Source organism: Brachyhypopomus gauderio, chromosome 1 (genome assembly GCF_052324685.1).
Source record: "Brachyhypopomus gauderio isolate BG-103 chromosome 1, BGAUD_0.2, whole genome shotgun sequence".
Classification (NCBI taxonomy): domain Eukaryota; kingdom Metazoa; phylum Chordata; class Actinopteri; order Gymnotiformes; family Hypopomidae; genus Brachyhypopomus; species Brachyhypopomus gauderio.
Genome location: NC_135211.1, coordinates 21,436,952 through 21,507,719, shown reverse-complemented (window position 1 = coordinate 21,507,719; position 70,768 = coordinate 21,436,952). Strand labels below are relative to the sequence as shown.

At 42.4% G+C, this 70,768-nt stretch overlaps 3 protein-coding genes across 6 annotated transcripts in view; 2 read left to right on the top strand and 1 right to left on the bottom strand.

Annotated features, from left to right (window-relative positions):
- The window catches only part of LOC143512258 (aminoacylase-1-like), an 11,943-nt gene extending 2,828 nt beyond the window's left edge, over window positions 1–9,115 (top strand). For all 4 annotated transcript variants that reach the window (XM_077002380.1, XM_077002370.1, XM_077002360.1 and 1 more), the window contains exons 5-15: window positions 436–530; window positions 799–875; window positions 4,515–4,604; window positions 6,242–6,298; window positions 6,469–6,542; window positions 6,698–6,747; window positions 6,822–6,966; window positions 7,248–7,316; window positions 7,437–7,516; window positions 7,690–7,750; window positions 8,122–9,115. In XM_077002380.1, coding sequence (XP_076858495.1) covers window positions 436–530; window positions 799–875; window positions 4,515–4,604; window positions 6,242–6,298; window positions 6,469–6,542; window positions 6,698–6,747; window positions 6,822–6,966; window positions 7,248–7,316; window positions 7,437–7,516; window positions 7,690–7,750; window positions 8,122–8,286 — 963 coding nt within the window. In that variant the 3' untranslated portion in view covers window positions 8,287–9,115. The remainder of the gene's footprint in view (window positions 1–435; window positions 531–798; window positions 876–4,514; window positions 4,605–6,241; window positions 6,299–6,468; window positions 6,543–6,697; window positions 6,748–6,821; window positions 6,967–7,247; window positions 7,317–7,436; window positions 7,517–7,689; window positions 7,751–8,121) is intronic.
- Window positions 9,116–22,457: 13,342 nt separating this feature from the next.
- Window positions 22,458–55,522, top strand: cacna2d2b (calcium channel, voltage-dependent, alpha 2/delta subunit 2b). Its single transcript, XM_077002249.1, has 38 exons — window positions 22,458–22,793; window positions 30,279–30,360; window positions 31,796–31,912; window positions 32,062–32,121; window positions 33,919–33,963; window positions 34,196–34,313; window positions 34,895–35,026; window positions 35,575–35,632; window positions 35,805–35,855; window positions 36,050–36,149; window positions 36,449–36,610; window positions 37,526–37,636; window positions 38,815–38,893; window positions 39,388–39,437; window positions 39,740–39,829; window positions 41,402–41,467; window positions 41,755–41,829; window positions 41,916–41,990; window positions 44,162–44,233; window positions 44,500–44,571; window positions 44,960–45,021; window positions 45,123–45,199; window positions 47,271–47,331; window positions 47,690–47,787; window positions 48,510–48,600; window positions 48,690–48,752; window positions 49,039–49,142; window positions 49,676–49,774; window positions 49,973–50,064; window positions 50,217–50,264; window positions 50,784–50,855; window positions 51,510–51,662; window positions 51,888–51,940; window positions 52,208–52,263; window positions 52,450–52,576; window positions 52,723–52,832; window positions 52,996–53,078; window positions 53,288–55,522. The coding sequence occupies exons 1-38, from the start codon at window positions 22,678–22,680 to the stop codon at window positions 53,387–53,389; spliced, it is 3,282 nt and encodes a 1,093-aa protein (XP_076858364.1). The 5' UTR covers window positions 22,458–22,677; the 3' UTR covers window positions 53,390–55,522.
- Window positions 55,523–55,753: 231 nt separating this feature from the next.
- LOC143512128 (myosin heavy chain, fast skeletal muscle-like) lies at window positions 55,754–66,538 on the bottom strand. The gene is made up of 39 exons (XM_077002088.1): window positions 66,327–66,538; window positions 66,077–66,220; window positions 65,799–65,955; window positions 65,633–65,660; window positions 65,408–65,519; window positions 65,205–65,297; window positions 65,044–65,107; window positions 64,864–64,962; window positions 64,668–64,771; window positions 64,370–64,508; window positions 64,153–64,271; window positions 63,869–64,018; window positions 63,578–63,748; window positions 63,174–63,480; window positions 62,949–63,016; window positions 62,534–62,621; window positions 62,270–62,387; window positions 61,983–62,106; window positions 61,696–61,832; window positions 61,341–61,596; window positions 60,974–61,216; window positions 60,719–60,895; window positions 60,483–60,628; window positions 60,304–60,394; window positions 59,834–60,223; window positions 59,634–59,760; window positions 59,442–59,560; window positions 59,006–59,202; window positions 58,718–58,901; window positions 58,458–58,623; window positions 58,235–58,359; window positions 57,814–58,122; window positions 57,528–57,731; window positions 57,318–57,443; window positions 57,057–57,227; window positions 56,864–56,968; window positions 56,693–56,788; window positions 55,972–56,103; window positions 55,754–55,789 (listed from the first exon to the last, which is right to left on the bottom strand). The coding sequence occupies exons 1-39, from the start codon at window positions 66,525–66,527 to the stop codon at window positions 55,769–55,771; spliced, it is 5,808 nt and encodes a 1,935-aa protein (XP_076858203.1). The 5' UTR covers window positions 66,528–66,538; the 3' UTR covers window positions 55,754–55,768.
- Window positions 66,539–70,768: the final 4,230 nt, after the last annotated feature.

Here is a 70,768-nt window from a genome sequence, read left to right as displayed (position 1 = left end):
GCTCTGAGGGCGACACACTGCTACATCTTCGTGGTGCGCGGTTTGTTTACAAGCCTAGCGAGCCGCTAACACTTTTAAAACCGGTGTAGTGGAAAACCCCCCCGTCAACAGTTTACATGTCCCTGTATGATGTGGCTCTTTGCCATAACACAGTAAAAAAAAAAGTGGCTCTTGGTCTCTGACGGGTTGGCCACCCCTGCTCCAGTTCCACCTGTAGCAGGTGTTTGGCAGGTGTTTAGGACTCTACAACTTGTGATTTTTTTGGTGTTTGAGAGCAAAAATGGTCGGTTGTTCCAAAGGCTGTACTTAAGCACATTTTTATACAGAGACTCTGACTTTGTTTCTCAAGTGTTTCTTGAGTCGGTTCCCGACTTCAAGGTCAGTCCCGGTGCGCCCTGCTGCATTTGACGGCTGTTCTCTGACCTGTCCTCACAGGAGTGCTGGAAGCACGATCCGTTTGCGGCCGTGAAGGATGCAGATGGGAACATCTACGGTCGAGGTTCTCAGGACATGAAATGTGTTGCCATCCAGTGAGTGATGCTTCATGCCCATATAATGAACAGGACCTTTATGTCAAATCCATTAAACTGTCTTGGCTTCTAATAATGCTAAATGACAAACGTGTTTTTGCACGTTTCCAGCTTGAAATTGCAAGGTAATTAATTACTAAGCAGAATCCACTGTGCTAGACCTGGAGAAACAGCACACACAGCTTCTTGAACTTGGAGTCGAAGGAGCTTCAAAAACGGTGTGTAGTGAAAAACATTCCCCCAATGTTTTTGTGTTGTGTTTTGACAGGTACATCGAAGCCATTCGCCGTTTAAAAGCTGCAGGGAAGACATTTGCACGCACCATTCACATAATGTTTGTCCCGGGTAAGAAACCATTTTATCTTTAGCATGTTTAAACAGGAGACCATATCGGCTTCCTCACATTGCATTTCACCAGCCCTCTGGGCCCCTTGACCTGTCCAGAATCCACTGTTCTCTCTACACATGATCATATATTATTGTATAGCATTTAAAGTAGAGTTTATAATAGTCTAATACACAGCAGGCTTTAACTATGTTGCTGGCAACATCTCAGTCTCCAGAAACAGCTGATGAGGACTGATGAGATAATTAAGGATCTAGATGAGTCCCAGTCTAAAGAGATTTACAGTGAAGAATCTCTCAACAGCATTTTATTCAGATTTAAGAAAAGTTTTTTATTTTTTGCGAAATGTTTGACCTACTGAGTTATCATGTACGTATTGCTCCATAGATACAAATAATTTTTAATATATTGGTGGTAGTCAAATGGTACCTCTGGCAAGTTTTTCTTATTTTCTTAAATTTCTATTATATATTAAGATCATGCAGTTGCTTCACATTATGTAGCAAGTGGTATGTTTTTTTTTATTTGAAATATAGTAAAAATCAAATTGTCTGCAATAAATAAATAGAAATAAATAGTTGATGCTGTAACAGGTGCATGGGTGCAACTGAAAACATTAATTCAGCATAGTACTCATAACCCAGCAAACAGGGCATGTGTTAAGAGGACACAGACTGTGTGTTAAGCGGGAGGAACAGGCGAGACTGGAATGACAGTATGGGGACATTAAGAGAACACAGGAATCAGGGTGGAGGTACTGAGTGGATCCGCCTCAGGACCTCAGTACTGCAGGAATCTTGTTTTTAGTCAGCTAAAACAGGAATTTCTCTCGCTCTCTCTCTCTCTCTCTCTCTCTCTCTCTCTCTCTCTCTATATATATATATATATATATATATATATATAGCCTATATATATATAACATACTATAAGCACTTTAATTATCAAAAAACACATATAAAATACATTTAATAAGGAAATGAAACAGAAATAATATACAGTAATAAAAAGTTCACATTACAACGTTTACGACACAAAAGGCGAAACAAGGCTTTATACAGTAAATGGGGGACGTGTCGTAACCACAAAACATTGAAACTCGGGACTGACGTAACCCGAGGACCTCCTGTGTATATATATAATATCTATTATATATATAATTCATTATATATCAATCAAATTTTATTTATATAGTGCTTTTTACAACAGTTGATGTCACAAAGCAGTTTTACAAGTGTCCGAGTCCAAGCCCCCTGTGAGCAAGCCAACGGTGACAGTGACAAGGACAAACTCCCTAAGAGCATGAGGAAGAAACCTTGAGAGGAGACTCATGGGGGGAACCCATCCTCCTCTGGCCGAAGCCGGCCACCATGACAACAATTTAAAGAGAGAAAAACAAAGAAAAGATCTGAGGGATAAATAAATTCCATCTTGGTGTGTATTTATAAACATGACTTCTTTATGTAATTTCTGTTCAGTCCTAAACGTCTTGATGGTTGGTAATGTTAGTCATTGCAGAGGAGAATTTGGGGTGGTGAGAGGGTCCAGGGTAGTGGGTTTATTCTTCATCCACACTGGTTAGTCAGGGCAATGGGTTGATCTTTCATCATATATGGTTAGGCAGGAGGTGGCTGGCCCAGAATTTATCTTGAGAAAGGTTCGTCTCTCCTCATCTCAGTGTTTCTCGGGTAGGCGGGCAGCCAAATGTGGAGAAAATAAAACAGGGAAAATTAGCTCTGTATGAGGTCATATACTGGACATTTCTGGAGTGTGGCAGCAACTCCGGCATGAATTATATTATAATTATATATATGTAATAATTAGTGGTAGAACTCGATAAAAATTTTTTTTTTATCGAATTAATTAGAAGCTTTGTAATTAATTAATTGAAATTAATCACATTTCAATATTTAACATGAGAAATATTAATTTAAGTTTGAATGATGAATGAATCAATGCACATAAGCATAAACATCTTGTTTATTTTTCCACCAGTCTACTACACAGACCAGATGAATACAGAATACAGAGCAAACAGATTTCAGAACACAGGAAATTCTGACCAAAAATGTTTAATTTTGGGAGTTTTGCTCAGGATATTGGAAGAATAAGAAATCAGAAGATGTTTTTTAATATAATTTTAGATGGTGGACTTTTTCTTTAATTTCGCAGTCTTCTGCCACAGCCATAAAGTCCTCTACACAGACATCTCCATAGTGCCTAGAAGTGTCTTCTGCATGCTCAAAGCAAATGACTGGATCTTCCATTCATCATCTATAATATGAGCTGTCGCACCAAGATAATTCTTGTTGCTAACAGAGGTCCAGTGATCCCCAGTCAGAGCCACATTTGTGGTGCTCTTCACAATAACCTGTTTTACTTTCCTTTCCTCATCATACAGCTGCTGGATTTTCTTCGACATTGTCTTTCTGGACGGTAGTTCGTAACTTGCATCAGTTGACGCAATGTGCAGCGCTTCTTGTAAGTCTTTATCTTCGACCACAGAGAGCGGTCTACAGTCCACAGCAATCCATCTCGCCAGTGAATTGGTCAATTTGTATGATGTGGACTTTGACATATTGTTTCTTAATTTGAACCCCGACATGTGGTCGAGTGTTGACTGGCGACACTGTTTGTTCGTACTAGGAATACATTTAGCAGCTAAGTGATCATTGACCTGCACATTAGCCCCAACATATTTTGCGTTGAGGTGGTAATGAAGGGTGGAAGTGCTCCTGTGATAAGCGAACTCCTTCCTACATAAGTGCAAATAACACTATTTTTGTTTGTACTTCCATCTGGAAGTTTCTTATATTAAAATTCCCATCCACCAACGTAGCCTCTTCAGTCATTGCCTCTTCAGGCACTGGGGTCTTGGGTTCAAGTCCCTATCTGAGTGGAGTTTTCATGTTCTCCCTGTGTTTGCGTGGGTTTCCTCCGGGATCTCCGGTTTCCTCCCACAGTCCAAAAAAAAAACATGGAGGTTAGGTAAATTGGCAGTCCCAAGTTTTCCCTGAGTGTGTGTCTGTGTCTCTCTCTCTGTTCAATAAAAACAAGTTGAGTCTGAGTGTCTGAGTGTGTGTGTTTGTATGCCCAGTGGTGGATAGTGCTCTGTCACTAGGGTCTGTCCTCTCTCCCCTTCCTGCACCCCATTCAGTCCCCCAGGGGGCTGTGGATCCCGGTAGAGAGTACGCTGTGCGCAATTGGCTGCCGCTTCTCGCCGGTGTGTGATTGGTTGTCTGAGATTTGTAGCTGTGTAATCAATTGTAAAGCGCCTTGGGTATCCTGAAAGGCGCTATATAAATTGAAACATTCATTCATTCATTCATTCATTCATTCATAACGTCTATTTTTTGGCTATGTAACCTACAATGTGCTTGTTGGCTCTTATTCAAGTCTTTCTAATCTAGTTTTTTGTTATTAGCAAGACTTAAGAGATCTGGCACAACATTGTGGAAGCACTGGCAGTGATAAAACTCCTTTAGTCCAAAATTACTTTTATTATTTGTTGCTCTATTATAATACCTGTCCTGTTTGTCCGATCAGGCTGGTTGGTGTGTATCACATGTTATGGGCAGGTTTCTGTGTGTCAGTTGGATGACACATATATATGGCTCACATCAGTCAGTTTTTGCTTTCAGATGAAGAGGTCGGAGGTCATAAAGGAATGGAGACATTTATAAACCACCCTGAGTTTCAGAAGCTCAATGTTGGCTTTGCGCTGGATGAAGGTAAACATATTACCCCCCCTCCATAAACAATCAATGGAATACACTGGTTTGGTGTTGGGCTTTGATGTTCACTAGAATGGTTGAAGTGAATGGCATTAGTACGTGGCTGTAGTGAATGGCGTTGGTGCAGGGCTGTAGTGAATGGCTATAGTGAATGGTGGTAGTGCAAGGTTGTAGTGCAGGGCTGTAGTGAATGGCTGAGGTGCAGGGCTGTAGTGCGAGGCTGTAGTGTGGAGCTGTATTGTAGGGCTGTATTGTATGGCTGTAGTGTAGGGCTGTAGTGAATGGCTGTATTGAATGGCATTAGTGCTGGGCTGAAGTGAATGGCTGTAGTGTAGGGCTTTAGTGAATGGCATTAGTGCTGGGCTGTAGTGAACGGCTGTAGCGCAGGGCTGCAGTGAATGGCTGAGGTGCGGGGCTGTAGCGTGGGGCTGTAGTGCGAGGCTGTAGTGAATGGCTGACATGCGGGGCTGTAGTGCAGGGCTGTAATGTAGGGCTGTAGTGAATGGCATTAGTACTAGGCTGTAGTGAATGGTTGTAGTGTAGGGTTTTAGTGAATGGCTGTAGTGTGGAGCTGTAGTGTAGGGCTGTAGTGAATGGCATTAGTGCTAGGCTATAGTGAATGGCTGTAGTGTAGGGCTTTAGTGAATGGCATTAGTGCTGGGCTGTAGTGAACGGCTGTAGCGCAGGGCTGCAGTGAATGGCTGAGGTGCGGGGCTGTAGCGTGGGGCTGTAGTGCGAGGCTGTAGTGAATGGCTGACATGCGGGGCTGTAGTGCAGGGCTGTAATGTAGGGCTGTAGTGAATGGCATTAGTACTAGGCTGTAGTGAATGGTTGTAGTGTAGGGTTTTAGTGAATGGCTGTAGTGTGGAGCTGTAGTGTAGGGCTGTAGTGAATGGCATTAGTGCTAGGCTATAGTGAATGGCTGTAGTGTAGGGTTTTAGTGAATGGCTGTAGTGAATGGCTGTAGTGTAGGGCTGTAGTGTAGGGCTGTAGTGTAGGGCTGTAGTGTAGGGCTGTAGTGTAGGGCTGTAGTGTAGGGCTGTAGTGTAGGGCTGTAGTGTAGGGCTTTAGTGTAGGGCTTTAGTGTAGGGCTTTAGTGTAGGGCTTTAGTGTAGGGCTTTAGTGTAGGGCTTTAGTGTAGGGCTTAAGTGAATGGCTGTAGTGTAGGGCTGTAGTGAATGGCGAGGACCCAGATCAGCTGCTTAGTCATAAACACATGGGCAGTCCACACAGTGGGCTTAGGGGTCAGGCAGGGACTGCACACTATGGTCCTACAGAGCACACATTGATTCAGCTCAGGGAGCAATTAAACATTAAACGCTTGGAGAGTGCTGGAGCATGGAACTCCGGCTACACACTGAGGCTGCAAGATTAAGGATGGTTCTTATGTTCATCAGTGAGTGGGGGGTGGGGGGGGGGGGGCGATGAAATGTTCATAAGTGTGTTCAGGAACAATACACCCCTTTAGGCTAGTCATGAGTTTGTAAAATGTGCACTCGTTGCAGGATTTATGCATTTGTTCTGACAGATCTTGCCAACCACAACCAACCACATCTGTGTGTGTGTGTGTGTGTGTGTGTGTGTGTGTGTGTGTGTGTGTGTGTGTGTGTGTGCACGTGTGGGTGTTCTGACAGGTCTTGCCAACCCTACGGAAACATTCACTGTGTTCTACGGAGAGAGAAACCCCTGGTGTATGTGTTTTAATCTCATTAAAAATTAGATCCTCTAGTCTAATGTTTAATCTGTCCACACTGCTTGTGTTAATCAGCAATAAATGAGTGAACCTGTAGTGAACCTGTGTGTTTTTTCATAATCTTGTATTCAGTATGTCCTGTCATGCAGTGCTGTTTTTCTCCTGTAGGGGTCACCATTCGCTGTCCGGGTAGTCCGGGGCATGGCTCCAGGTTTGTTGAGAACACAGCTGCAGAAAAGCTGGTGAGTAACATTAGACTTTTACTGACAGCATGTCTGACAGCGTATCTGTCTCGATGGCTGGGTCGATCTGTCTGCTTGTCTTCATCTGTCTGTCCTCACACTCCTCTGCCCTGGTGGTCTAATCATCTGCTGTTTCCTTCTGATCTCTTTTCCAGCGCAGGGTCATCAACTCATTTCTGGACTTTAGGGAGAGAGAGAAACAGCGGTGGGAGTGCTGACTGAATTAACTTGATTAATCATTCCGTTTGCTTTGCTCAAACTGAAAAGTCTTGTTTTCAGGTTTGACATGAGTGAGTGTTTCACGCTCGGTGATGTCACCACTGTTAACATGACGATGGTGAAAGGAGGCATGGCTTACAACGTAGTGCCTGCCGAGATGGATGTGAGCTTTGATTTAAGAATTCCACCCACTGTCAATCTACAGGTGTGTGTCACTCCTGAATAGTTCACAGTTTTCACTCTTGATTCCAACTCAAGCACGACTTGCTTATTGACTGGTGGTGTGTGTTAAATGGGAGGAGTCAGGCATGTTAAAGGTTAAGTCAGGGGAGAACATTCAGCACCATCTTGACAGCCCCAGATTAGCAGATTATCTGTGTTACTTTACCTGATTTAGCACCTGGGCTCTGGTATGTAACGGTGTCTCACCTCTATGGTGCTGGACTCTGGCTGTGGTCTAATCTAGCCATCTGTCTGAATCTGCAGGAGTTTGAAGAGCAGATCAAGGCCTGGTGTAGGGAAGCAGGAGAGGATGTCACCTATAACTTTGCACAGGTCTGTGCTCTGCTAACAGTGCCCACCTACCAGCGTCTGTTTCTTCTGATGTTAAGTGCGTCTTAAAGTGTGATCCCCGATAAGTTGCATACTGATTTAGCTTTTCCTCTTCCCTGCTAGAAATTTATGCACCAGAAGACCACATCCACCGAGGACAGCGACCCGTGGTGGAGAGCTTTTAGTTCTGCCTGCAAAGCCATGTAAGAAAGTCCCTCATTAACTTACTCGAACACTCTCACAGTGGAGACGAATAAAGACCACGTATAGCCACTGGCTTCTTTTAATAAGAAACGGGACCATTCTGCCTTAATGTAATGGTCACATGAACTCCCTGTGCTTCGGAGCTAAAAGACTGTCCGTCTCTCTTGAACAGGAGCATGACCCTGAAGAAGGAGATTTTCCCAGCGGCCACAGACAGCCGTTTCATCAGAGCTGTGAGAGTCTGCTGCTCTTAGCCTGAATCTTCTCATTACAAACTACTGACTGAGACATATGACAGAACCCAGAAGTATTTGTATTCCGTCTGATCTGGAAACTAGGCTTTCTGTGTGTGTGTGTGTGTGTGTGTGTGTGTGTGTGCACACGCGCATGCGGTTGTGGTCTTCAAGACACGTGCACATGCTTATCCAGATACTACAATAAAATTTGAGGTAGTGGTGTGGCGATGCAGTAATTGATTAAATTGTTTGATTAACTGCAGTGTGAACGTAAACATATTCTCAAGTGTAGATTAATGAAAATGTAAATATGTAATGAGGATGGTACATGACATGGCCCTTGGCTCACTTCCTGTGTGTGATTGTAGATGGGCCTGCCAGCGATTGGCTTCTCCCCAATGAACCACACCCCCATCCTGCTGCACGACCACAACGAGTTCCTCAACGAGCAGGTGTTCCTGCGAGGCATCCAGGTGTATGAGAGACTGGTGTCCGCTCTCGCCAGCGTCCCTGCCCTGACCAACGAGGCCTAGATGGGCACGCCTACACCCTCACATACCCACGAGTACACCCATGTTTCGCCCTGCATGTCTCTCTGGATCTTTGTGGATCTCTCTGGATCTTTGTGGATCTCTCTCTTTCTGTAGTCCCTCTCCCCGCCCATCTGTACTTCTGCAATAGCTTCCTCTCTCCTTCTTCATATCCAGTCATGTGTCTCTTTACCATTTGTCTTTAGCAAAAAGTCTCTCTCCACACTCCAGTGTTTTGCACTTTAAAAAGTGTCTATTCCTTCCATGCAAGCTTGGAAATCATCTCAACACCAAAGAAGTGCAGGAACTCACCCAATGACTTCAGCTCGGTGTATGTGCACTTATGGAGCAGTAACTCAGGACTTTAATTTTTAAATCATCAAATAACCTCGATGCACCCAAAGCTTGATGTGACTTCAGCACTGTATGTGCACGTTGAAATGTCATATGCTATTTTAGTCATAATTATTTTAGTTAAAAAAATTAATTTCGTCTAACATTGTCGTTTTTAAATGTTTTTAAATGTAAAAGACAAAATTTTCAAAAATGTGTTGGGGCGATCATAAAACTACGATCTGCATTTGCAAGGGTATCCGTGATGGCGAAGGCTGCTAACCTTCATAAGAGGAAACGTAACACTGTGCATTGTAAACATCGCCTTTATCTGTCTTTATGATTTTGCCAACTTATGTTTACGATCACTTATAATATGTTTGATATTGACATGAAAATGTACTTTATAATACATTTATATGTTGATTTTTATGACAAGATGTCATAGGATTGATTTGTATACATATTTTACTTAATTAAATAGTTTTAATGTTTTGGATGGTGCTGGTCCAGAAATGGATGTTTTTTCCTGTTAAATTGTACTGTGAAATGTGGAAATACAATAACCACCACTATTCCCACTAATAACAATACAACAATATTACCACTAGGGGTCAGGCGTATCCTCCAAGATTAAATCTCACATACATAATATTGCCAGAAGTATTCACTCACCCATCCAAATAATTGGAATCAGGTGTTCCAACCACATCCATGGCCACAGGTGTTTAAAATTTAGCACCTAGGCATGCAGACAAACATTTGTGAAGGAATGAGTCGCTCTCAGGAGCTCAATGAATTCCAGCATGGAACTGTGATATGATGCCACCTGTGCAACAAATTCAGTGGAATTTCCTCGCTCCTAGATATTCCACAGTCAACTGTCAGCTGCATTATAAGAAAATGGAAGTGTTTGGGAACGACAACAACTGAGCCACGAAGTGGTAGGCCAGCTGTATTGATGGAGCGGGGTCAGCGGATGCTGAATCACACTGCCATTGGACTCTAGAGCAGTGAAGGTGTGTTCTCTGTGACGAATCACGCTTCTCCATCTGGCATTCTGATAGATGAGTCTGGGTTTGGCGGTTGCCAGGAGAACAGTACTTGTCTGGCTGCATTTTGCCAAGTGTAAAGTTTGGTGGAGGGGGGATTATGGTGGGGTTGTTTTTCAGGAGCCGGGCTTGGCCCCTTAGATCCAGTGAAAGGAACTCTGAATGCTTCAGCATATCATGACATTTTGTATAATTCCATGCTACCAACTTTGTGGGAACAATTTGGAGCTGGCCCCTTCCTCTTCCAACACGACAGCAAGGTCTATAAAGACATGGATGGCAGAGTCTGGTGTGAATAAACTTGACTGGCCTGCACAGAGTCTTGACCTCAACCCGATTGAACACCTTTGGCCAGGCCTTCTTGTCCAACATCAGTATGTGACCTCACAAATGTGCTTCTGGAAGGATGGTCAAAATCCCCATAAACACACTCCTAAACCTTGTGGACAGCCTTCCCAGAAAAGTTGAAGCTGTCCTAGCTGCAAAGGATGAACCAACATCATATTGAACCCTATGGATTAGGAATGGGATGTCACTTAAGCTTATATGTGAGTCAAAGAAGGTGAGAAAATACTTTTGGCCATATACAGTAATTTACAAGTCTATGTCCTGCATCTGAAATTATAATAAGCCTAATGAATATGACTATAAATTAATATGGATCTATGACCAAATGCTGTATGTAAACTTTTGATTGAGAATTCTGACCTGGGTAAGGTCAGTTTTTGCTCTTAATATAGTAATGGCCAGAGCTATATATGATCATAAAGTTTTTTAAGTACAGTCATTTTTTCTAGAAGCATTTTCTATTCTGTTATGAGTTTATGTAGAGATTGTAGTCTTGAAAAGCAAGGCACCTATGATCTCCTGTTGTTAAGTATTAACAAACCTGAACCTGAGAACAGCAGATTTCCTTATCCTTTGTTACCCAACATGTAGAGACTGATCTCGGATCTGTTTCCTCTGTATGTTTATTAGATTGAGGCAGGTGACGCCTGATTCTGCATCAGCATAATGAGCCCACCTCGTAGTAGCTCAGCCCTGGAGTCATCAACCTACCTTACTTTGATTGTTAGCTTGTTCTCATGCCCTTCATGAACAGACAGGAAGGAGAAGCTGTAAGAGTTTCCTCACACCACTGCCACAGTCTGCTCTTTATCTCACAAAATTATATGTTTACAAAAAAGAAGCTCGCTGAATATCCTGAAACCTTCTATATGTGAATTCAGTGAACAGATCTCAGAACATAAATAGTTTATTCTCTCTCTCTCTCTCTCTCTCTCTCTCTCTCTCTCTCTCTCTCTCTCTCTCTCTCTGTGTGTGTGTGTGTGTGTGTGTGTGTGTGTGTGTGTGTGTGTAACGCGGCGGGTATGGTGACGTAACCACCGCGTGAATATACTGAGAGGCGGACCCAAGTGCCGGCTCGGTCTGGCACAATAATATGCGAGAGTTGTAAATGTGGAGTTAATGCATACACACACAGTGTGGCAAAAACACCAACACAAAACGACGTGGAAAAAACTCGTCACGTAAAACCGAAATAAGAACACCAGGAGAAGACTCTGGCTACTGGCAAAAATGCCGCAACAAAACAAAACCTTCCCAAAATAAATGAATAACGGATAGGAAGAGAAACAGATGGAGGAAAACTTGAGATTGGCTAGAAAGCAGCGCAGGAGACAGAGACTCGAATAAGTGAAAGACAAGCAAGAGAGAGAAAGGTGGCGAGACACCTTGCAACTTTGAGAAATGCAACTTTGGGGAATGAAGGAGCAGGCTGATAGCATGACGGCATAACCAAAACGAATCAGCAATGATCCGTCTCCAAAAGCTTCCTTAAAAAGCCATGGCAACAGGTGAGACGGATCATTGCTGATTGCGTGGATGTAGTCTAGGGCTGACTCGGGTGCCCCTAGTGGAGGTAGATGGTGTGGAATCCGAGCCAGCCCTGACAGAGCCCCCCCCTCTAGGCCCGAGACCCCACGGGCCTAGAGCGACTGCCCTGTCACGACGGAAGTTGCGTATAAGAGAACGGTCGACAATGCGAGAGGCGGGGACCCAGGAACGTTCCTCGGGACCGTAACCCGCCCAGTCAACGAGGTATTGGTCCCGACCACGAACATGGCGGTGGTCCAACAACCAGGTAACCGTGTACACCGTGCCACCGTCAACCATTCGGGGAGGCGGCGGGGCCGGAGCACGGGGCATGTGACACAAAACCGGGCGGAGACGCGAGACGTGGAACACCGGATGGACACGCAAGGAAGGAGGAAGCAGCAGCCGGTAGGAAACGTGGTTGATCCGCCTATCCACCTTGAAGGGACCCAAGTACCGAGGGGCCAACTTCTTGGTCCCGCCACAGACCGGCAGATCCTTGGCGGAAAGCCAGACTCGTTGCCCGGGGCGGAAAGACAAGGCCGGAAGACGGTGCTTGTCAGCACTGCGACGGTAACCGGCCGAGGCAGACAAAAGGGCCTTACGCCATGCCAACCGGCACCGCCGCACCAAGGCACGAGCTCCTGGAACTGCCACCTCCTCTTCCTGGTCGGCAAACATAGGAGGGGCATAGCCATAAAGGCACTCAAAGGGTGACATCCCTAGAGCGGAGTGCCACAAGGTATTGTGGGCATACTCAGCCCAGAGGAGTTGGTCAGCCCAGGAGGAGGGATTGGTGGAGGCCAGACACCGAAGCGTCTGCTCCAAGTCCTGGTTAGTTCGCTCGGTTTGACCGTTGGTCTGGGGATGAAAGCCCGAGGATAGACTGGCCTTGGCTCCCAGGAGACCCAGGAAGGCCCCCCAAAAGCGGCAAGGCCAAAAACCTGGCGGACTTAGAGAACCGGTCAACAATAACCAATATAGTGGTGTTGCCACGAGAGGGAGGTAAGCCCGTCACAAAGTCCAGGGCAACGTGCGTCCATGGTCTGGACGGGATAGGAAGTGGACGCAACAACCCAGCGGGTTTAGAATGGGAGGCTTTGTTTTTTGCACATGTCTCACAAGCAGCAACAAACCTGCCCACCTCCTGGTCCATCCCAGGCCACCAAAATCTCCTTTTCAGGAGCTCGAGAGTACGACGGACTCCGGGATGGGCTGCGAAAGGTGAGTCATGCCCCAAACTCATAACTTTCTTCCTTAAATTAGGATGAACATATAAGCGACCAGGGGGAGTCCCGCTAGGCCCAGGATTGCCCGTAAGAGCTTGCTTAACCTCGGTTTCGATACCCCATTGTATGGGTGCTACAATCTTGGAAGCCGGTATTACCGTACCAGGTTCTGAGATGTTGGCAGGTGGTTCCCACTGACTGGAGAGGGCATCTGGCTTTACATTCTTGGTGCCAGGTCTGTACGAGAGTGTAAAATCAAACCATCCAAAGAATAAGGACCATCTAGCCTGCCTGGGGTTAAGTCGTTTAGCCTGCTGGAGGTAGGCTAAGTTCTTGTGGTCCGTCCACACGAGGAACGGATGTTTAGCCCCCTCCAGCCAGTGCCTCCATTCCTCTAGTGCCAGCTTGACAGCCAGCAGCTCTTTGTCCCCCACGTCGTAATTGCGCTCGGCGGGTGTCATGCGGTGAGAGAAGTAGGCACAAGGATGGAGTTTCTGACGAGTGCCTGTTCTCTGAGAGAGCACGGCGCCCACTCCGTAATCGGAGGCATCGACCTCGACGATGAATGGGAGGTCAGGGTCAGGCATGCACAAAACGGGTTCAGATGTGAACTGTTTTTTGAGTTTGTCAAAGGCTTGCTGGGCCTCAGGAGACCAGACAAAAGGACCGGGAATTTTCCTAGTGAGAGCCATAAGGGGGGCTGCCAGGGTGCTGAACCCTTTAATGAAGCGCCGGTAAAAATTAGCAAACCCCAGGAAGCGTTGAACTAAACGAAGTGAGGTAGGAGTCGGCCATTGAGCCACGGCCCGGATCTTAGAGGGATCCATGGCCAAGGTATTCTGAGCTATACGATACCCCAAAAATCCTACTTCCTGGACGTGGAAGAGGGACTTCTCCAGCTTTATGTAGAGGTGGTTTTCCAATAGGAGCTGGAGTACCCGTCTTACATGTGTAACATGTTCTGCTACGGTACGGCTATAAATGAGGATGTCGTCCAAGTAAACAAAAGCATACCTGTCTAACGTTTCTCTCAAAACCTCATTAATAAAACGTTGGAACACTGCCGGGGCATTCATGAGGCCGAACGGCATAACCAGATACTCATAGTGACCCGAAGGTGTGATGAAGGCGGTCTTCCACTCAATCACCCTCACGGACTCTAACCAGGTTAGAGATAGTGGCCTGTTGGAGTGCCTCAAAAGCAGAGGCCATGAGGGGTAGAGGATGACGATACTTAACAGTTACTTTATTGAGCCCTCGGTAATCAATACAGGGCCTTAACCCTCCATCTTTCTTGCCCACAAAAAAGAAGCCGGCTCCGGCAGGAGACGTGGAGGGTCTGATGAACCCTGCGGCCAGGGCCTCATGGATATACTCCTCAATGGCCTTACGTTCTGGGGCGGCTAAAGAAAAGAGACGGCCCCTGGGAGGGCTGGAACCGGGAAGCAGGTCGATGGCTATGTCGTATGATCTGTGAGGAGGAAGGAAGCTAGCCTTTTCTTTATTAAACACCTCTCTGAGGTTGTGGTACTCAGAGGGAACCTTGGTCAGATCCACCGGGTCAGGGGAGCATTTGGTAGGGGACTCGAAGCGTCTCTGGAGACAGGTCTCCCTGCACACAGGACCCCAATCCCGCACAGTACGGGAAAGCCAGTCTACCTCAGGATTGTGGCGTTGTAGCCAAGGGAACCCCAGTATGAGTCGCATGTGAGGGGCACAGATGACATAAAGCATGATCTGTTCTTTGTGACCCCCTATGTCCATGTTGATGGGTATGGTTTGCCTAGCTACTTCTCCTGAGGCTATAATGCGTCCGTCCACTGCAGCCACAGTGAGGGGTTTTTCCAGATTGACCAGGGGTATGTCTAGCTCCTTCACTAGTGAGGCGTCGATAAAATTGGCAGTGGCGCCAGAATCAATAAAAGCCAACAGGCGTTTTTCATCAGAACCCCGCCAGGTTAACGACACGTGGACGTAGAGTCCATTATTGGGAGGACTTGAAACTGGGCCCGCCAGAGCCTCCTTACTTACTGGCGGGCTGGTCCTTTTTCCCTGTAATTCAGGGCATCGGGTACGCTGATGCCCTTCACCCCCACAGTAGAGGCATCTGCCTCCTCGGAGACGAGACTGTCTCTCCTGACGTGACAGGCGGGTGTGACCTAGGTGCATGGGTTGTGGGTCATCGGTGGCTTCTCGTGGTTCGGCAGTGAGTTTACTCCCTATGGTAGGTGTACTGTTGCATCGATGCAGCCCTCTGGCCTGCTTTCGCTCACGACGGCGGTTATCAAGACGCACTGTGAACGCAATTAGAGCATCTAGGTCGGATGGTGGATCACGGAGCACTAACTCATCCTTGAGCCCTTCTGAAAGGCCTTCTTGGTATATGGCCATGAGCGCATCAGACCCCCACCCACTCTCTGAAGCGAGCGTTCTGAAGTCTAGTGAGTACTCTGCTACGGACATTCTACCCTGGCGAAGGCGCAACAGGCGCGGACCCACCACCCCACCAGATGACGGGTGGTAAAACGCATGCTTCATGGCAGCAGAAAACAGTGAATATGTGGAGCACACGTCAGCCCGTGATTCCCACAGAGGAGTAGCCCATGCTAAAGCTTTGTCATGCGACAAGGCCACTACGTAGGCTACTTTAGATCATTCGGTTGGGAAACGTGATGGTTGCTGTTCAAACACCAGTGCGCACTGTAACAAGAAACCCCTACACCCTTCAGGGTCTCCTGAATAACGAGCAGGAGGAGGGAGAGCAGGTTCAAGACGAGCCACGGCAGCGGGTGTTTCAACAGAGACATGGGTATCACTGATCATAGCCTGTATGGCGGTTGTGAGGTTGCCGAGCTGCTCTGTTATCTGTTGGAGGGCCTGGTCGTGACCACTAAGTAGCTGCCCCTGAGCAGTGAGAGCAGCCCTGAGCTCAGCTGCCTCGCGAGTCGCGGCTGGGTCCATGTTTAAGGCTGATTCGTTCTGTAACGCGGCGGGTATGGTGATGTAACCACCGCGTGAATATACTGAGAGGCGGACCCAAGTGCCGGCTCGGTCTGGCACAATAATATGCGAGAGTTGTAAATAGGCCCTTTTCACACTTCCGCATTTTTTCTTCCGGAAGCTCTCGTTGCAGGGTAAAGTTACTTCCGTTACACATTAAACAATGGCAGAGGCCAATAACAAGAGCTTTTGCAGTGCACCAGGGTGCTCGATCTCGAAGCAAAAACAGTCGTATCTCAGTTTCTATGGTTTTCCGGCTGACGACGAGCAGAAAAGAAAATGGGTTTGTGCAATTAGGAGGGATGAAGGGGAAAACTTTGTGATACGGAGCATCTTTGTTTGTAGCCAGCATTTCACTGCTGCAGACTACATAGCAGGAAGCTCGCGGCTAAAAGTTGGTGCTGTTCCCTGTTACTGTCCCCAGTACTGTTACTGTTCCCAGTACTGTTACTGTTCCCAGCCGGTTTCAGTGGAACAGTTGCTGTCCGCGTTTGAAAGATCAAGCTCTCGGCTGGGAGTACACGTACGTCCGCTAGCATCTAGCTGTTACCCGCTAGCATCTAGCCCCGGTTCGCTAGCTTCTAGCTCCGGTTCGCTAGCTTCTAGCCCCGGTCCAATAGCATCTAGCCCCGGTCCGATAGCATCTAGCCCCGGTCCGCTAGCTTTTAGCTCCGGTTCGCTAGCTTTTAGCTCCGGTTCGCTAGCTTCTAGCCCCGGTTCGCTAGCTTCTAGCCGTCATCCGATAGCTTCTAGCCCCGGTTTGCTAGCTTCTAGCCGTGATCCGATAGCTTCTAGCCCCGGTTCGCTAGCTTCTAGCCCCGGTTCGCTAGCTTCTAGCCGTGATCCGATAGCTTCTAGCCCCGATCCGATAGCTTCTAGCCCCGGTTCGCTAGCTTCTAGCCGTGATCCGATAGCATCTAGCTAGAAAAGAGCAAGCTCTCGGCTGGCAGTACACCACGAACATCTACTAGTCGAGAGTTTGCTCTTTCAAATGCGGACAGCAACTGTTCCACTGAAACGGCTCTGAAACTAGTTGTGATCCGCTAGCATCCAGCTCTGCTCGGTAGCATCCAGCTCTGACCATCACTTTGCTGTCGACTATATTGGACACTGAATAAACAATAACACGTAATAACTTGGTGTGTGTCATGAACTTTATTGATACTGATGTAAACCAAACAATCAATAGCTGACGTCCCTTGGCTTGCTAAAGCTGGGCGTACACTGTACGATATTTTAAATCATGTGCTTAGCTCCAGCTCAAACTACGGCTAAATCGCAGGGAGAGTCCGCTCGTGGAGCTGCTTCAACAGTGCGATACTCTCACGAGGAGCGATTTGAATTTCAAACATGTTTGATATTCTTGCGACGCTGCGATTTCTGATCGGGCGTTGGTCGTGAGGTGTGAATCGCTCCTCGTTTACCTGTGTAAACTATACGATGCACGACACGCGATTGAGCCGAAACTCAGCCCGATCGCAAAAATAGTCGCACGAGTGAAAATCGGCTGAAAATGGGCCAAAAATCGCACAGTGTACGCCCAGCTTAACCTAGCTAGATATTGTTAACTAAAGCTGTCAGTATCATTTGTAATATTATAATATATATCATAATAATATAGACTGTTTTACCACTCCGTAGGATGACTAATGGAACCAGCTATACCTTAAATAATAGTTACCTAGCTAGTGCTAGCTGGTGTTAGCTTACCCTGGTATAAGTGAATAAATTATTCTACAAACAATTTGTAGCCTCTATTTAACTTGGAACCGTTCGTTGTTGAATGTTCTCCAACGATACTGGAAACGTATTTAAAATTCAGTCTCGGCAGCTACGACAGGGATGAAGTAAACACATGCTCCATGCTGAGGTGAATTGACAACAACTATCTTCTGCGAGTACCGGAACTTGTTTTACCCGGCGGTGACGTATTTCCGTTTTGTTGTGAAAAGGGCCTATGTGGAGTTAATGCATACACACACAGTGTGGCAAAAACACCAACACAAAACGACGCGGAAAAAACTCGTCGCGTAAAACCGAAATAAGAACACCAGGAGAAGAATCTGGCTACTGGCAAAAATGCCGCAACAAAACAAAACCTTCCCAAAATAAATGAATAACGGATAGGAAGAGAAACAGATGGAGGAAAACTTGAGATTGGCTAGAAAGCAGCGCAGGAGACAGAGACTCGAATAAGTGAAAGACAAGCAAGAGAGAGAAAGGTGGCGAGACACCTTGCAACTTTGAGAAATGCAACTTCGGGGAATGAAGGAGCAGGCTGATAGCATGACGGCATAACCAAAACGAATCAGCAATGATCCGTCTCCAAAAGCTTCCTTAAAAAGCCATGGCAACAGGTGAGACGGATCATTGCTAATTGCGTGGATGTAGTCTAGGGCTGACTCGGGTGCCCCTAGTGGAGGAGGTAGATGGCGTGGAATCCGAGCCAGCCCTGACACACTCTCTCTCTCTCTCTCTCTCTCTCTCTCTCCTGTCTGCCTGTGTCCTGTCTCACCCCTGAAGTGATTGTGCTGGGCGGCAGCTGATAGCTGTAAGGTCAGGTTCATTAGCGCAGGGGAAGACCCCCGGGGAAAGAGGTAATAAAATCCCACAGAGGTCAGAAGGAGAGGGGGGCTTTGAGGGGGGACTGTGAGGGACAGGTCACATGATGGTGCATGATAGGGTAAATTTAAATCAGGGAAAAATTGCAGAATGTGAGAATTTGTGAGATTTTGTAACAGGCAGAACACTTTGGATTTTTGTCATCCTGGCATTTACTCAAATAATGTGTATGCATTGTTATTCAACATTACTATCATTATCCTTTTACTGCTTGTCTGATACGTTAATGACCCTCCCAAGCCAGCGTTATTTTGTGCCATGCAGTTAGACAGCAGGAAGGGAGGCTGAGGATGGAGCCAATTGCAAGCGATTACGACCTGGCATTGTCCTGCAAGCCACTGTAAAAATACATGATGTAGTAATACTGAGACCAAGACTGCTGAGAGCAGTATCCAACTTAATGGGACAACGGTGTGTGTGTGTGTGTGTGTGGGTGTGAGAGAGAGAGAGAGAGAGAGAGAGAGAGAGAGAGAGAGAGAGAAAGGGAGAGAGAGAGACAGAGGGAACAGATGCTAGAGAGATGGTGTGCAAGGAGAGACATAAATTGTGTGTGTGTCTGTATATGTTTTTGAGAGATACTGTGTGTTAAAAAGAGAGATGGTGTGAGTGTGTGAGGAAGAGAAAATAAGTCCTTCCTATAGGGCACAGCATGGCCAGCAAGTCGGTAATTAGGCTATGCAGCTTGGGCCATGGCAGCTGAATTACAGGCTGCTGCGTTGTCAAAGTGTGTATGTGTGTGTGTGTGTGTGTGTGTGTGTGTGTGTGTGTGTGTGTGTGTGTGTGTGTGTGTGTGTGTGTGTGTGTGTGTGTGTGACAGACATGGGGGTGGGGTGGGTATGCATTAAAGAGAGAAATAGTGTGTGGGTGAGTTAGTGAGGGAAGGAAGGGGTGTGTGTGTGTGTGTGTGTGTGTGTGTGTGTGTGTGTGTGTGTGTTTGTGCATGCACACACATGTGCTGAATGTCCTGTTCTGCTCAGCCAGCTGCTCTTCTTGCTAATCCTGCTGAAGCTGCTGTCAACCTCCAGCATCCTGCTGTGGCCACCTCCCCTCCTCCAGCTCCCCTAACTCCCCTCCTCCACCTCCCCTCCTCCAGCTCCCCTAACTCCCCTCCTCCACCTCCCCTAACTCCCCTCCTCCAGCTCCCCTAACTCCCCTCCTCCAGCTCCCCTAACTCCCCTCCTCCAGCTCCCCTAACTCTCCTCCACCAGCTCCCCTAACTCCCCTCCTCCACCTCCACTCCTCCTCCCCTAACTCCCCTCCTCCACCTCCCCTAACTCTCCTCCTCCACCTCCCCTAACTCCCCTCCTCCACCTCCCCTAACTCTCCTCCACCAGCTGCCCTAACTCCCCTCCTCTACCTCCCCTCCTCCTCCCCTAACTCCCTTCCTCCACCTCCCCTAACTCCCCTCCTCCACCTCCCTTAACTCCTCTATCACCTAACACCCAACCAGCAGGATCGGGAGAAGAAAAAAAAACAAACCTATGCGGTACACAGGGTTGGATTTGAAGACCCCCTGTTTTCACACACTTGGTTCGACACCCCAGGTCATTACCAACCCTTGCGGAGCTAAGCGTGGTGTATGGGACGTGCCTGCAGCATGTGGCATTGCCAGAGCAACTGAGGGGCAAAGCTGGAGTCCAGAGTCCAGAGCGATGCCATCATAGCAGGTGGGACTCACTCACCCAGCCTAGCGCACTTGCTGGAGGAGGACAGGTGAGCTTCTACCAAGGCCCAGATGTTCTACCAAGGTCCAGAGCATGCACTGCCATAAAGATAAGTGGACAAGAGTGCCTGCCTAGTGCTGTCAACCTAACTGCACGCTGTCATGTCCTGCTATCACGCACCAGGTTCATCTCCCTCAGTGAGTCAATGGATTGGATCTGGCTTATTGGAGCAGGAAGGTCTTTGAGTGGTGCTGAACCTGCAGGACCTGGATGGGATGCTCCTGTAACAGGATGGTGCTGTAGGCCAGCAGCTCCAGTAATTAAATATTTAACCTTCTCTGATAAGCTTGATTCATCCTGGTTGTTGAGCTTTTGACAGGAATGGCATGTCGGAACAGGAATGAATAAAACCCTATGATTCCACACAGATGTAGTCATCCTAGATAAAATGCCAGATTTGCATTTTTCCAAGATAGATGTTATTCAAATTGTTGTCCTGCATTATTAATAATTGTTTCAGAGCCTAAGCTTGCTTCTGACATTAGTATTGAAAATAAGGACTGTTATGTGCTTTCTATCAGATCAAACTGAGTTTTAGAAATACATCTTAATTTAAACATTTTGAAAAAATCTGATTTCATTTTAAAGCCTAATGCTGTTTAATTAAATGTTCTGTTCTGATATGCAGCTACTCTGAGGTTGGTAATGGCTAAAATGACACTTTTATGAGTTTTGTAATGCTTAAAACCCACTGAAGTGTGTAAGCCTGATGAGAGAGGAGAGATGAGCAGTTTCTCAGTTCTTATGCTGTTTGCAATTTTGCATTGTAATTATAAATGAAGGGGAAGGAACTATTTTAATAAGTTATAGGTTCAAAAATAGTGAACTTATCCTTTAATGCATTTTAAATGCACTCACTAAAATATTGATGGCGTCTACTTTATTTCAGTTGGATTCAGAACAGGGTAGGAGGCTGTGCATTTGGGCGTTTGATGTTTTAGGCAGACTCTTGAGGGAATAGGATAGGAGAGGATTACACTGGGCAGCCAAATTTAAACCTTTCTTGCTTCCCAAACTAAAATAGGTGGACCTTAAAGTACCTTTTACGCTTAATTTGAATCTGGATTTTAATGTTTTCTATGACGTGGTTTATAAGTGACAATAAAAACTTTATGTATCACTTATTCATAAATATTCCACAGACACAGACAGGGTCTATGTGTGTGAACACATACTTATAAGATGTACAGTGTATGATTCTGCCTACATTTGGCATGGGGAGTGGATCACCAGGAGATCCACCTTTCTTGGTACTATTTTCCATACTATATCTAATATCTAATATACAGGTATACTGGAATGAAAACAAAACTGGAAGAAATAGAAATTATGAAAAAATATTTGAAAAGTAATTATTATTTCATAGTAACAGTGCAGCAGTAACAGTACCACCTATAGCCCTTCTACACACCTGTGGTTGAGGCAGTAATGCCTGCATTAACTTGAGTTTTAGAACAGTAGATTGTTACAGTGGACTAGAAAATGTCACTGCTGTCACTAGACAGCTGTGTGTGTGTGTGTGTGTGTGTGTGTGTGTGTGTGTGTGTATACTTTATCTATGAATACTGACACAATTTACTCAAACAAACATGCTTGGTTTTCAGTTATGTAGGTTATTTACCCTAGCAACTTGCACCCATAATAATGTTATTACTACTAACACTTTGCATATAAATAAAAGCAATACAGAGACATGAAAACAATTCATAAATACTCTCAAATATATTAATAAATAAGCAATCTTGGTTCTGTCTGGGAATGTCACAACACTTCATGGTTTAGTGTTTTCCCAATTCCAGCACACCCAGCTGAGCCCACTGAATAGTCCACTCAGATGTTTTAGAGCAGAGACAACAATGTGCAGTGCTGAGAACTGGCCTGACCTATTCAGATGACCTATCTAGATTAGCTATCCAGATGATCTAGATGAGCTATTACCTATGTAGATGAGTTATCTAGCTGAGCTATTCATATGACCTATGCAGAACCTACAGTGGGTTCAACGAAAGGGTTTTGTCCTGTACCTCTCTGACATGGGAGTGTGGGCCTCTAGTATGGTTTAATTCCACTGGGAATTACTCTTATAATCCAGAGAGAGGAGTTACTGTCCCATCATACCGGCCAACTAAGGTCCAAAACATATGCATAGCCTGTTTTCAGGCTTCTGAACAGTAAAAACCTAAAAGTCTGAAAATGTACTAAATAATGGAATAAAATTTATCGGAGATGTATCTGAAAAGCATGCCTCTTCCCGCTTGAGGTACTGGATTTATAAAATATGAACGTAGTCGGGAAGATTTGTGGGCGTTTCAGCTCGAAACAGCACAGCTCGTGAGAACGCGCGGGCGAGCGAATGAGCGCGCGGGCGGCTCCGCAGTATCCTCACAGCATCATTACACACCCTAACATTATTCTCCCTCCGAGATTATCTTTACAGATTCCACGACAGAAAAGAATCAGCGACTCTACGAAATCCTGGATATTCCCGTTCTCTTGGTCGCGAGGGAAATAATTTCTGGCCATTTTTTCTGTTCCTCGTTCGGTGGGTTTTAATGGAACATGGCGATAGGCACTCGGTCCTGCAGCATCGTCTGCCTCGTATCCCTCCAGATTATTCTGATCTTCACCGTACCGTGGACCGGGGTGCAAAGTCTCACGTTTCCACAACATTACACGTAAGTAAGGGAACCACTCGAGGGCAGGGCTGTAGATGTATTTAATTTGGGCTACAGCGCATCGTCTAGTGTCGCGTTGGTGATTTACAAGCGCCTTATGTGACACACACTCCCGCTGTTATGTGGACACACATCTGATTCCCGATGGCGCATAGATAATATCAGGCGGAGCGCATGTCGCGGTGCATCCGACACCTCTACTCTACGTGTAGTTGTTGACACTACCAGTTGCTTTCGTCGACCACTGGTCACTTTTTAAGGCCATGGGAGCTTGGCAAATGGAGTAAGTTAATCGGTCAACCTGTAGTTTCGCAGTTGTTACGCAATCGACCGGTCATTTCTCGGTGTGCAGTCGATGGCGAAGACCGTTAACTGACAGCTTTCCCACTGCCTTAGTACGTTCGCAAGACATTCGTCTCTCTAGCAAAGCGCCGTAACGGAGGCGATTATGTTACTGCTGATCTAAGATCCATCACACTTTATGTCTAGACAACATCGACACTTCCAAACCGGATACGTCGCCTCCTTCCCTTACACTAGCAAAACCGCCCGTTCTAATGATTAGGTGGTTCAGGCAAGAATTAGATTCTTATTATAAATCAAACCGAATGAGGCATTTTTTCCGTTGTCTGGGTGTTTCTGTTGACACAAGTATTAAGTTATTCAAACCCAGTCTGCATAGTTTAGTTTTACAGTTCTGACACACCTAGTTCACGTCAATTAAACTACCAAGCCGTCGATGAGCTAAAATGGACGATCTGTAGATGGCAAACTGGACCCCGCGGACTGGAGTGTAAGCAGTTTAGGCGGTAGCATGTCTATTATGTCCCTAGCCTTCAACTTGTAGCTATTAGCCTATAATAAAGTTTAGCAGAAAGTTGATTGCTCGTATGTGTCATGCTTCTATTTCATCTTTCTGTCTCAGTAATATTGCAAACATTAGCTTTGAGTTCACGGAAAATAGGCCCATCCATCCTTATCTGTCATATTCCTTAATATGTATGTGGTAATATTGGTTGTTTTATAAATTATCAAAATATTCTAGATGAAACATCCAAGAAAGGAGATTGATGTGACCTCAGGGATGTAGTTTGCATTACTGCAAGAATTAAGATCAGGGAAAAATTATGTATAACTGTAGGCTACATTGTCCAATGGGAAAATGCTCAGCACAGAACACCTCAAAAATAGCTAGACTGTGTGTGTGTGTGTGTGTGTGTGTGTGTGTGTGTGTGTGTGTGTGTGTGTGTGTTTGTGTGTGTGTTTGTGTGTGTGTGTGTGTGTATGTGTGTGTGTGCATGTGTGTGGACTCTTGGCTGCTGAACATGCCTTCCTGTGAAAGAAATTCGAGAAAAAGCAGAAGCACCTCAGAAGTCTCTGGGGTAGTGCCATCATCCAATCACAGCATCATCTGTAGGGATGAGGAAGTGGTTCTCCAATCAGGAAGGGGTTCTGTGGGCCAGCAGAGATCAGAGGCTGGTTGAGAATGACAAATAGCAAGAAAGTGAAAAGGAGTATCTCTATCTCTCTTCCTCTCTCTCTGTCTGTCTCTCTCCCTCTCTCTCTCCCTCTTTCTCTCCCCTATCTAATGAGGGTCGGTTGCCTGTATCGCTGCTGGTTGGCTCCTGTAAGTGATGTCTGTTTTTGATACCTCACTAGCCTCTATCCTCCTCTCCCTCTCTATATTCAAACCTGTTTCCCATCCATCACCATCCCTCACTCTATCTCTGCCTCTCTTTTATCTCAGCTCATCACTTTCCCCTGTCTACTGCGTCCTTAATCTTTCTTTCTTGCTTTTGCACCACAGCATATTTTGATGGCGAGTTACAGCTGTCTGTGCACATTCGCTTAGAAAGGAAAGAATTTGCTCTGTTGTACCCAAACGGGCAGGTCCTTAGTGTTGGTCTGGTTTTGGATTGCAACTGGTCTTTATAGGTCTGGTGTTGGTCTAGTTACATGTTGCTCATATAGAGTAACCTAAACTAAAACCTTTGAGTATAAGTACCGGATTTTAATTGAAGAATAAAACTCAAGTTTTGAAGTTTGCTGAGGGTTGCTGAAAGCATAGACATGCCCCCCAGGTTTGGCACCATGGAGAGCAGAACTGCTGTCTTATCAAATGTTAATCCTTAATCTTAATCTTAATCTTCTCTCAATGGAAATTTATTTGGAATTGAAGCACTCTTGAGAGGCTTTGGCTTTTATACTAATCAATACTGCCTGAATATCTGAATAGCGATTAATTACACACACACACACACACACACACACACACACACACACACACACACAGTAGATCTGAAGATGGGTCACTGTGTGTAAAAATGCCCTTCATGTCACGTAATCTGTGTTTTTTTCCTGTCTCGCCCTGCAGTCTCTGGGGTGTACGCGTCAGGAAAATAGAGTATGGGTCTGGTACATAGTGTTACTGTGTTTGCTGGTGTGTGAGTGTGTAGGAGAGAGAGAAAGAGAGAGAGAGAGAGAGAGAGAGAGAGAGAGAGAGAGAGAGAGAGAGAGAGCACTGTGTCTGGATGTGTATGAAGATGTAAGCTTTCCTTTAATCTTAACAGATGGAACAGCTTGTTTTGAGCAGGATGTAGTCAGTGTTTGTGATCAAGCAGAGTCACCATTTCATTTTTTTTTTTTTGATAACTCTAAGACCTTTTCTAAAGCACCATATAGTACAAAGACAAATAGAAAAGGATTGCTAACTCTTGCTAATAATGTAGTCAGACTACTGTAGCTGCTTAGCTGTATAGTTAGTTATTATTAAATTGCTCCCAAAATGAGTGGCTCCCAAAGGTTGTGACCTTTCACCGTGGTACCCAGCCATCTGGTGGGAGGGAGAGTTCCAGTCCCGCTTGTCCATCACAATGATAGTAGCTAATTGAGAACGTCTGTTGGGGCACGATACACACATGTAGATGTCGTAGTGGTGTCATGAAGAGATAATTAGCTTTAGATGATACAATAACATTTTCCCAAGTACCCGTTGTCCACTGGAAATATCCATGAAAGTAGGGTGTGTAGGGGAAAGAAGGGGAGATTCAAACACATTTTCAGTTCATTTCATTATAAGCTTTATTGTCTTTACTAAGGAAAACAAACCACACAGATTTGACTGCAAAGGACTCGTGATGAACGGCATTTATAGCCCATGATGGACAGTGTTTATAGTTTTGAGCTATGAGTGGTTTGTTTGGATTTAGATGTTTATTTCATCAAATGAACCTCGATTGATTGTTTATTGCCTTTGCAAGCTGATGTACAGTAGATCTTAAATAAGTGATTGCAAAGTGCATTGTTGTTTGTTTTATTGCACCAGTTACAGAAAACACTTTTAAAGATCAGTACATTTTAGGATCACATAGTAAATAGGCCAGTAATATGTCTTGGAAATGCCTGTATTTTCAGAGGCATATTGCAGCAATGCTTTTGTCTTTATGACAGGCCTAAATCAGGATTATACAGCCCTGGTCCTGGAGAAGCATCCTTCCCCAGACTTGAACTTTATCTCTACGAGCTTATGTTAAGACCCTGACAACTGATCACATCTCTCAAACATGTGTAATGGGAGTAAGTGCACCTGAGTTGAATACACAGATTGATTCATCTCCCTTATGACTTATGATTATTTGAAACTCTGTGAACACATAAGAGACATGAGTGTGCATTACCCCTGTTTGGGAAACAGAATTTTGCTCCCACATACGCACCCACTCACACATATGCAATCACATACCTGCACTCACACACATGGAAACACAGTAACTACCTATCAGACCTAGTATATTTTCCCCTGACGTGTATTGTGACATTTATAAACTATGACACAGTTTCAGGAAGGCAAGTCATGAATTATTCAGCAGGGTCTAAGGAAGCTTTTATTTCACATTATTTTTCCTTTAGTTGGTTCACATTTTCTTCTACATTCATAGCAGTTTTCCTAAACCTTCCAGTACAAAGTGGTGCTAAATATTTGGGGGTGGGGGGCAGGGTGAAGGGGTGGAGCTTTTCTTCAGCTCCATTTGCATGAATTGACATTCATTATGATTCCTGTGAATCAAGTAGCTAATTTCTTCCTGCACATCAGTTTGTATATTACTCGACTGTGTTATTGAAATCTGAGCCAGCCTTCTGCTAGAGTCTGGTTCTGCAGCCAGGTCTGTGCAGGCCCGGTCCGGCCGCTAGATTTGGAGACATGCGCTTGCAGAGTGGCCCGTGAAGCCCTGTGGGTGTTCCTGTTTCATATAGCCTCACTCCAGTGACATCATAAACCAGCCCCTCGCAGGAAATGGTGTGTGCAGTCCAGGAAGGTCCCGTTGCCAAAAGCATCGGAGCCTCTTCGATCCGGCTCCTGTGCCTTCTTCCGGGCCGTGCTGGGGTTTCAAGGGGCTGCACTTACGTTGCAGTCAGGGCTTTAATTGGGACATCATTCTTTGTGTAGATGTAATTGTGCGTTGACACGCATTCTGTCTTAAGATAGTGTCCTTGATGTCCTCTCTGTCTCTCTTTTTCCATATCCACCCCTCTGTATGTCTCTCTCTCTATCTCTCTCTCAGCTGCCCATTCTTCCTGCAGATATATTCTTAGTAGGGGTGGGACGCGATCAAAAAAATTAATCGAATTAATCGGAAGCTTTGTAATTAATTAATCGAAATTAATCGCATTTTAATCGCATTTCAGTATTTAACATGAGAAATATTAATTTAAGTTTGAATGATGAATGAATCAATGAACATAATCATAAACTTCAACATCTTGTTTATTTTTCCACCAGTCTACTACATAGACCAATAGATGAGTGCAAAAAACAGTTCAGAACACTGGAAATTCTGACCAAAAATGTTGTTTAATTTTGGAAGTTTTGCTCAGGATATTGGAAGAATTGAAGTTAATCAGAAGATGTTTTTTAATACCATTTTAGATGGTATATTTTTCTTTAATTTTCCAGGCCTCTGCCACAGGGATCTCCATAGTGCCTATAAGTGGTCTTCTGCATGCTCAAAGCAAATGACTGGATCTTCATCATCTATAATATGAGCTGTCACAGACACCAAGATAATTCTTGTTGCTAACAGAGGTCCAGTGATCCCCAGTCAGAGCCACATTTGTTTCTTCACAATAACCTGTTTTACTTCCCTTTCCTCATCATACAGCTGCTGGATTTTCTTCGACATTGTCTTTCTGGACGGCAGTTCTTAACTTGCATCAGTTGACACAATTTGCAGTGCTTCTTGCAAGCCTTTAGCTTCGACCACAGAGAGCGAACAACACTAAATAATATGACGCGTCACGTATAAACGCGTGCGGAGTCGCGCGCGACGGTCACTCGCGAAAGTTTAATCCAGTCTTAATGGTCCAATGAAGGTAATTTAAAAACCAGGGGTGAGTTTCCCAAAACGTTCTTAGCGCTAAGTACTTCGTAACCTCGTAACGAGGTTACGAAGTACTTAGCGCTAAGAACGTTTTGGGAAACTCACCCCAGGACATTTCCTCACTTAAAAAAAACCCGCGACGCCCGGGACAGGATGTGAAATACGGACATGTCCCGGAAAATACGGACGTTTGTTCACCATATCGTACTAGGAATACAATTAGCAGCTAAGTGGCTAAGTGATCATTACTGACCTGCGCGTTAGCCCCAACATGTTTTGCGTTGGTGTGGTAACGAAGGGTGGAAGTGCTCCCGTGATAAGCGAACTCCTTCCTACATAAAATTTAAATTTCCCATCCACCAGCGTAGCCTCTTCAGTCATCTGCATCATGCTCATCTTATTGTGCGTCCATATACTCTGTATGTCTGGAACTCGTGCACGGGGAAACATTCCACGGTGCAAAAGTGTCTCATGCGTTAAAATGCGTTAATATTTTTAGTGCGTTAATTTTCCTGTAATTAATTAATCGAAATTAACGCGTTAAAGTCCCACCACTAATTCTTAGTCTTCCTTCATTGTCAGTTTATTTTAGTGTAATGACACTGGACCGCCCACCTGTTTTACTGTTAATATATTGCATTTCTATAAATGTCAAGGACATATTTCTGTCTATATAAGACAATGTATTGATTATATGGCTATTACCAATATAATTATGCATGAGTTATCATAGCTACAGTAGTATTGATTTTAATAAATACTCTTACAAAGGCTAATTCAGTATGTCAGTGTAAATTAATTACAAGCTTAATTACAAGCACCTACTCTGCACATGAGCTCACTTTTGCAGCTAGACCTAGTAGTACAGTTACAGACTGTAGCCCCGAGGCTGTTGCCATGCACACAGTTGCAGGCTGTTGCCATGCACACAGTAGCAGGCTGTTGCCATGCACACATTATCAGCTGGTCTCTGCTCCCATCAGCACTGCTCTGTTTCTGACCACTGGGAAACTGCTGACCAGTTGTTGTTAGAGTGGTCAATCACCGACACAGCAGTCACACTGTGATGTAGTGATGGAGTGGGTGTTATGTTGATATGAGTGTATGAAATCTAGCGCTGCTATGGTTTCTGCGGAGGTCATTGTTGATTAGCTGATATCACCCATCCGGCTGTGTGGTCAGATGCTGAAGATTGGGAGGGCGGCTAGTGGGTATTGTGGCCAGCAACAGACTGTAACCATAGTTACTTTGTTTATATGAGTAACATAATAAGTGCTACAACAAATACTATATGTGACTAGAAGGGGCTGACTCCCATGGGTTTGAAGTGTCACTGTATCAGTGTTTAAGAAGCTTTTCTTCAGGTTCAGCCCAGTACATAGAATGTGAAATGAAAGAGTGACTATGAGATTAAAGAGTAGAGGCAACGTTTAATCTGAGCGTCTGTGCATGCATGTGGATTAGGTCATTGTGTAATTACAGCCGCTTGTGTTCAGAGCACTGTTAGCAGGAATAGAGATTTGTGAAAGTGATGCGTGTGATTCTTTGACTGCGCTGATGTGAGTCAAGCTAATGCTTGCATGCTGCCTGGTTGTAAAGAAGGATGATTATTAGTGTGTGCACACAGGGTGATAATTATTAGTGTGTGCACACGGGGTGATAATTATTAGTGTGTGCACACAGGGTGATAATTATTAGTGTGTGCACACGGGGTGATTGCAAAACGCTGCAATCTTTCCTTTGAGTCTCATCTCAGCTTGCGTCTGTCAGCAGTGTTTGTGACTGTTTCAGTCCTCACCAGTCTCTGTCATCGTCTCTGTCTCTTAAACACTCTCTCAATGTCTCTGTCTCTTAAACACTCTCTTAATGTCTCTGTCTCTTAAACACTCTCTTAATGTCCCTATCTCTTAAGGGCTGTCTCAATGTCTCTGTCCCTTATATGCTCTCAGTGTCTCTGTCTCTTACACACTCTCTCAATTTCTGTCTCTTAAGCGCTCTCTCGATGTTTCTGTCTCTTATGCGCTCTCTCAATGTCTCTGTCTCTTAAAAGTCTCTCCGTGTCTCTGTCTATAGGATAATGCAGTGATATGTGCTACTGTGTTTATAGGATAATGCACTGGGCTCGGCGTATAGAGCAAGAGATTGACAGAGTCCTGCAGCACATCAGTGGAGCACAGCAGCTTAAGGGGGTAAGTGTGTGTATGTGTGTGTATGAGAGAGAGAGAGAGTGAGAGAGAGAGATTGACAGGTACTGTCATTTCTTCAAAGTATTCTGACTGAATAGTCCAACTTGTGTGTGTCTATGTGTGCCTGTATGTGTAAGTGTTAGGCTGGTAAATCTGAGTAAGTCTTAGGATGGTAAATGTGTGTAAGTGTTAGTCTGGTAAATGTGTATAAGTGTTAGGCTGGTAAATGTGTGCAAGTGTTAGGTTGGGAAATGTGTGTAAAGATTAGGCTGGTAAGTGTGTGTGTTAGTCTGGTAAATGTGTGTAAGTGTTAGTCTGGTAAATGTGTGTAAGTGATACTCTTGTTTTTTACACAGTAGCCTTAGCCAGCAGTGGGGGGTTGGACTCCATTACTGTGGCTGCGTTTCCTTAGGAGGAGATACTATCACAGGGCATTTTAAATACCACTCTGCCGTCCTGGCAACAGGGCAAAGAAAACTGAACAGGGAAGAGAGACCAGAACCCTCTCACATCTACACTTTTGTCCCCGGTACTGACCTATAACCTTATGACCTTTCCTTTGATCCTTGTCCTGAGATCAACGCTCAGTGTGTGAGGGCTGTACAGATGGCACAGTGGGTGATTATACCTGCTGCCCCAATGCCTCAGTCCACACAGATATCTTGGCAACAGGGTACTTGTGTTGGGCACTGAAGCTCGAACACAACAGGGTCCCACTGCTTTTAACGTTACAAAACATTTGAGAGATGTGGATGTGTGTCCTCAGCAGATGACTGAAAGAAACATTCATTTCTACATGCAGAACATAAGCTTTGGTTATGGAAGATGGAGATGCAGTGTTATTGTGTGTGCATGTGTGTGTGTGAGTGCCAGTCAGATCTGCAAGCAGGAGTCATGCCCAGTCTTCGTATTGATCTGAACACTTATGCTGTGGTGAGCATCCAGAAAGGGTTATTTACAGAACTAATGATCCGCCCTCACTCGGCCCCGCCTCTTTTAGTGCTTCCCCCTCAGATCTCGCCAAGGGGAAAGACCTTGTCAACACAAGCAGACACCAGGAAACAACGCACTAAAGAAAACGGTTGGGTCCACAGGTCCTTTAGTAGGACAGAGTTAGTGGACATTTACAGCACAATATTTACCAAGCAGTCTTCAGTTGATTAGCTATCAGGGCACCATCAGTGTGAAACGCACAGATATAGACAACGTATTTCAGATCAGGTTTGAGATTTGTCTCACAGAATAAATATGGAGTGGAAATCTCTATGTTAAATATTTCCATGACTGGTCAATGATGATTTTGTAAAGACAAAATTTTATTAACTACTAAAAGTTGTGTAAGATTGAGCTGGAGTGCTAAAGATGTGTGATGTGGAAACGGTGGCTGGTACGGATCAAGTGTGTTCCCTAGTTGACCTGTTTTTGACCCTTACTGCAGATATACAGTGAGAAGAGGAGGCAGTACAGCCTTGTCCAGAACAATCCCAGAGACGTAGTGGAGAAGGTGGCGTCAGACATCGAGAAACTCCTGGCAAAAAAAAAGAAGGCTTTAACGGTGAGTGAGTGGGGATGATGACCTGTGGTAACCTTTCTGAAATTTTTGTTAAAACATGTATGGTAGTACTGAAGTAATGGTAAACATTACAAAAATATGAGAAAAAATATCAGTAATTGTAATGTTTTTTTTTTTTCATTTTTTAACAGAAACTGGCTGATGAAGCAGAGAAGATGCAAGCAGCTCATCGGTGGCAGGACACTATCAAGGTGAAGTAATATTTGTACAGTGTGTAGGACACTATCAAGGTGAAGTAATATTTGTACAGTGTGTAGGACACTATCAAGGTGAAGTAATATTTGTACAGTGTGCAGGACACTATCAAGGTGAAGTAATATTTGTACAGTGTGCAGGACACTATCAAGGTGAAGTGATATTTGTACCATGTGCAGGACACTATGAAGGGGAGATGAGGATGAGGAACCGAGTGGCTGTAGGGATTTAAGATCAGCAGATGATGGCAGGCTGTTTTTCCAGGTGGTTTGCTGTGTTGCTGTGTTATCGTTTGGGTCAGAGGCTCGAATGTCACCCAGCCAGAGCAGCATCCTCCACCCATGACCTACATTTTCACATGCAGCCCCTGAGACCACTGCCTCCACCAAACACACATTCACACACATTGAGTAATATGCACTGGTACATGCAGACACAACCATAACCAAATGACCATAAACATATATATATATATATATATATATATATATATATATATATATATATATATATATATATATATATATATATATATATATATATATATATATGATAGTGGTCACTGGTACTGGTCACTTTCAGCAGAGATTGTCACTTAGTGCTGAGAAAAACAGAGCATTTAAAAACAATTGTGCACTCTTGGATACTCTAATTTGTCTTATATGAAAGTTAATTGTGCATGTTTATAGATAAAGATATATGAAAATGTGTGTGTTTGTGTGTGTGTGTGTGGGTGTGTGTGGGTTTACATGTACGCTGTGTACAGATTCGCTGCCGTGTGTGATTGTATTGTAAAAGCTGGTTTCTGGGACACATGAACAGAACACAAGTCTGGTTTGAGCAGACCTCCATTAGCAGCCCTGCTCTGGACAGCCTGTCTGCTGTGTAATGTGTGAAATTATTCATCCACTGAGTTCTATCCATAACTAACAATAAATGTTAAACGTGAAGTTACTTATTTATGCACATATTAGCAATGGGTAGGAAGTCAAATTTTGATATGACTCATCTTTTGTTATATTACTGCATTAGTAATAATTACAGTAATTCTCATCACTATTAATGTTGTCATGGACATCCCATGTTAAAAGCCAGGAAGTTCAAATATCTTTCTCCAACAAAGCTCATAGCTAATGCTACTGAAATTAATAATTATTTGATGTAATCCACCTATACAACTAGCTACTTGTTTAATTATGTTGTTAATGGGAGAAAAATGACTTCTCACAGGCAACATCGTGCATTCAGCACTAACCACTATGCTTGTACCAGTAATTTGCTACTTAAGATGAGCTACATTGAAATGTGGCTAGCTAGGTTCCACAACCTCTGACAGCATAACTCGTCAGTCATCTAGTCATCTGACAGGAACTAGTAGGCTTCATCTAGTCATGTGACAGGAACTAGTAGGCAAGAGATTATCCAAGTGCCCACGTGGATCGAGGAATCTTCAAATACTCGCACATCTTCACTATCCCATCAGTGCGGCCCCCACCATCATGCCTTGTTCGAACTGTAATCATTCATGATTTTATCATGACAACACTGGCCAGGGTTCAGCCTCATGCACAAGATAACACCAGAACTAATACAGGTGAGGCTGCTCCCCAGCCACCTCCAAAAGTAACGGCACTTCATGATCAGTTCACTGCTGTCTCTTGATTTTTGGCATGTCAACGTATGTGTCCCCACAGTTTGGGCAGTGGGCCATGACGTTGACCTTTACCTGCTTCTGTCTAACTGTGAAATTAGTATTTTTACCAGTTTATTAAAAAATAACTCTGATTTTGCAGGAGTGGGATGTTGAGTACTATGACTCCAAGTCTGAGCTGGATTATGTGAGTGCACTGGTTTTTCTGTCTTCAGTTATTGAAGCTGAGAGTTTCAGTAAGATGTTCATTTTGGTAAAGTGGGACTTGATATATTCAGTGTGGGAGAATGTGTTTGTTTGCATGTGTGTGTCTGGGTGTGCGTCCAAGTGAATGTGTGAGTATATGCGCAAGAGTGTGTATTTGTGTGTGTGTGTGTGTGTGTGCACAAATTTATATTACGCACAATTTTCTTCACCAGGATGAGATCGAGGTTCAGACGTCCTTGAAGCTAGAGTTTGTGTATGACCCAAACTTCAAAAACAATGTCAACTACTCCTATACAGCCGTACAGATTCCTACTGATATCTACAAAGGCGGTATGAACCAAACCCAGGGTTTATTTTTGCTTTCAATAATTAAATGCTTAAAATAAATATTCCACCCAATTATCTGTGAGTTCAAACAGATGTAATCATATATTATCTCAGGTGTAAGGGAGAGAATGCTTAAGGTTAAGTTCACTTTAAATACTTAAAATGGTCTTTCTGCTACAATACTTTTAGCAAAGTGGAAATAGCTCCCATATGTCATTGAGCTTGGGGTGACTGCACCACATAGAGACACTCTGCAGACCACTGCTGTTGAATCCAAGATGGGTTGATTATATTTTGAATATGCATCACCAATCAGATCTGCTCATAGACAGTACAATTTGACCATATCCAAACTTCAACCAGAGTCATTGTGATGGTGGGAGCTTGTCATGGCTAGCTGGTGCGTGACAGCCCTGTAGTGGGAACTGGCTTTGACTAACCAAAAAAACAAACAAACAAAAAAAGCTGGATCTGGCTCACAGAGTGTAGGTGCGGTGTTGTTACTCTCTCTTTCTCTGACTCTGTCTGTCTCTCTTTCCCTCTACCCTGCTCCCTCATTCTTTTTCCCCTCTCCACCTCTGTAGCGCCAGTGATTCTGAATGAACTAAACTGGACGCAGGCTCTGGAGAAGGTGTTCATGGAGAACAGCAGGGAGGACCCCTCATTGCTCTGGCAGGCGTTTGGCAGTGCCACAGGGGTCACCAGGTATTATCCAGGTATGACCTCTGACCTCTGTGTTTTTACAGAGGAAAGTGTATTCTTGACCTTAAAGTAGAAACCTTTTTGCATAATGCTATCTGGCTCCCACTGTCTGTCATTCACATTTACACATTTGGCAGTTCCTGTTATCCGGAGCATCTCACAATTTTCAACCATGTTAAAGAGGTTGGTGAGTGTACTGTTAGGAGTCCTAAGACTTTTATTGGTGTAGCATAGACCATTTGGCCAGACAGGGACTGAACCCCTGTCTCCGACAGGAATGGCAGTATTGTTACCCCCTACACTATGCTGCATACAATTAAAGCAGTTCATGGTACAAAGCTCTGACGTTCCTGCCTGTGAGACAAACCCGACCCCATTTAACTTCACTGAGATGACTGAACAGACACCATCATGTCCTTGTATGGTTCTGTTGTTCAACATTATTATTATTATTATTATTATTAGTTAAGTACACAAAGATCCTTTCATAGACCTTCATTCCAACTGAGTGAAATATGCCTTTAATCTAGGCTGTTGTGGTCTCTGACATTTCTCTCTGCAGCTACACCGTGGCGAGCACCAGATAAGATCGACCTGTATGATGTGCGGCGTAGACCATGGTTAGCCTGTGTGATTCTTCCCTGTCTGTGAATATTTCACACAAGCATGTTAAGCACTGCTAATAACCAAGACAGTAGAGGTGACTTCTTAATGAAGCCATGCTGTTGATGTTTTGGATGTGACCTCGTGTGGATTAATGTGATGGGGCTTTTTGTTACCTCTGAATGGCAGGTATATTCAAGGAGCTTCATCCCCCAAAGACATGGTGATCCTCGTGGACGTGTGAGTGTGCAGCTCACATAAATTGCACACATAAATAGTTACTTATTTTATTTATTTTTGCAGGTGTAACATGAAGCTATGTATGTATTAACTAATACATCAAAATTATACATATAAGCTCATATATTTCTTTCCTCTGTTTTCTGTCCCATCTCCTCTCTCTCTCCATTTGTCTCCTCTGTATCTTTTTGCAGGAGTGGCAGTGTGAGTGGTCTGACTCTAAAGCTGATCAAGGCTTCTGTGACAGAGATGTTGGACACCCTGTCTGATGATGACTATGTGAACGTGGCCCGGGTGAGCAGGGTCTTCCTGATCTCTGGCTTCTTTCAAGTTTCTCATGGGCTAATACTGCAGAACTCAGCCCTAAACACACACACGCACGCACACACACACACGCAGACTGTGAGAGCTTTCTAATTATAGACTTCTTCAGGTCCTCAGAGAGTATTTTTGACTTGCAGTTTCAATTTTTTCCTGTCTCTCTGACTCTGTTCTTTTTTCCTTCCTCAATACTTCTCTCTCTCTTTCTCTCTCTCTCTCTCCTGCTCTCCCTTTTCTTTCTCTCGTGACCCCACCCTCTTCCCTCTTGCCAGTTTAATGAGAAGGCTGAGGCCGTAGTGCCATGCTTTAAGCACTTGGTCCAAGCGAATGTGCGGAACAAAAAGATCTTCAAGGAGCACGTGGCACAGATGCAGGCCAAGGGCACAACTGACTATAAGTCAGGTTTCCACTTCGCCTTCAACCAGCTGCTCAACGTAAGACGTCACCAAGCGCTACACAATATTTTATTAACATTAAGGTAACATAAGATCCATTGTCAAGAGAAAATGGTAATTTTAACTTCTTAAGATGATCCTTGCTTTAACACATTTGGCAAAATTAACCTTATTGCAAAGCCAATTTGTTTAGACATTTGTGTTATTTACTTTGAAAAAAACCTCTTCAAGTCTTCATTACAAATATATTGTTTATCCCTTTGGAAAACATACACATACATAAACAGTATATCTCACGGGGCAGTTATGGCCTGGCGGTTAGGGAACTGGTCTTGTGACCGGAAGGTCGTGGGTTCGATTTCCAGACCTAAGGCCATGACTGAGGTGCCCTTGAGGAAGGCACCTAACCCCAACTGCTCCCCAGGCGCCGGGCTAGGGCTGCCCACCGCTCTGGGCACGTGTGATCCACAGCCCCCTAGTAATCACTAGTGTGTGTGTGTGTGTGTGTGTGTGTGTGTGTGTGTGTGTGTGTGTGTGTGTGTGTGTGTGTGTGTGTGTGTGTGTGTGTGTGTGTGTGTGTGTGTGTTCTGACTGCACAGATGGGTTAAATGCGAAAGACAAATTTCGATTGGGGTGTAAAAATCACAATTGACAAAATATGGCACATTTCACTTTAGAATTTTTCTCAATTTAACTCAATGTTTACTGAGTTATCTTAACTATGAGTTAGTATTATCCGATTTTTAAGTTAAAAACAACCTCCTGTCACTGATGTCTTCCTTCCCTGTTTTTTGTTTGTTGTGCTCTGTCTCTGTTTCAACCTGTCTCTGCCTCTGTCTGTTCCCACCTGTTTCTGTTTCAACCTGCCTCTGTCTCTGTTTCCACCTGTCTCTGTTTCAACCTGTCTCTGTCTCTGTTTCCACCTGTCTCTGTTTCAACCTGTCACTTATGCAGAAGACAAATGTACCCAGAGCGAACTGCAATAAAATCATTATGCTCTTCACGGACGGCGGCGAGGACCGTGCACAGGACATCTTTGAGCAGTACAACTGGCCCAACAAGACGGTGAGTGTGAAACATCTGCACGAGGCTACGGAGGAAAGGGGAACTAACATGGAGCTAACTAGCTGTAGATCTTGCTGAAAATAAGAAGAATAGCCAAATGGGCTAATGCCAATATCTCAGTCCTTGTCAAGTGTAGATGCAATTCAATTTATCACACTCACTCAAAAAGAAGATGTAGGTCCAAACTGCCAACATTGTAGGCTACGTTACAGAGCAAACAATTAATGCTAGCAAACGTCCTGCTGGGCAAACAAGCTCTGCTGTGTCTGCGACTTCTAAGTTGAAGTAGTAGCACAGCAACTTTGCTAGAATAGCTATGACTAGCTCTGTATTTCTGTACTTCTCCAGTGTGATATCTGCAGTCGTGTGACACCGAGGCTGACTGAGCTGTTAGCACAGCATATAACTGAACTAGCTAGCTAGCTAGTCATTACACATCTAGAACTAATATTATAGCTAATCTCCTCACATGTAACACATTGCAGGTCAAAAGACAGGGTTACAGGGTTAGGGTTACCCATACACCCAGCTACACATCACCTGTTAGGTATCCATTGGAAAGGAGATATCAACAGTACAACTAGGTGTTTCTCAGTAACCCTACTGAATGTTCCTGAATGAACTCACCCTTTGTGGATAGGTCTTGGCCCCTCTTGGAACTGTCCATGGTTTTACTCTTTTTGATGTGCTTGTAGGAACAGTGACTGTAGCTTGTAGGCACTAATTCAGTTTACATTAACTCTCTAGTGATTGTCCTGTCTGCTCTGTTTGGAAAGATGTGTTCCCAGTGTCTACTACTCTGAGCTGAATGCTCAGTGCAGGGTTGCCAACTTTTGAAGATTACTGGAGGAGGTGGAGAGTGTAGATTGTTGAGGGGGGGATGGACATAAGGGGGGTGGGGGGGTGTAAAATGGACACAAATTAAGTGTTATATCGCGATCGATCGATCGCCGGTGGTTGGCACCAGAGCGAACTAGTAACTCATTGAATCATAGATATGGATCAGAGGTAAATAAACTAGATTTTTTTTCTCGGCGTGAGATATCGGAAGTGTGGCATGAGAGCGTGTGAAAACGGTCAAATGCGTGTGTCTCACACTCAATGCGTGAAAGTTGGCAACCCTGAAAATGTTCTGTACAGTTTAGAGTAAAATGTCAATGTCTGAACTCCCTCTGAAGGTTCGGGTGTTTACATTCTCCGTGGGACAGCACAATTATGATGTTACTCCACTGCAGTGGATCGCCTGCGCAAATAAAGGTGTGTGTGTTGGTCAGGAAGTCAGTGAAGGTGGGGTATGGGTTGTGAATCACAGATTCAAACACACACACACACACACACACACACACGCGCGCACACACACACACACACACACACACACACACACACACACACACACACACACACACACTGGTATAGAGTCATGCATTGCACGTCTTTCAGCAAAGCTTTCTCAGGGTCAGTAATGTTGTAATTGAGTACTGGTCACCCTTTGTCTCTGTGTGGGATACAAATTAGAATTTATATTTATATGTTTTGATCTTCTAGTGTGATGCTTATGTGTTTACTCTGACTACTGTATCTGCTGATCTGTGCATTTGCACTTAGAGGAAGATCTTCCATTCTCTCCCTCCCACCTCTCTCTCTCTCTCTTTCTCTCTCTCTCTCTCTCACACACACACACACACACACACACATTCTGTCTTACTCATTTTTCATCTCCTCCCCATCCTCCTCTTTTCTCTCTCCTGTAGGTTACTATTTTGAGATCCGCTCCATCTGTGCCATAAGGATTAACACTCAGGTGAATGTGAATCTCACGCACAAGTACAACGCACACACATGGACATACACACATACGTGTGCGTGCGCACACACACACACAAACACACACACACACACACACACACACACACACACACACACACACACACACACACACACACACACACATATACATATATATATATGACACACCTGAACCTACGTTACTCATACAGAATGTAACACAAAACATAAAATGCTGTCCTAATCAGTCCATAGCTGCGTGCGCGTGCCTGATGCCTGTGCGTGTGCCTAACGTGCATGTGTGTGCATGTGTCATAGGAGTATTTGGACGTGCTGGGCCGCCCCATGGTTTTGGCTGGGAAAATCGCCAAGCAGGTGCAGTGGACCAACGTCTACCAGGACGCCCTGGTGAGAGGGTCTCTCTGATTCATTAATCTTTACTCACCAGCTCCACAATGACACTCTGCTGTGCTGCTGCCATATGGACACGTTGATAGAGCGATCCATTTCTATGGAGAGATGCTTGAGAAGAGAAATTGTTACTCAAATACATTTAGGTGTTTTCATATTTCTAAACTAGGGTAAAGCTGTATTCAAAGGGGTTAGTACACAGGTAATATTTTATAGGTGCAGTATGTACCTGTTTACCAACAAGTCTGTAAAATGATTCTATGCACAATTTCTTATTCACTTCTCACCTTGAATTACTGGTCTGTAACTGAGAGACTGTAAAAATCCAACCGTCAACCACTCTGCTGTTCCTGACACATTCATACCCACACAACACCCACTACCATCCAGCCGACCACTACAGATACTAGTTAGTACAGTTTGCTTGCCAGCCAACCATTAACTGACTGGAAGACTGTTTAATGCACCTAAGAGACAGGCAAACCTATTAAAGCACTCTACAACTGCAGGCGTGAGCAAGGCGATCTGAGCCTTGTGCATGTTAATGTGCATCTCGTCTGTGTCCTGGATAAACTGAATATAATTCACGACTTGCAAATCTGCCCATTAAGCTGCTACGGTCTACTGCCGCTCTTTCACTGAGACTGTGTAGCTGAATTTTGAAGCCAGGGGCGTGGGCGTCTTTCCAAACGCGGAGGGTTTGGATCTGACGGTCTGCGGTTTAGAATCTGCTCCAAACACCTTGAGCTGGGGTGTGCAGACCAGGTGGCAGCGTGCGGAGACGTGTTCTCAGGCTTCATATATGCATACATATACTGTACATATATATACATATATGTATACATGCATACAGTATATATCGGGGCACAGTAGAGCTGGCTCTTGATTTCCACCACTACTGCCAGTATTCTTGTGCTCATTTCCAATCGTTTATTCATGTCTTATACCAATCTTCTGTATTCTTCTGTATTCTGCATTCTTCTATATTCTGTATTCTTCTGCATTCTTCAGCATTGATAGCACAGCAGGGAAAACGAAACACATTTGGTGCTGGTTTGGAGGGGCTTTCGTGGCGGCTGGTGAATCCGTTATGTTTGCACTGCGTGTGCTGCTCTATTTATAGCATCTAAGTGCAGAAGCAGTGGTGAAAAGAGCAGGCCCATTTCAGGGTTAGATCCCAGGGGGCAACAGTGGTGTCCCTCTCTGGACATTTGCCCTTTAAACATGTCAGGTGCTCTTTCATTTAATCAGTTTGGTGTGGAGGGGATCTTTATGTGATAGAGTAATAGGAGACTGTAATGTATAAGCAATAATGAAATGCAAAAGTCCCTAAACAACATTTGGCACTCCACCTCTTGTGGTTGTCCAAAGCAGCATTTGAAAAGACACCCCCCCCCCCCCCCCCCCCCACACACACACACACACACATTTTGTGTCTTCCTCTCTTATGACTTTGGTGGGTAAATGAACCCAGCATAGAGCTTTTGATAGCTGTAAATGCTATAAAGTGCCATTTGGAAGGTATATTTGCTTCTCTGATGATTCTGTAATTTTGTGGTTTCCTGACAGGGTCTGGGCCTGGTGGTGACTGGGACGATGCCTGTCTTTAATCTTACTATGGACGGAAACTCTCAGGTATTGCATTGACTTAGAAGTCATATAGTCAATTGTTATGCATACAGCACATGATTGGTAGCAAGAATTGCAATTCTAGGTATGTATGTTCTTGGGTGTAAGGACGTAATACCTTGATGAATGTGAGGTCATTAAGTAGAAGAGGTTTCTCACTGAAATTAGGTTGTTTGCACTATTACTGTTACTGTACTTAATTATGTATTATTGGTTAACACTGTATGTACACTGTCACTGTAGTCAGCGGTACTCTTGCTATGTTTTGTTGTGTTGTCATGCCGTTTCTGCAGAACCAGCTGATTCTGGGTGTGATGGCGGTTGACGTGCACCTTGATGAACTAAAGAGGCTCGCGTCGCGGTACCACGTGAGCTATTGCTCTCACGCAGTATTTTCTGTTTTAGCAACGCCAGAGGCACAGACTGTTGTTCTTGTTATTGTTTTTATTTATAGCTGGGAGCCAATGGATACATCTTCGCCATTGATCCAAATGGATACCTGCTTCTTCACCCTAACCTTCACAACAAGGTCTGCAAAGCTTCTTGAAACTAGGCCTGAGAAGAATAAAAGCTCCGCTCACTATATTTATACTACCACTCAAAAATTTAGGATCACAGTGAAATTTTGGAAACACACTTAAGATTATGAAATAATGCAAATAAACAGGACATGCAGACATTGTCAGAATAAGAAATATTGATTTTAATGAAAATGATGGCTGTGTACCTCCATCAAAGAAGCCATCTTTTGAATTACAGCCTGACAGACTCTAGACATTCTAGCTGTCAACTTTTCGAGGTAATCTAATGTGACCCCATGATTCACCTCATGCTTAGCATGTCCCACAACATGACTGACTGGATGCAGTCTTCCTTCATACCATATGGTTAAGCTACTCCCACAACAGCTCAATAGGGTTCAGATCCGGAGACAGGCAACTCCATTACAGTCAGAATTCCGACTGACTCCTTATTTTTTAAATATTGTTGATACAATTTGGAGGTGTGCTTGGGGTCATTATCCTGTTTTTGGATGAAATTGGCCCCAATCAAGCACGGTCTACAGGGTATGGCATGGTGTTGCAAAATCTTGTGGTAGCCTTCTTTCTTCAAGATCCCTTTCACTCTGTATAAATCTCCAATTTTACCACCTCCAAAGCATCCCCAGACCATCGCGCTGCCTCCACCATGCATGACAGATGCCATTAAGCATTGGTACTGCACTGCACAAATGTTCTTTTGTTCCATATACCTGAAACTTGGACTTATCTGTCCACAACACCTTCTTCCAATCTTCCAGTGTCCAATGTCTTTTCTCTTTGGCCCATCACAGTCTTTTCTTTTTATTTGACAATGTGAGGTATGGCTTTATCTTGGCAATTCTGCCATGAAGTTCTGCATCCTGAAATCGCCTCTTGACCATTGATGCCGACACTGGTGTTTGACAGGTTCCATTTCTCCATATTTATCTGCTTGCACTGTGCAAGGGGCCTCCCACTCCTTTTTCTGTCAGTGTTACAGCCAGTTTGTCACTCTTTGAATGGAGTAATTAACAACATGGTAAGATGATTTCAGCTTCTTGGCAATATCTTGCATTCAGTAACCTTCCTTCCTTAACAAAACAATGGACTGACGGTTCTCTAAAGAAAGTTGTTTCCTTCTGGCCATTTTGAGCCTGTAAGCAAGCCAACAACTGCTGATGCTTCAGATACTAAACTAACCTAGAATGTTGTGTTCCCTTTTATGCTCACTTGTTAGTATAACGTTTTTCACCTGTGAATCACAATTGAGCAAGGGTGTCCTAACAACGAATTAGCCCAATAACATTCTTAACTTGGATTGGCAGCCATAGCAGGAAATTTAGGCAGAGGACTGAGAATTGCTGATAATAGGACTATATGCAAAATAAGCCTCTATACAAAAATAGGCTTTAATACAAACATTTTTATTCTTTAAAAATCATATTATACACTTAAATTGATTTGTGAAATGGACACTATTTTTTGTGAATTGCAAAATTTGTTTTTCTTTCCAAAAGAAGGAAATTTGCAAGTGATCCTAAACTTTTGAGTGGTAGTGTATATGCACAGACATGCCCATTGTGGCCTGCAGAAATATACATGCCAGTTTTGTATAATATCATTTGATTTCACTAATTAGCTTTTGTAAGGAGGTGAAGCAAGTACTAGTGAAGCAAGGGACTAATGAGAGATGAATGACAATGAATGATCAATGGGAATAAAACAGATCAATGAGAGTGAATGTATAGTGGAGCTTTTTCTACACCAATAAAACAAATTACAAGGAACCCCAACAAACACATGCAGGATCATGTGGTGATTTAACACAGCTTCAGCATGTTTGAAAGGTGACTGGATCTTTGGAATACCAATGCCTGGGTTTGGAGGTTGTTTGGTGTCTGATTGGTCAGTGAGGGATGTTAATGATACATAGACTCTGACAATGAGACAGAGTCTTGTATGATGAATCACAATGATGACTAACATCTAACACTATCTTGTGATAAAATCTTTCAAAGCCAATTTTGTTAAACACAAAACCACTTTGGATTTTGATATTTATATGCTTACAGGATTTCATTACAAGAATAGGCTATGGCAGTAGATGTTACTATGGTAGTATATTTGTGTCTGAAGTAGGTGTTTTATAACATGATAATGGGGTAAATTCTGTCTCTAGGTGGTTGATCTTCCTGAACCTGTGACTTTGGACTTCTTAGATGCTGAGGTAGAAGACAGCAGTAAACAAGAGGTATAAACATAAACAGCCATTTTGCTTTGTAAGATTTTGGATGAAATGTCTTTAAAGGGAGATTCCAATCTCATGAAGAACCCACAGAAATTGGAATGACTGTAGAGAAAGTTCAAATTGAGCATTAAATAAAAAAATTAACACCTGCATTCATTTTAAATGAATATCTCAACCAAGAGCTGAACAAGACTAGCTTGTTTCTCATTCATGTGTAACTCTGTGTACTTCCCATTGTGAAAAATGTTGTTAACACATTTGCTTCTTAGATTCGACGGCAAATGATAGATGGCAGAGCGGGTGAGATGACCATTAAGACCCTCGTTAAATCACCAGATGAGGTATATGACCATTAAGACCCTTGTTAAATTAACAAATGAGGTATACGACTATTTAGACCCTCAATTAAATTAATGGATGAGGTATATGACTATTAAAACCTCCATTAAGTCAGTGGATGAGGTATATGATTCGTGTTGTGATATTAGCTGCAATGTATACACCATTTTGTACGTATGACTCACATCCTTGTGAGTATAGTGATTGAATTAATTTGCATAATGTGACAATGTAACTGAGTTCAGTCAATCTGTCTATGTAACTAAGAAGCATTATGATTAATCTAAGCTCAACAAACTCATTACACACATGTAAAACACAAGCTTTGTTTTGGTTTGGTTTGTTTAACATTGACTGTCGTACTGAGTGTCAGTTCTTCTCGGTGTCCAGCGGTACATAGATGAGTCAGTGCGGCTGTATACTTGGACTCCTATCAATGACACTGATTACAGGTGAGCCAGCTTTTTACACTCAGGTGCATGTTCTACTATGCAATCTGTTCTGTTTCACGTGCTGCTTTCTTCCTTCTCTGATCTGCTGCTGCCCCCTGCAGTCTTGGCTTGGTACTGCCTCTGTACAGTGAGTACTATATCCAGGCTGACCTCAGTGATGTCATGCTTCAGCTGCAGTGTGAGTAATTGTGTTTAAATCATCAACTGTCTGGTTTTGTAGACATAGAAAAGAAAAGTGAATGTTTCAGCAGAGGGAGTATAAAGTAAAAACTACTGCGTCTTTATAAAAAAAAGTGTCTTTATCAAAGGCATCAAATAATAATAATAATATGTTTATTTTATATAGCGCCTTTCACAAACCCAAGGTCGCTGTGTCAAAAGGCAAACAAAGGCTACCTAGGTTGTTGGGAGGCTTCTGGAAGGTTTTACTATTTGTTTATATCTTTTATGGGAACATTCTGAAGTGACTGGGCTTGAGTTAGGGGGTGTGAGTTTGCTTGGCAGTCCTTAAACAGAAACCACGATAAAAACTATAAAGAAAGACTGGTTGAGCTTTATTGTCCCCTCCAAATGTCCTTTTCTTATTTATTATACATTAGAGCATTTTAATAATTTAACTTAATAATAATCTCACAATTCCCAGAAAGGATGTGCACTGTGAATTTGTGTTTTCCAGATATTTGAGGTACAAACAGTAATGGTAATTGTAGAAATATTTTGTTGTAGTGGATAACCTTAAACATCTCCAGCAGGTGTTGGCATTTCAAAAATGTAATTATTATTGCTCATATGTTGTTTTGTGTATTTATGAACCCAATGCTACAGTGCATGAGATAATAGGCCTGTATTTGATTTTTGTTTTTTTTTTATGTTCCTCATTGTTGCAGAATTTTCCTGTTCTTTTGTTAAAGAGCCCTCTATAAAGCTAACCTTTAAACAAGGAGAATTTAAATAATTTTAACAATTTATTAGAAAAAAATACTGAAATAAGTTTATCACAACAAATAATGTTTAATTTTGTTGTGTGATGTTGGAACATGCATCGTGCATCTGAGAAGTTTTGGGCAGTCATGGCCTGGTGGTTAGGGAACTGGTCTTGTGACCGGAGGGTTGTGGGTTCGATCCCCAGGCCTGATGCCATGACTGAGGTGCCCCTGAGCAAGGCCCTTAACCCTCAATTGCTCACTTGTATAAAAAAAAATGAGATAAAAATGTAAGTCGCTCTGGATAAGGGCATCTGCCAAATGCCATAAATGTAAATGTAAATTTTTAAAAAATAAGTGCAGCTGCAAGAGTCTTGTGGCATTTTAAGCCACACCCAACATTAGAATATGGCCAGTCATTGGACACTCGTTGGGTTGGTGTAAAATATGCTGTCCAATTAGCTCTAGAGTTAAACTGATAATCTTAACACTGTGAGGATTTTGGGAGGCTGGCCCAGAGATGTGAACATGACCTTCCTTGTGGTCGGACTTGAGTCTTATGTTTGACAACTTGAGACTCGACCTGGCAACTGAAAGACATGCTGTCTTTCAAAACGGCAGATTTGCCAGAGAACCGATTTGTTATGAGGCATGAAAACTGGACACTTGAAACTGGACACTTGTGGCCTCGTCTGGCCTGAACTTGTCGCTGAACTTGAGACTTACCATGACTTGGCAAAAGATTCAAGACTCCAGAATTCCTGCCTAAAACGGCTTGTGACTGCAGAAGCATTCCTTAGACTGCCTGACCTTTAGCATTGTATGTCTTCAAGGCCATTTCTCTGCTCTATTCTTACTACATCCCACCCCTAGAGACCCCTCTGTAAAGGTTCTGACCTTTGCCATTAGCAGGGATGGATTCAGGGTCAGTTTGGAATAAGAGAGGATCTCTGGCTGTTCACCAACATCCTCTCTAAAAGCAGTTGGTCAAAGTCGGTGTCCCTCAAACTCTTACTGTATTTTCAACTCACTCTTTGAGGAGTAAGATACTGAACAATTAAAGCAATTAAAACTTACAGGACATTTTAACAGTATACCTTAACAGGACTTACAGGACGCCTGGGTTGTAACTCAATAACAGACAGCTCAAAAATGCTTTGAGTGATTTTATTAATACTATCTCTAGGGGGCGCTTCAACCCCACTCTTACCAGTTTTGCTCTGGTCTGTCTTTGGTGTAGTCTTTCAAACAGAATCTTCAAACTGAAATACCATGTGCAATATGCAGCATATTCTGTACAGATAAATTTTTTTGGTCTTTTTATAGATTTGCAGTCTTTGTTACCAAGCTCATTTGAGTCAGCTGGCCATGTGTTCCTGGCTCCAAGGTACTATGTGGACATAATGCTGTGCAGAGAGAGTGATAGAGAGAAAGACAGAGAGAGAGACGCGCGCGCACACACACGCACACACACACACACACACACACAGAAAGAAAAAACAGAAAGACAGAAAAAGACAGAGAGAGACAGAGAGAGAGAGAAAGAGAGAGAGAGAGACAGAGAGAGAGACAGAGTAAGAGAGCGGGAGAGAGAAGCTGTGGTACTAAAGTCTATTGTATGTACATGCATATTTGTGAGTGTGTGTGTGTGTGTGTGTATGTGTGTGTGTGTGAGAGAGAGAGATACTGCTGGACTGTGAAAGGACTAAGAAACCTTCTCGATGGTGTTGTGGTTTTCCCTATAGGGAGTACTGCAAGCGCTTGCACATGGCTGAGAACAACACACAGTTTCTGGAAAACTTCCTCTCCCTGATGGTGGAGATCACTCCAGAGTCTGAGGACTGTATGTATTGTGTTTCACACTCTCTCTCTCTCTCTCTCTCTCTCTCTCTCTCTCTCTCTCTCTCTCTCTCTCTCTCTCTCTCTCTCTCTCTCTCTCTCTCTCTCTCTGTCTCTTTACATCACAGTAACAAACAGATTTCACAGATGTTATGTTGATCTGTGGTATTTGATTTACTAATAATCAAACATCACAAGCAGTTACAACAGAGTACAGGGCCTAGTCTAGGAGTGAGACTCCTGTGGGAGCAGACTTAGTCTTAGAATAGACTTGGGCCGCTTTTCCGCTCTAAAACTGGGCTGTTACCATGGACATACAGTGTCATGCTGATATATGATTGCTTACAGTTTCCTCTTCCATCTGTCGTGCTGATGCTACAGGAGCTAAGAAGTACGTAAGAATATCTCCAGTGATGACTGACTGTTAGACCAGACGTCAGACTCCAACGATGACTGACTGTTAGACCAGATGTCAGTTAGTGCAAGTGGTCCTGAATGCACTTACCATAACACTATCACCACACATTCTCATTCTCTCTCACTCTGTCTCCACTGTGTGAAAATGTCTCTACTGACCTCAACGTTAATGACACCATCTTCTCCACCTGCCACCCCTCCACACCATGTGCAGGTTGAAATGCCATTGGACTATGTTGCAAAACAGAACCCTTAGTGTGTCAACACAACATGTTCAGTCATATTGTGTAAACGTGTCATCTTATACAGGTGACCAGGGCCTCATCCATAATCTCATTCTGGACTCTGGAATCGTCTGGCAGCTGGCCACAAGGGTGTGGAAGAACAAAGATCTGAACACGTGAGCCCATAAACACACTGGCCAACATGCAAGGATTGCTCTCGTTAGGATATTTATTGAGATATGTCATGTACTTCTGTCCTGCACAGATATGGCTTTCTCGCATTGTTTGCATCCACGAATGGAGGCGTAACGAGAGTGTATCCCAACATGTGAGTGTTTGAACTATTGGCCAAATATGTGGAGGAATTGAGAATCACATGTTGGAAATTCTTTGACTGTGTAGTAAATCTGATCTTGTGTTTAACCTGTTTTTGTGTGTATGTGTCTGTGGTTTTGGATGTGTTTGTGTGTGGCTGTGGTTTTGGGTGTGTTTGTGTGTGTCTGTGAGTGTCTGTGTCTGCTTTTTGTTGATTGTGTGTACGTGTCTGTGGTTTTGGGTGTGTTTGTGTGTCTGTGAGTGTCTGTGCCTGGTTTTGGATGTGTTTGTGTGTGTAGAGCATCCGAATCATGGGATGAAGATTTAGAACCGCTTAATTCTAACTTCTACCGACGCAGTCTGGATTCTAAGGGCTATGTCTTCCGAGCCCCGACTCGTACGTGTGAGTGAGACATCACTTCAGTCACTCTCCCTAACATGACGTACTATGCATATGACTTCACAAGTTGGGACAGAGATATGGAGGGTCACAAAGTTCGGGACTGCTGCATAAGTGCAGATCATTTTGTATGAAATAGATAGCTCTGATCCTAACATCTAATAGGCTGAGCCGTTTTGGAAGCCCTTGTGAAATCCTCAATATATGCGCGTGTGACCGCTTCACAGTAACTGGATTCTTTTAATGTGATCCTCACTGAGCAGAGTAATCTTTGCTGTTGTGTTGCTTAGCAACAAAAGCTTGTTAGCAGTCTACAGAATAATCAAAAAGAAGTGTTTATTTTGAATACTGTTAGTAATAAATTGAAATTATTTATCCACTTCACATTGTGCCAAATGTGGCCTAACCGATGATGAAATCACTGTGACACATGGCTAATTGCTTTAGTATATCCACTGGTGCTGGTGCCAACATGCAATACCCTTCTGTCGAACTGTTACACATTCACTTCTAACTCTCTGGCCTTTGATCTCAAGCTATGGATGACCCCTTGATCACGGAAAACGGTACAGTGGGTATCCTCGTCACAACAGCAGTGGAGGTCACAGTTGGAGGCAAAAGCCTGAAGCCGGCAGGTGTGTGCATTTGTGCGCACACGTGTGTGTGTGTGTGCATTTGTGTGTGTGTGTGTATGCATTTGTGAGTGTGTGTGTGTGCATTTGCATGTGAGTGTCTTTGATCTGGGTTAATATTACACTCTTCTATGCTGTGTACTTCATGGTTTGATTACCCTTTTCACTGGTTTGTCTGTGTGTTCTCTTTTCTGTGTTCAGTGGTTGGGGTTAAGTTAGATTTGGAGGCATGGGTTGACAAGTTTAAGATCCTGGCCAGCAATGTATCTGACAGCAGACAGGGTTCCCATAAGGTAAGGTGGACAGATATAGTCTTGGACTGTTACAGAAAAATATAATCATCTTGACGTAAGCCTGCAAAATGAAACTTGTGTGTGTGTGTGTCTGTGTGTGTGTGTGTGTGTGTGTGTGTGTGTGTGTGTGTGTGTGTGTGTGTATGGTACAGTGTGGACCTTCTAGATCATGTGAGATGGACTGTGAAGTCAATAGTGACGTAAGGAACTTTACTTGCAGTTTTTATGTACATTGCACAGGTGTGCATTACACAGGTGTACATTGCACAGGTGTACATTGCACAGGTGTGCATTACACATATGTACATTACACAGACGTGCATTACACATATGTACATTACACAGGTGTGCATTACACAGATGTACATTACACAGGTGTACATTACACAGGTGTACATTACACAAATGTGCATTACACATATGTGGGCAGTCATGGCCTGGTGGTTAGGGAACTGGTCTTGTGACCAGAAGGTCGTGGGTTCGATCCCCAGACCTGAGGCCATGACTGAGGTGCCCCTGAGCAAGGCCCTTAACCCTCAATTGCTCAATTGTATAAAAATGAGATAAAAATGTAAGTCGCTCTGGATAAGGGCGTCTGCCAATTGCCATAAAATGTAAATGTAAATATGTACATTACACAGGTGTGAATTACACATATGTACATTACACGGTTGTGCATTTATCATGTGTCTTGGTTGTGCCTGAACTTGGTTTTGCAGGATCTGCTTTGCTACCTAATCGATGATGGTGGATTTCTGGTTATGTCTAATCAGAGGGACCACTGGAAGAAGGTATCACGCTCCTGTCTAGCCATTCTGTCTTACCTGTATAAACACAGTCTGAGTTTACTGGCAGAGTAATATTTTTCCAGAATCATTTGGAGCTTGTCAGCTTCAGTTTCCATATATTTTAGTTTAATTTATCTTGTATAATGTATTGAGTAATGCATTCGTTTTCATCACTAGTCAGTTACTTGGGTAATTTAACAAATGAGTGAATTATTGAACGCTGTGCATGTTGTGGAATATTTGTCCGAGTGTATGTAAAAGTTACTGTTATTATTTTGTCCTGGCCAAAGATAACCAACTATTCAAACCCCCTGGCTTACAAGGCCAAAAATCTGAGGCCAGACTGAACCCAGGCGCTGTTCCTAGACTGAACCCAGGCACTGTTTCCAGACTGAACCTGGGCACTGTTCCTAGACTGAACCTGGGCACTGTTCCTAGACAAACTCCAGGAATATGCATCCATCATTTTTCTGCTAATTACTTATTAATTAGCAAATTACCCTAATTACAATTACCCTGAAATTGTGAATTCATGCCACAGAGAAGAAAAAGAGGCATCAGAACCTTTTCTCAGTGCTGTGTTGAACTTTAGGCAGGCTGCGTTGAGTATCTCAACTGTGTCAGAAGCCTAACCCAGTACCTGTTCAACACTCCTAGGTGGGGCTGTTCTTTGGAGACGTGGACCCCTACCTAATGCACGCACTCTACAACAACTCCATCTACGGCCGCCGCCAGTCCTTCCAGTATTTGTCGGCCTGTCAGCCCACCGCCAGTAGTCGCACGGGAGCTGCACCCCAGCGTGTCTTTGTGGTGCGTTTTACGGAGCTGTTGTCTCTGCTCCCTTCTCTCAGCTTTTGAGTGGCTTTTGTATTATGCCCACAGTGAAACTGGAGGAGGTAATACAGTGTTGTGATGTTATATGCTGTAACTACTGTACAGTAGTAATGTAGTACTTCTCTGTGTCTGTCTCTATCTCAGTTCACCCTATTTCTGTCTTTGTCTCTACTTTTTGTCTTTCTTCCCTCTCTTTGATAGCCCTCCATTGCTGACTTGCTCAGTCTGGCGTGGTGGACTTCTGCAGTAGCATGGTAAACCCATCCTGAGTGTCTTAGATTTTTTGTGATATCTTTTTTAAATCAAATAATAATCATGCCCCACTCACAGTTTATGAACCATATATATCGAGCCAGTCATTGCTAAAACCTCCAGGTGGAGGGTTTTTTGGTATACACTTTTGTATGTATAAAGCCTAATTTTTTACATCATTACACATCTCTAATTACACTCCTCTACACTCACCTGATTCAGTTGTTGTTCATGTATGCAATGGAAATACTACTTCGCTCCTGTTTTAGGTCTGTACTGCAGCAAATCTTCTATGGCCTGGCTTTCAATAGCTGGATTAGCACAGGTTAGTATGTTTTACTCTGTGTAGATCACAGTGTGTTTCACTCCATGCATATTACAGTGTGTTTTACTCCGTGTAGATTAGGATGGTTGTTTCTCACGTGGCCTTCACTTCATTTAGTTCCAAAATCCACTGTCCTTGTTCAGAGGATTTCTGGTGTTTTGTATGCCTGGCTGTGTTGGGTTACAGGCGATATCTTTGCTGAGGGGACAGAAGCCAAAGGGAGCAGCAGCTGTGTTACCATTCAGAGTCAGTTCTTCTTCACCAACACCACCAACTCATTCAACGTTCTTCAGGACTGTGGAAACTGTTCCAGGTACAACTGTGTGCTATGTGCACATGTGTGGAGTTCTGCATGGGTGAATTTGTGTGTTTCTGATATTTGGAATATCAGAATCATCACACACACACAAACACATGTGCACTTTGTCTGACGGTATCTTCACTTTTTCTGACTTTCAGACTGTTCCATGCTAAGAGGATAGAGAACACCAACCTTCTGTTTGTGGTGGCTGAGACTCTACCCTGCAGCTCATGTGAGATCGAGAGGCTCGCCCAGGTCAGGACTGAGCGTATCCTTCCAGCAAAGGACTGCTTGCCTCTACAGTCGTTTTAGCAATTCTGATTTACCAAAACCCTTTTTTTGTGGCAGCTACAGGCCTTTTCTTCAAGCTTGCATAAGTTGGAATATGGAAAAAAAAATCAAGTAGTTTTTCCTTAATTGAATTTGTCAAGTCCAAGAGGAGATTCCCTGTGAAGTCCTGAGCTTTGCTCGATACAGGAAAGGACCTGAGAAGTGCTTTGACTACAGTGAGAAGGTAAGATGTAGACTTAGGTCCAGTGTTTCAAAGAATGACAGGTTCATAGAACTTCAATCTCAGTGTTTCTATTCCTTCATGTATTCACCTTATCACTGCCATCTATCTATCTATCTATCTATCTATCTATCTATCTATCTATCTATCTATCTATCTATCTATCTATCTATCTATCTATCTATCTATCTATCTATCTATCTATTTTACAGGAGAACACATCGGAATGTGGGAGGGCCCACAGTTTGCACTGTCCACTAAAAGTTCTCATCTGGGTCCAGATAACATTTCTTTACCTCACTCTTCGACCTTAAGCAGTCTCTCTCTCTCCCTCTCCTTTGCTCCTGTGTGCCCTCGTCCATCCCTTGATCCTGCTCCTCTGCCTCCCCAAACCCCTGTACCCAGTTCGACTCCAGTTCCACCACATTCTGAAGTGCTTTTTACAAAATACCAGTTGACATTCTCAGCAGAGCTGGACAGGTTCATTGAGATGCTGTTGGTGTCTTAGTAACTTGTCATTGTGCATATCTCCTGCAGACTCCTCTGGGTCTTACATTTATGAAGTTAATTGTTATTATTTTGTATTTAAGTAAAAATTCAAATTGCCATAAATGTAATGTGTTCTTAATTGTTTGCCAAATCCAACAATTCATTCATGACAAAATGTTTGTTGGATCTTGGCCTTTATAGCACTATTATGAACATGTGCATCTTGCATTAGTTTGGCTTCTGGTTTGTTCGTCTTTTCTGTTTATTGGATTGATCACCACACCCAGGGCTTTATGGTTGCTACTAACCTGGGGTTTTAAATGTGTTCCAAATGGCTTCCCTCTTATGCATATGTTCTCTACAGAGGACACTACCTTATTGACCCTTTGATTTGTAAAAAAAAAGAAAAAGGAAAAAAAAAAGAAATAATTTTGACATTATACCAGACAAGATATTTGTAGAATGTTCAAAGGGCATATATTGTGTACAAAAATGGCTGCCTGGTTTGCTACCCAACAGTGCCTTGGTGCACTCCTCCTATTGGACAGACATGAAGTCGGGGTCTGGAGCAAATGTGAATACCTAAGAAGGAAAGTTATGAGTTATAAATACTTCCAGCCGGGTCACTGACAAAGGATCACTACACCAGTGACTCCTGGTTTTTCGCCTAGCCTCTCACATTGGCTTGGCATCACCTTTTTCCTTTTCTGAACTCTTGACCCATACTCTTGCCTCTGTCTGTAGGAACAGCGATCTGCTTCTTTGCTTGCGTGTTGTATTCATGTGAATTTTGAGGTTCTAGCACAGTGCTGAGCAGACTCAGTTCAGCTTTATTATTATTTTTCTTTAATGAGAATGTTTGCTGATGTGTTTCTTTCCCTGTGCATGATGGGAAAGCTGCTGGCTGACTGGTTCCAGGACTAATCCCAAAGTGGTTTTCAATTTGATATGAAATGTACTGTACAGGCTTCAGGCTAAAAGCTTTTAAATCTTGTTTAGTGCACTGTATGTCAATTAGGGAGTTGTTTCAGAGGACAGACTGTTTCTTTACAGAAGCACATTCATAGCTTGGAAACTGCCCCATACTGCAGCCGTTGTCCTAAAAAGCACATGAATTTCAAAAATGTATTTCAAAAATCTCCAGTTCGTCTTTGTTTTTTAGTTTTCACTTTGAGATAGATTTATATACTGCATGGAAAATATTTATTGAGTTGTAGCTTTTAAGTTTAGTTATGCCTAAATCTAATGGAAATATTTCATTTATCTGCAAGAGATCCCACAGCTGTAAATAAAAAGAAAGCATTTGGCATTACTAAGTGAAGGAAAAGAAATTGACCAGCTTAACTTTCTTTTAAATTATATAGTTTTGTATTATATTGGATTGTTAAATGTGTAAAATATTCAATGGAATTTCCAGTTTTAGTATAGGATTGTGAACAAAACACAGGAAATATTTTAATATTTAGCCCTGGAAATAACACTTGGAAATGTTCATTCAAAAGAATACAATGAGGAAGCCAGAGTTTATGAAGATGAGACAGCATGAAAATGCTTCACTGGGATCACTTGGTTTTAAGGCTTGACTTTTAGTGGGCTTGATGTGTGTATGTTTAAAATTAAAATATTTAAATGACTGCTATTTATTTGCTATTTTATTTATAATTCACAAGACATTACATTATACATTATTATGTAAAAGCTTCTGTATTGCGATGGATTTAATAATGTGAATAGGAATGCTTGCCTTCTGTCTTTGTTCTTTTCTTTCTTTCCTTCTGTTTGTGAAGATTGTTTTTCTCTTTCTCCAGTCTTCCGTATTGTTTCATTTTGTACAGATAGCACAAAAATGTCCAGAAATGCTAACTTTGTATCATATTGTGTTATTCACCTGAGAAACTGAAAAAACAAATTGTTTATAAGAGAACTGGTGATAAAGACATTCATATTTTTCACGTCAACTTTGTGTGTGAATGCCTTTTTAATTACTATTGCTATGCTTATATTTGTTTTATTGTCATATGGAAATTAGGCTCATGAATTGTGGCCTTGTATTAAGTATTAAGACATTTATCACAGCACAATGAAACTGATAATGTCTTACAGGAAGGAACTCCGAGACAAATTTGAAGGTAAAAACATGAGGTATTTATTGTCACATTACACACAACGACCAAACAATTTGTACCACATCTTGTGTTTCTTCACTACTCAAGGGTATCCTTGCCCTGAAAAAGAAAGAAAACAGCTTTCTCACTTTGTCATTTTGCCATCTTGGGCTAGGCTAAATAAATTAAATCAATGAAGCCATGGTTTTACAAGGTCATATTAGTGAGAGCACTTCACATCATTGGGTGTTGATGCTTTCAGGAACCTCAGTCAAATAATCAGTATCCTACATGCTACATACCTTTCCAGCATCTCTGCTCTTGGCTCTGAGCTTGTTGACCTGGGACTCAGCAATGTCAGCACGTTCCTGGGCTTCCTCCAGCTCATGCTGCACCTTCCTGTACTTGGACAGGTGATTGTTGGCCTGCTCCTCCTATATAATACGAACACAGGAGTATAAACACGGGTTTGTCAAATGGCAGATGTATATTATTCCAAATTTTCCTGCTAAATACAATTCAGGCAGATGTAGGCTGTATATATGTGTGGTTTTTTTCATTTAAATCCCTACATTGTGCTTTCTATCAGTTAGCATAAGTAATTGCAACTGGTCACTTTTCATACAAAAATGTCTTTTTTATTAATTACATTCTTAGTGTAAGCGAAATTTTAATTTGGAAAAAAACAGTAGGTTGTAAATGGATGGCGGACTACAGTAAAATGGGGTTCTGTTTAGTTCTGTTAACAATCTGGTGTTAGCTAGCTAGCTAACTGTCTAGCAACAATAACAATCTGCTGTTTGCTAGCTAACTGTTTGGCAACATTAGACAGTTAACAAGTTAACAAAAGTAGCCCCCTGTAAAATCAATCATAGCAGCTCATTACAAAGAATATTTTTTTCTACTCTCAAGCAACATTAACATAATGCCATGTTTATGTCTTCCAGTACAATTTCATTATACAATCGCATATTTAATGGTAGACTTAATATCAGGCTAAGGTCAAAGGTTATGTCTACTCACCGCCTCCTCAGCCTGCCTCTTGTATGCCTTCACTTTCATTTGTAGTTTATCCACCAAATCCTGTAATCTGGTCATATTCTTTTTATCCTCCTCAGTCTGTAGACAGAATGGAGCAGTTAGAAGTGTATAATGGATTTGTGAGGGAAGAAAGCACCACAGCTGGGATTGTACCTGGTAGGTGAGCTCTTTCACCCTCCGTTCATATTTGCGAACTCCTTTGATAGCATCAGCCCCACGTCTCTGCTCAGCTTCAACTTCAGCCTCCAGCTCACGTACCTAGCGACAAAATTGTACTAACAATTGTACTAACAATAAACAAGCAAACAAAAAACTTAATATTTACTGAATATACAATGCAACCAACCCTAGACTCCAGTTTCTGGAGCTGCTTCTTTCCACCCTTCATGGCAAGACTCTCAGCCTCATCCAGGCGGTGCTGCAGATCTTTGACCGTGACCTCAAGGTTCTTCTTCATCCTCTCCAGATGAGCACTGGTGTCCTGCTCTTTCTTCAGCTCCTCTGCCATCATGGCAGCCTAGTGTGTGAGCCATGTCATGAGTTTTAGTTTATTTGTAATTAATTTCAAATTAAAGTGCACACGGGTGCCAAAAATCTCTACACTCACATCAGTAATTGCTTTCTTGGCCTTCTCTTCAGCGTTTCTTGCTTCCTGGATTGTATCTTCCATTTCGCTTTGAATCTGCATAACCTCAGCCTCAAGCTTCTTTTTGGTGTTAAGTAGGCTGGTATTCTTATTAAAGGGAAAACAAAGTGGACATTGAAATAATTTTTGAAGGAATATGAAAGGAAGAAATGTATAAGATCGCAAGCTTACTTGAGAGTGCAGCAGTGTCACACGCTCACTGGCATCAACCAGCTCCTGTTCAGCCACTTTGCGTCCTCTCTCTGTCTGTTCCAGCCCAGATCTCAGTTCCTCAATCTCTGCTAGCATCAGATTATTCCTGCGCTCCACCATGGCAACCTGTTCCTTCATGTCTTCTTGTCCTCTGACAGCCTCATCAAGATATAGTTGGGCATCCTGATGCGAAATGAATCATTGTTAATAGATACAGCAGCCCAGTCAGATACAGCAGAGACATAAAATTTAAATGTAGTTGTACCTTGAGCTGTCCCTGGACGTTCCTGAGCTGTTTCTGGGCCTCAGCAGCCTGGCGGTTGGCATGGCTCAGCTGAATCTCCATCTCATTCAGGTCTCCCTCCATCTTCTTCTTGACTCTCAGGGCATCATTTCTGCTCCTCACCTCAGCCTCAAGAGTACTTTGCATGGACTCAATCACCCTCTGGCTGTTCCTCTTGATCTGCTCCATCTCTTCATCTTTTTCAGCGAGCTTCCTGTCAATTTCACTCTTAACCTGGTTGAGCTCAAGCTGGACACGAAGAATCTTGGATTCCTCATGCTCAAGTGTGCCCTGGTAAGTATCAAAATTATTGATATTCATGGATTAGGAGTATGAAATTATTTGTAAGCCATGGATATCATATTAATGATCTAGCGCAAATGAACAAAGAAAGATGAAATACCTCTGCTTCCTCAAGAGCAGTTTGGATTTCTGATTTTTCAGTCTCTACTGTCTTCTTTGCCTTTTCCAGCTCATTAATGGTTTTTCCATTTTCTCCAAGCTGTTCTGTTAGGTCAGAGATTTCCTCTGTGGAAAGGCAAACATTATTTAGCATTCGATATTCTGCAGTGAAAATGTAGATGTATGTGTATAAAATTTTTAAAATGTAGAAAATGTTAAATTACGCTGCAGATTCTTGTTCTCTCTCTTCAGGGTCTCCAGCTGGTCTAAAGCTTCCTCATATGAGTTCTTCATCTTAAAGAGCTCAGTGCTGAGAGAACGAGATTCTTTCTGGGCTCCTTCCAGTTCAGCCTGGCCTTCCTCATACTTCTGCTTCCACTCTGCCAAGATCTGACAATGGCAGTTTTTTGGGGTATTTAATCATTTTTATGAGGTGTGGCTGATGCAGACCTGTACCTCCAACAACCTCTTAAGTTCTCATTACCTTGTCAAAGTTCCTTTGCTTTTTGTCCAGGTTGGCAGCTAATGCATTGGCTCTCTCAACATCAATCATGAGGTCCTCCACTTCACCCTGTAGTCTCTGCTTAGTTTTCTCCAGAGAGGCACATTTAGAGTTCACTGCTTCAGTGGATTCCTCTGCATCTTGGAGACGCTGAGCGAGTTTTTTCCTATGGATAGATTCACAAACAATGGGATTTGAGAAAAAATGGGAAAGAATCAACACTGCTTCATTTTGGGCAATTTTTGTTTTCAGTAGCTTGAATGCATTTACTTGGCCTCTTCAAGCTCATCTATACGCTGGATGGCATCGGTCTCATATTTAGATCTCCACTGAGCCACCTCACTGTTGGCCTTGGACATTCCACGCAGCAGCTCAGCCTTGGCCTCCTGCTCTTCCTCAAACTGCTCTCTGAGCAGATCACAGTCATGACGGGCTGATTGGACAGCATGAGCCAGGGCGTTCTTGGCCTAAGGCAGAATTTAAATGATGTTCCATTAAGGTGTTGTAAGATTTCTACATTTGTTCCACTTTCAAGATTTTTCAAGACGGTTGAATGGGCCATACAAGAATCAAAATCCTAAATGGATTTAAATGGACACTGAATTTTTTAGGTACTTTTTAGTCATGAGAGTGTGATTGATGTTGTAAATGACCATGTAATTAGGTTTCATTTTTTAAAACCATACAGTTGACATTGTATTTTTACCTTTACTTCCTCTTCAATCTGTCTTTTAAGTTCCTCCATCTGCTGAGTGTAGGCCTGCTTCCCTCTGGTCAGCTGAGAAACCAGAGACTCTTTCTCCTCTAGCTGCCGTCCAAGTTCAGCTGTTCAGTGGTTCTGGTTTAGTATGAGTTCATTGAAAAATAAAACACACATATGATATTCTTTACAACTTACCATTCTCAGTAGTAAGTCTGGCTTTTTGTATGGTCAAGTCATTCAAATGGCGAACATTGTCCTCGTGTTTTGCATTGATTTCACTGAGTTGGTCCTCAAGGGTTCTGCACATTTTCTCTAAATTAGCCTGTCAGAAAAACTGATTTTAGAATTAAAGTTACAGGAAAGTATTCAGAATAATAATATGTTTCTGTTCATACTTTTCCTTTGGCTACAGCCTCCATGTTGCTGGACAGGTCATCAATCTCCATTTTATATTCACTCTTCTCCTTCTCCAGCTTCTGTTTGACCCTCTGAAGGTTGTCGATCTGCTCTCCAAGCTCAGCAACACTGTCAGCTTGTTTCTTGCGGAGGGCAGCAGCTGTAGCTTCATGCTGCAGAGTGGACTCTTCCAGATCACGACGCAGCTTCTGGAACTCGGCCTCACGCTTCTTGTTCATCTCAATCTGAGCAGCAGTAGCACCACCAGCTTCCTCAAGCCTCTCACTGATCTCCTCAAGTTCTCTGGAGAGATCAGCTCTCTGCTTCTCAACTTTAGCACGAGCTGCACGCTCAGCCTCAATTTCCTCCTCCAGCTCCTCAGTGCGAGCCTAAAAGAAGAAAAGTTTTTATTTTCAAAATCTCTATCTCTCAAACTATTAATGTGTCAACATACAAAATGAAAGTTTACCAGCAGTTCTTTAATCTTCTTCTGAAGTTGTGCACCAATGGTCTGCTCATCTTCGATCTTGCTTAGAAATTGGCTTATTTCAAAGTCTTTCCTATAGTGGGCAATTTAAAAGGAAAGTGTTCATACATTAATTGTAATTTTAATTGTTATAATAAAGATAAATATTTTGAAAAACATACTTTTTGATTTTCTCATCAGCCTGTTGTTTATCATTCTCAAGGTCCATTATGTTCTCCTGGGCCAATTTCAGGTCACCTTCAAGCTTTCTCTTAGCTCTCTCAAGGTCCATACGCAATTTCTTTTCTTGTTCCAGAGAACCCTCAAGCTAGGTTTTTGTGGAAAATGTTACAGTTAATGATGATTCTCCATGACACATGTATTAAATATTTCTTCCATAAAAATATTAAGTTCTTACATCATCCACTTGTTGTTCAAGCTTGGTCTTGGCTTTAGTTAAGGAGTTGACTTTGTCTTCCTCTGCTTGTAGATCATCAAGAGTCTGCTGATGTGCCTCTTGGAGGGCTTTCTTCTCCTTAGTAAGTTTAGAGATGCTCTCATCCTGGGAGACCATCTCTTCTGTTAAGTTCTTGACCTATGAAAAAGCATTATATAAATATGTTTTCCATTGTTGTTCTTATGACAGTATAAGGTGTTTGATTCAAATATCAACCTTGTTCTCTGTGGCATGTTTCTCCTTCTCCACTTTAGCCAAGGTGAGCTCCAGATCATCAATGTCCTTCTTCAGCTCAGAACATTCATCTTCCAGTTTCCTCTTCTTGGCAGTCAGCTCAGCATTCATTTCTTCCTCATCCTCCAGTCTCTCATTTGTCTCTTTGAGTTTGGCCTCAAGTATGATCTTGCTCTTGATCAGCCCCTCACATCTTTCTTCAGCATCAGAGAGGTTCTCTGTTTCCTGTTTATGTAAATGGTTTTGTTATAGTAATTTTTTGCAAAGTCTGCAAACATTTAAGATAAGATAATCTTTTATTAGTCCCACACTGATGAAATTCACAGACAATTTGAACTTAAGTACTTACAGATGCTACTTGCAGTTGCAGGTCATTTTTCTCCTGCAGAAGGGAAACCATCTTCTCCTCAAGCTCTTTCTTCTTAGCCAATGCCTTTGCCAGATCCTCCTTCATTTTCTCAAAGTTCTCCTTCATGGCAGCCATTTCCTTCTCTGTCTCTGCACTCTTCAGTAGAGGCTTAATCTTGAAGTACAGCTTCATCCATGGCCAGTGTTTCACATTCATGAATGAGCGGATGTTGTATTGGATAGAGTAAATGGAATCTCTAGAATGTAAAATGTCTCAATTAGTTTATGATCAATGATGAAGTATGTTGTCATTATTACATCAGTATGTCCATTTAGTTTGTATAAACAAAATATACCTTCTCTCCATCATCTTGACAAATTCCCTCCTCATGAGGAAGCCACGGCACAGAGCTTGAGTCATAGTAATTAGAGTTGCTAATTTATCATCTCGCATCTCCTCAAGGGTACCTAGTAGACCAGCTTTGAAGAACACCTATGGAAAGATTTAAGTAAAATTATGTGCAGAGCAAAGTTGGTTTGTGTAGATACACAGGTTTATTTGTGCTCAGCACAGCTACATCACTGATATAAATTCTACTACAATTCATTTTAGGGTTTAAACACTTTTACATTTATATCTTACTTTTGTGTGTCCAAACTTGTACTGGGTGTGATCAACGTCAATGGAACCCAAGAGTTTCTCTGCAGCTTTCTTATTGTCAATGAACTGTCCCTCTGGGATGACACTGGCATTCAAGACTTTATATCTGCAAATTTATGATTAAAAACAGATGTTAGGGATTTGCTCAATTAAAAAACACTGCATCTTTCTAAGTACATTTCTTAGTTTCAGATGAAGAAAACTAATTGAAATGCATCTGTTATAGTAGGAATTCAGTAGGATTTTCAATAGGAATATGCTGAATGTACCTTTGCTTGAAGTCACCATAGAGAATTCTGCTAGGGAATCCCTTTCTACAGATTCTGATACCCTCCAGCACACCATTACACCTCAACTGGTGGATAACCAGGAAGTTCTCCATCAAACCTACAATGATCAATACATTGTTGACCATGTTGAGGGATGTAGATTGATAACATCTGTTGGTCTGTTCTGTTCTGACACGTAATATAGCCACAGTGGTGTTTAGTATGGGAGTTGTTATCAGTATGGGAGTTGGAGTTGGTACTCACCTGGAGTCTTGGATTCATTTGGAATCAAGCAACGCACAAAATGAGGGTGAGTGCTCTTCAAATTGGTCATCAGCTTGCCCAAGTTCTCCTGTAGAATATAAATGTTTTGTTATAATTATAGGAATAGACAAAGTACATCACAGCTAAATGCAGAAGTATCTACCATCTTGAAGCTAGAAAAATGTCTGTTCATACTAGAATGTCCAGCAGTATCAGACAAGTTCTTCACTCCTTAATCATTTCTTAAAAAGGAAAAAGATTTGGAAACTAGTCTTGCCATGGCTAATTATTAACTATATTTTGGGCAAGGGGAATGTTGTGCTCTTTCTGTCTTCATTGCACTACTCCTTTTAGACTTAAGTACTCAAAGCAGATTATAGTACACATCCTAAACAAAGCAGATTATAGTACATACCCTAAACAAAGCTGACACAGTCTGGAAAGAACCACCCTTCTTCTTGCCAGCCTTCTTGCCAGCAGTATCTGTTTATCATTATACATATATTAATTCAGCATTATTATTCTTACTTTTCAATAATGAATGTAAAATTGTATGATGTTTATCTTTGAAGCCTGTCTCTGAACAATCTAGTTATTCCAAATTCATATAGTTAATGTAGAATTATAAATGGTTAAATACCATCAGAAGAGGCATGTGTTGAATAAAGAAGGGACAGCAGTTTGTTTGCTGATTTCTGATAAAGCCCCACAACAGACTCATTCAGGGGGTCCTTGTTCTTGTCCAACCAGCCAATAATGTTGTAGTCCACAGTGCCAGCATAGTGCACCAGGGAGAAGTGGGCCTCAGCTTTTCCCTTTGCTGGTCTGGGCTTCTCAAAGGCCTTGGACTTGCCAAGATGCTGGTCATACAGTTTGTTCTTGAAGGATGTGTCTGTAGCCTTGGGGAACATGCACTCCTCTTCAAGGATGGAGAAGATGCCCATTGGCTGTGGATGATATTCAGTTTTCAGTAATGAAAAAGATTTGATTTGCTTGATAATTTCAGAAATATTTTCCTTTAGAGATGTGCATTAAACATCTTACCTTCTCAATAAGCTCAATGCAGGCAGCCAGGTCCATACCAAAGTCAATGAACTCCCATTCAATTCCTTCTTTCTTGTACTCCTCTTGTTCCAGCACAAACATGTGGTGGTTGAAGAACTGTTGCAGTTTCTCATTTGTGAAGTTAATGCAGAGCTGCTCCAAGGTGTTGAACTGTCAAAATGTAGTCTCATGTTTAACATCTTTTAATTATATTATTTAAAATATATTAAAAATGCTCAAGTATTATACAGTAATGGTTCATATAGTATACATGTAAAAAAAAAAATTTACATCAAAGATCTCAAATCCAGCGATGTCCAACACACCAATGAAGAACTGCCTTTGCTGCTTTGTGTCCAACATCTCATTGATTCGGACAACCATCCACAAGAACATTTTCTCATAGACAGACTTACAAAGAGCGCTGACAGCATTGTTGACCTGAAATAGAACATGTTTGTAAGATTATGACATGAATTTTAACTTAACCTTGTTATTATTATAATTATAATTATAATTATATTAGAGTAATTGCATTACCTAGCTAGCAGACAGACATGCATGTAATACATTACCTGTGGTACAGTCTGTCCTTTGGTCACAAACTCATTTCCGACCTTCACTCTGGGGTAGCACAAAGCTTTCAGCATGTCAGCTGAGTTCAGCCCCATGAGGTAGGCGATTTTATCAGCCACTGCAATGTGAGAAGTGATTGTAATCCTCATTTAAACCTGTTGATGTTATGTACAGTGATAAGACCCATCAAATCTGGTGAAGAGTTGTGATATTTACCCTCAGTGCCATCAGGCTCAGCCTGCTCCTCTCTCTGCTTCTGCTTGAACTTCATGTTCCCATGGTGCATCACAGCTCCAGTCAACTTGTAGATGTTAATTTTCTCATCGCCACTGAAGCCCAAAATGTCAATGGCAGTCTTGAGTAATAAAAGGAGATGTAGCATTATTCTACTTGTACTACTCAAGATAATCTCAAATTCAGCCACAACTTTATCTTAAAACCAATGGAAAACACAGAATTAGATAAATGATCCAAAGAGTATTAGCTTGGAAAGTGTTCTGGAATTATGACCTACATCAGTTGCTATGAACTCTTCCACATCATTGATGCTCTTTACTGCGATTTCACCCTGGCTGATCATAGGGTAGTCATAAGGGTTGGTAGTGATAAGCAGGGCCTCTGTGAAAGAGAGGTTGGGAATTTGACTTTGTAGCTAGTAACATAAATGTTCAAACAACATTTGTCAGAAAACAGACTTTCAGATTCCATACCAAGCAGCTCTGGTTTGTGTCCAGTCATGAGCTGGTAGAAGATGTGGTAGCTCCTCTCAGCAGACAGCTGGAAAGTGACTCTTGACTTCTCCAGGAGATCTACATGAAATAAAAAAAATCTAGCACACTAAATCTCAACTTTTTATTGGATGGATGAGAGTTTTGTAAACAGTTTCTTACATGTTTCAATATCAGCAGAAGCCAGCTTTCCAGAGGATGCAAAATGAATTCTTATGAATTTACCCTGAATAGTGTCAGAAAGAAAAAACGTTTTACCCAACCATTGCATAATATTCACAATAGCTGTTATGGATTGAGCATTTTACTTGAATATTACTCACGAAGCGAGAAGAATTGTCATTTCTCACAGTCTTGGCATTACCATAAGCCTCCAGCAGGGGGTTGGCGGCAATGATTTGGTCCTCCAGTGAACCCTGGACATGGACATTATAGATTTGTCCAAGAGAATGGACATGATTATAGATCTGCCCAAGAGAGCTTTTGAGCTCAGAAGCTGTCATACAAGTTATATTTATGCACAGACCTGCATTTTGCCAGGAACGGGTTCTGCCTTCTTCTGTCCAGACACAGCAATTGTCGCAAAATACTGGATGACACGTTTGGTGTTCACAGTTTTTCCTGCACCAGATTCTCCACTGAGGGTAAATCAAGCAATCTCTGGTTAGTAGTAAGGTGGTGTAATTTGAATTAAATATATTTTTTGGTCCAAAAATCACTATAAATATTTTGACTGCATAAATAGACTTACGTGATCAGGATAGACTGATTTTCACGATCTACAGTCAAAGAAAATCCATTAGCATATATTCATTTGCTCTCTCTCCATGTTTTTAGGGGCCTACACAGAATCCAATCCAATTCTAACTCAAGATAGGACGTGTTTAGTTTGCTAATATTACATTAATTCTTCTTACCTGTTAACATGAACTGATATGCGTTATCAGAGATGGAGAAGATGTGGGGTGGGGCTTCAATCCTCTTTTTGCCTCTGTATCCAGACACAACAACTGCATCATATACTGGGAGCCACTTGTAGGGGTTCACAGTGACGCAGAACAACCCTGAGTAGGTCTGCAAAAACGAGAGATTATTAGTCATTGCAAACAATTTAAGTCTTATAAACTTGATTACATTACCAAGTGGGATTACAGAATAATACAGGCTGCTTGTGAATAAACCAATTTAGACCTACATAGATCATCCATGCTGCGTAGCGCTCTTTAAGATTATACAACACAGCAGGTTCATTGAGGTGGGTCATCATGGCCATGTCCTCTATTTTGTCATATTTGGGAGGGTTCATGGGGAAGATTGCATCCTCTTTAACTGTGAGAGTCTGTAAATTATAAGCAGTGTCAGAACAGATAGATCATTACACAAACATTGGTTTGATGTTAAACATGGGTATATCTATAAAGGTTTAAAAAACAGCAGATACTTGCCTTTCCACACAGCGTTTCAACAGTGGCTTTGCCTCCCTCTTTACTCTTTAATGTACCCTTGAGGTACATCTCCTTGGGCTCAGACACAAAATATGCTGTTCTGGCATCAAAAGGTGTGTTCTGGGCCTCAATCCTCTCCTTCTCTGGCTTGCGGAGGTAAATGGCCGCTGGCCCAAAACACTCCATCTCTCCATCCCCCATGGTGGTGTTTTCTTTAAAAAAGATTAAAAGAAACATTCAAAAGAAACATTCTGTCAAAAGAAACATTATTTTGACAAAAAGTCAAAAGAAACATTCTGTACAACATTTCAGTTAAACTCCAGAGTCTTGTTGAATAATTACCTTGTTTAGTGGTCTGGAAGAGAGTAACTGTAGTGTTGTGGATATCTGATACTGAGAAGAGAAAAACAGTTGTTAAGATCTATGAATTCACTTTTTGGGTCTAGTCCTAAATAACAAAATATGTCAAATGTCAAAAATGTAATGGTTACGTTGTGGTTCCAATGTACAATCTTCTAACCCTGATAGTAGGCTACCTACCGTGGCTGTGTTATATCTGTGGGTGTGGATGCCTGCCTTGGCCTCTTTTAAAGGAATGCTTCTGTTCACTCAGCAGAATCCACTTTCTCTATTTGGTCAGGAAGTGTTTGTGTTCGATGACTTTCACTGCATTTGGCCATGAGTGTTTGCCATTAATAGATCCATAGATTCATATATAGGAAGTAATGTAAATGTTTTATGTTCAATCAACAGAATATTGCATTTACACATCCTTATTTATTGTTGTGTATTTTATCAATTTTACCATTTCAATATAGGCAGAACAAAAATATTTTGAATGGAAAAAATTGCATAACAGACTGTTTGTTGTTTTAACTCTACGTTTTATTTCTGTTTGTTTCTTATATATTTGTTTCTTGATATATTTTCTTATTTGCTACTTATGTATGTTGTGTGTTATAGACAACAACAAAACAATAATAATTTTAGATAATGTTAAGATAATAGATAATTCTGTACACATTAACTTTAATAGCAGGTTTTGTAACAAATTAATTCATTATCTAAATTTAGCAGTCTATTTGACTCTAATTATAAAAGGGGTCGTTCAGCTGTGGAAAAGTGGTGAAATGTTACAGTCATGCAGCTGCAGGGTTTGACAGATATGTCTTAAATAGAACATCACTTGTATCTTTCCATTTGTATATCAGAAATCCAAAAATATTTTTGGGCTTCCATGTTTTTCTCCTATTAGCAGATTTTATGTTTGCTGACTTGCATTCTAAGGTATGGGGTTCTCTAATTGGTTTAAAATGCCATGTTTCACAGTGGTAAAAATGCAGTCCATCCCACTGTAATTTAGCAAAACAAAAGTTGTTTTAGGAATAACTTGAGGGCTATATACAGATGAACACAGCACTGATTACATGTTCAGTTGTTGTGTTTTCTTAGTGTATAAACTGACTGCACCTCTTTGTGTGTGTGCTGTCAAAGAATGAGGGTTGGGCAGAGAGACAGCTGGAGCAGGGCATATCTGTGGTCTTTTGGACAGTTCCAGAATTATCTGTCTTAACCTTTTGGTGAGAGTCGCAGCTGTTTAGCCTCTGACCCGGATGAACAGCTGCCATCTCTTCTGACAATCTGTAGAATGAGGTTGCCTCTGATTTTTAGAATTAATTACTGGCAAGCATTATTTTTGCTCAAAAACAATTTGGAAACAAGAAGAGTAATCACCTAATCACATGTACTGCAATGGCTGTGTCCCTTCTCTGCTGCCTCTAGTCTATGTTAAAGTGGTTTAAAACAAAGACCTTTTAAAACTCTACTAACAAACAGAACTGTTGAAGAACTGCTTGGAAATAGCAAATCATATCTTGAACTGAAGCTATGAGTAAAATGTCATCCAGAAGAATAAAAAAAAAGATGAACAAGAAACACTTGCTTAATAAAAAATAAATAAATTGATTAATAATGAGGTATCACTTTCTGTGGGTCAAGTCTTATATTTGTTCATAACAATAAAGCACTATTTAATATATCTTGAAGTGGCCATTCCTCTTCATTTTAAATGAAAACAGTTGTTTTTAATTCTGAAAGTACATTTGTATATATTGTATATATTTTCATATGGCCATCCGGTCACAGTCATTGACAGATCACTTATGTTGGTCTGAGGCAGGGTATAAGAACCATATTATTATATTCACTTTACAGTTGACAATGGCATGGCTGATCTTTAAGGCATTTTCAAGATGACCTTGTTTTAATGATTTCCATGTAGGCCTAGATATGCTCACAGACAAATGCTACAGTTAAATCAGAATTAACTATCTTGCCTTGAACTTTTATATGCACATGAAATGGGATACTTTATTACCCACACTGATATTAAAGAAGCTGCTCAGGATGTGTTCTGAAATAAACCATGGTCCTAAACTGCTACTGTATCTCTCTACACCTCTTTCTTGGTTAGGTTCTTGGCTAGAATGTCAGTTTATCAAAAAAATGTAAATAGTTGTAAATGTCAGCATGTAAATGCCATTATTGAAAATGTTACTCAAATGAGGCATTTCCAGTTATTTATACATTTTTATTTAAATATTTGTCCCATCACATAACCCATCATCTGGACAGAAATGAACATAGAAACAATGTCTTGATAGTTTCCATGTTCTCCCTGTGTCTGCGTGGGTTTCCTCCGGGATCTCCGGTTTCCTCCCACAGTCCAAAAACATGGAGGTTAGGTAAATTGGCATTCCTTGACAAATTCTCCCTGAGTGTGTGTCTGTTCAATAAAAAAGCAGTTGTGTGTGTGCTTGTATGCCCAGTGGTGGATGGTGCTCTGTTACTAGGGTCTGTCCTCTCTCCCCCTTCCTGCACCCCATGGAAATGCATTCATTTGTCACATGCTAAAGTGTAAAAGTGAGCATGACTGGGAGAAATGGAGAGAATAATCCAACTAAACACTGAGCAAGTTTAGGAGATAATCCAACTAACACTGAGCAAGCTCACAATCTACACTGTCATGGCAACAAAACAATAACTAAGACCAGAATAAGATATTATTTATATCCACAGGCATGGCCGGAGTGGGCCACTTTTTCAGCCCGGGAGTTTCATGCGCAAATCCGGCCCAAAATTATATTTCCATCCCAATCGGCCCAAACTAGAGATTGACATGAACCGGCCCATCGGGAATCCTCCCGAATCTCCCGATTAGCCACTCCGGCTCTGTCCACAGGTAAACTGGGGGAAAACGAGACATGATTGAATGAAATGAAGGGATGAGAGTCACACAGTACGAAATAAAGTTGGAGACAACAATCAAAATAAAACTACATAAAAGTTTTTGATAGGACACGACACAAACAAAACAACACGGTACCACATGAGATGCAAACTCAAACAGTACCACATAGTACCACATGAGGCACATGTCACCTGCGTGTCACTCTCAATGCTGTTGAGGGGGAGATGGTAAAAAAATTCTAAAATTGCACATTAAACAGATGTATGCACACTCATTTACCCAATCGTGGGGTTTATCCTGCTATTTTGACCAGTTTTTTAATGTTCTTTTTATGGATAAAGCAACATTTCTACAGACTAAGCATTTACTAATGCTAATGTGTGATAGTTTGTGTATTAGACTGACTCTTGTACGGAGGCTTCTGATGTTCATTGTTATCAAACTTGTCTATGGCAGATCAAAATTTATAGTTTTATGGTGTGAAGTAGGTTACAACCAGTTAGGCTGTCTGACTTAAAAGGAGCTGCTGGCTGGTTTGGCAGTGTAGGAGTAGCCAAAGGTCACTGGTATAAAGTTGCAGAGTCCTGATGCTGGTCCTCCTCCTCAAAAAGCAATAAAAATATCAGGGAGTCATTCTAGAAATGTATTGTGTAATGACTCAATCTGACTTCTGCTGTTGTAATGTTAAAGAACTGATGTAATGCATACTGCTTGGCATATTGTGCCTGCTTGGTGCTTGGACATGTTCATGTGTTTTAGTGAACACAATATGTTTTTCTCCTAATGTAGCATTAATTAATACCGTATTGGTTGTTTTGTCAGCCACCACTCACTTCTCAAAAATATCTAGTGTATTAGAGGCAGATGTCTAGGTATGGATTCCATTGGTCAGTATTTCACACTTCACAGATTAGATTACACTTATCCGTATTTTAGAATCAACTATAACAACAACAATAATAAAAACCATCTGACTGTTCCTTAGCTAGACTGCCTACATGATTATTAATGGAAAAAAGATGCATAAGACCAATATGATCTATAATCTTACCATTCACTGCCCATTCTTTTTTTCAAACTGAACTAGTACATTATTTCTTAATGTGTCTCATAGCTTTTCATGAGGCCAAGAGCATGTTCCTCATGGAAATATTGGAAGGTTTTACACAGGATGACCATATACACAAATCTG

Coding starts and splice junctions, on each gene's coding strand:
- cacna2d2b (XM_077002249.1), top strand. CDS start 22,678: ATGGCGATAGGCACTCGGTCCTGCAGCATCGTCTGCCTCGTATCCCTC. Junction 44,572..44,959: donor TCGTTAAATCACCAGATGAG/GTATATGACCAT, acceptor CTCGGTGTCCAG/CGGTACATAGATGAGTCAGT. Junction 49,775..49,972: donor CAAAAGCCTGAAGCCGGCAG/GTGTGTGCATTT, acceptor TTCTGTGTTCAG/TGGTTGGGGTTAAGTTAGAT.
- LOC143512128 (XM_077002088.1), bottom strand. CDS start 66,527: ATGGGGGATGGAGAGATGGAGTGTTTTGGGCCAGCGGCCATTTACCTC. Junction 64,272..64,369: donor TGAGCCTGATGGCACTGAGG/GTAAATATCACA, acceptor CTCACATTGCAG/TGGCTGATAAAATCGCCTAC. Junction 60,395..60,482: donor GCTGATGAGAAAATCAAAAA/GTATGTTTTTCA, acceptor TGCCCACTATAG/GAAAGACTTTGAAATAAGCC.